The sequence below is a fragment of the Centroberyx gerrardi genome, chromosome 4 (assembly GCF_048128805.1).
Source record: "Centroberyx gerrardi isolate f3 chromosome 4, fCenGer3.hap1.cur.20231027, whole genome shotgun sequence".
Taxonomy (NCBI): Eukaryota; Metazoa; Chordata; class Actinopteri; order Beryciformes; family Berycidae; genus Centroberyx; species Centroberyx gerrardi.
The window spans coordinates 19,526,167-19,595,705 of record NC_136000.1 but is presented as its reverse complement, the minus strand read 5'-3'; the positions used below and the strand labels follow the sequence as shown (position 1 = coordinate 19,595,705).

The window sequence follows — 69,539 nt, the reverse complement described above, 5'->3', positions numbered from 1 at the left end:
CCGGTGGATCTCCTCTCCAGCAGCAGGCGGAAGCGGTTGGCTGTCTTCTTGTTGTCCTTCAGGCCCTGGCCCAGCCCACGATTATCATCCTGCATCAGCCGCCGATCCATAATCACTTCCAACTGACCTGAGGGAGGCGGGAAGACGACCGCAGACAACAACTTCAATACAAAGCCTGCGTACAGAACCTGCAGACATCAGTCGATGAAGACTTCCGAGGCATTCTTCATATACAAATTTCTCTATTTTTCCCATAAAGAGAACCTAGAGATAAAATGGCTTGCTTAATACAAAACATGAAGGTATGAATAGTCCTGTTCTCTGTAAACCTTCTGAGGAAAAAAGACAATAATATCTACTTCCAGCCTATTCCCTACAAGCCTACTTCAGTCCCGGCTGTCAGGATACAAGACAGAGACAGGATACAAAGAAAAAGGCTGTCCATTTTAAGTAGGACAATAAATTGCAAAAAAAGAAGAGAAAAAAACAGAAAAGAAAAGAAAGAGAGAAAATAGCATCCTGACCATTCTCCAGGCTGGTGACCCCCAGCGACTGAGCTGTGTGCAGGGTGAGGCGGTGATGGCTGTCCTGGATGTACGCCTGACTGGGCATGGGGTAGAAGTTGGCCTGCAGGGGAAGCTTCAGGTAGTGGCGGCGGGGCTGCATCTACAGGAGGGAACACACACACATACATACACACACACACACACACACACACACACACACACACACACACACACACACACACACACACACACACACACACACAGGCAGAAAATATGTCAGACACAGCCTGAAGAAAGATGTGAAGCTCCGCAAGAGACGATTATCAGGTCATGCATAGTTAACCTCCTATGTCTGCAGACACAAAAGAATAGATTCAATCCGTGAACGCAATCTCAAAGCGGTTATCAGCTAGTCATCGTTCGCATAATCAGAGATGCATAATGTCATATTCTAAAACCATACGAAGAAAAAAAGAAGTCTGGCAGTGAGCTGACCTGGAAGCCATTGAGGTCTGTGTAGAAGACGTCCCCGCTCTGGATGTCGGTGACCAGTCGCATGGCCAGCTCTTTATTGGTCTGGTCTCTGATGTCCACTGTAGTGGTGATGTCTATAGACAAGCCATCCACTCCTGAGAGGACAAAACCATGAAGAACCAGAGTGAAGGGAGGTGACTGGAAGGGTGTGTGCACTTACTGCCGATCTGGGTCAAACACTATTTGCAAATAGCCCTTAGCATTTTGTGTTTGCCTGCTGGAAGAACAAGATAGGTGGGGTTTACCAGCATCAGGACATCTCAGATTCCGTCAGTTGAGAAAAAAAAAACAGTACTTAACTGAAATGCAAATCATTTCCTGTTATAGTTTAAACATCCCGGCACTCATTGTCCTTGGTGGCAAACCCCACCCATCTGTTGTCTGAATAAGCTAAAACAAACCATAAAAACCATTAGCAAATACTATTTGAACGCAGCCCAATTGTACATTATTGTGCGTGTTTATTACCTGGCACATTGTGTATGCGAATGGCCTGTTGAAAATGCTGGTAGTGTGCCACCACCTCCGAGAAGAGAGGCCCCTCCACGACACGCACCACAGGAGGCTCCTTCTGGTTGTAGGGCTGAGAGCAAGAGGTTGCAGAAACATACAGAAAACAATAGAGTCGGGGAGAGAGATAGCAGGAGAAAGGGGGAAAAAAAAAAGGAGAGGAAAAAGTGAGCAACAGCAGCAGTAGCAAGGTGTAAAATTACAGTACTGCAACTGAGCTCTCCTGTGCATTCTGTTGCTTTTCAGTGAAGGAAAAGATGAAGCAGCATACACCTCTCCCCTAAACCCACCCCCGAGCTCCGCAGCATGATACAATACACAAGGGAGACTCTATCAAAGCCCTGTGAGAGGCGAGCAAACAGCTGAGATAGAGGAACTGAGCGAACCTTTGCTTTTCCATCGGGCAGGAAGAGGTACGCCCCGCTCTTGTCCTTAGAGGGGCGAGTGCCGTACGTCACAAACTGCATCTGAACCTTCACCTCCTGCGGGTCATCCTTGCGCCGGATACTCTGAGGGATGAAACAGCCACGAGGGGAAGGAAAGAGAGCGTGAAAGATCCAGAAACGGAAAGAGTAAACGAGAGAGATGAAAGAGGCTGTTTGAGTGGCAGCAAGGCACGTCATGTTAGCTTTGATCAAAACAGCCGGGGTCTGTCGGGAAATCAAGCTTCTGTTTTTCGCTCTTTCACTCATCAAGATGAAAGCTAAACAGAGGGGCTGATTCCCCGCTTCAGATATTTAGCGGAAAGGAGTCAAATCAGCAGCTCTTGATCTGAGCGGTTGAGCAGATAAAAAAATAAAAATAAAACACTGACCTCCAGCAGGCCGGTGGTTCCAGAGAAGCCCAGTGTGAGAGATTGGCTGGTGATGTAGAAGGCCTGCGGGTCTGCCTGCTGCGAGCGGACAGGCAGGGGGTCCACGGCCCGGGCGCTCACCCCCCGTCCCGCCAGCCTCAGCAGGGTGTCGGAGCGCAGCGTCATGGGCGAGTCGGGAGCGTCGTACAGGTGGAACACAGCCAAGCCCAAGGCAGGCAGACGAACCATGAATGTTGCCTGGACAGAAGAGAGAACAGACGTAGATATGAATAAACAAAACCACGCTCGCATAAATAATTAAACGATGCTTGCATTAATGAACAAATGCAAACATACACACATAAAAATTTCACAGTGCTGGCTTCTTTTTCTGGTTAATCTCAATGGAAAGTGTTGACAACAAGGCATGTTTAGCACTCAGTATTCCAGTCACTGAAAGTTAAAAACATTTACACTTTAGCAAAAGTGTGCTGCAATTAAAAAGGGCTTTCAATGACCCTAGAGATAGGAAAGTATTTAAAGATGCATTAGGCAACTGGCAGCTCTAATTGGCAGTGAGAGGCAACTGAAAAATTTGCACTTCAATACGCAGAAATTATGTAACATTACATCAGTAAACTGCACACAGCACGCTCATGTTTGCCAATCTGGACATCTGTGATCACTTTATACCATAGGATAAAAAATGGACGAAAGAGGCAAAAGATCTAGCCTTGGTGAGTCCAGCTTTTTGTTTATATTTCAGTTCAGTTTATATTTTGCTAAGTTTCGACTTATTACCTCCTGTGTGTGGAATAATGTCCATACCTGACACCAGAATTTCATTTGGGCAAATACAGCGAACCTACAGTGTCTCAGTTAGGGGGATGAGACGCTCTTCTCTATTGCAGCCTCACTTTAAGATTTAGGCTGATGAGATGGGTGTATTTTTGCATAAAAATCTTGCCTAGTGAAGCGAAAGTTTAAGAACAGGGCTTTCAGGTGTCACATAGAGACAGCAAGAGCCACACGTGGCCCTTCCCCTAACATCTCCTGAGCGCTGCCAGCTAAAAACACAGGTGCTTGGTTCACAGAGCCTTAATCTCTTACCTCAAATACCTCTGCGCTCATTTGGCTAGAGGAGCTCCACTGAGCACTCAGCTGCACGGGGAGGGTCTGTCCGTCCTCGGTGAGCACCCGCACCCTGACCGTGTTCACCAGCACAGTCACCACACACAGCCGCTCCTGCTCGACGGGGTTGAACATAACCAGGTACCTGGTAACAGAGGAGAGGAGCGATCAGAATCACAGCATGGCTGAGGAGCAGTTAGAAGTTAGAGGAGCTGAGGGATGGGAAGGGATGCAGGTGATACCTGGGTCCTGCTGGGTCCAGCTCAATGAGAGTGCGCTGGGGCATCGAGTCCTGAGTGGCACGCCTGTCATCCTACAGACACACAAAGTTACAGATCAGGCCGATTACCGACAGAAGACAATAGATATGCGTGTGATTCATCCAATTTATTCACTATCTGCAGGTCCCTCTGTGTTCCCCCTCACCGTCTCCAGGAAAGGCTCTGTCTGGTAGAAGCGATAGAACTCCTTGTTCTTCATCACCAGGAAATGAGCAGCATTGATGATCACTCTCTTCAGACCAATCAGTGAGCGCAGTAACCTAGAGAGGAGTGGGAAGATCAATGACTCACTACAGCAGTCAGTGGACAGCTTGCAATTTTGCTTTAAAATATTGAACAGAGAAGCACAGCTTAAAGGGATTGAAAAAAATCAAACCAGCTAGGCCCGCAGCTCTATAGATTCATTTACGTTTATTAAGTGGCCCTGAAGTGAAGGGATGAAAGAAACAAGACACAGTGCTTTCCATTTAATGAAAATTATAGTCTTATATTGAATTTGTTTCCATCCATATTGTCATTTTCTTACTAAATCTGAACTCCTTACTTGGTGCCGTAGTCGGTGACAACATTCTCCTTTGCGGTGCCAGTGATGCCATCGTGATGCTGGAAGAGGCCGACAGATCGTCTCGCATCAGCTAGTAGTGCATAATCTGAGACTGGGTAGCGCCCTTCCATGCCCGCGTGCCGAGCGTTCGCAACTGCCAGGCTGTAGAGGATCTCTGCGCCCCTGAAGGACATTGACAGGCAGTCATCACTGAGGAGCAGTCTTAAAGTAGTCAGCTAAAGAGGGGAATCTAGATAGAGACTCGAGATGTCTAGACTAGATATCGTCTGGGATTTTGGCTATCATAATAGTGTGAAAAAACTGTTACTTCTTCCTGGTCTTAAAAGCTGCGTTACAGTAAAGTGATACAATTTTCTGAACTTATTAGCCTGTTCTGGTAAAGTAAGAGTAAAATGAACAATGATTGGCTTTACCTGCTCATCATATCCACATTACTTATTACACATTACTGATTACTAATGATCATTACTCATTTTCAAAATTGTAAATATCTTACGAAAGCACAAACAGTCATCCCCAAAACTGCATGCATCTATGGTTTGTTTATGCAACCTACATCTGTTTTAGTTTTTTGTAAGTTTTACTTTATTTTGATTGTTCACATTAGACAGAAACAGGAAAGATGTCTGAGAGAGAGGGGGATGACAAGCAATAAAGGTCCCGGGCCGGATTCAAACACAGGTACACGGTGTACTGCACCTTAACCAAATGAGCCTGCAGGAAACTCGTACATCTAGTTTACAACGCAAACAAAATGCTGCTCATTAGCTGAGTACAGCGTCTGACATTGTTATGGAGACAAAGCTCATGTTGCATGACTCACTTGTTCTACAATAATAAAAAAAATAGAATAGTGTGAACACACCCTAAGTTTTGGCCATTAATGGTGAAGTGTGATTAAATCCGCCCCACCTGAGGTGCGACTCCACCACGCGGTCCAGGCTCTTGTAAAAGGGCCGAGATGTGAAATAGCCGGTCCAGTAGTGGTCTTCGCGGTCTGCATAGGCAAAGAAGTCTCCACTAAGCACTGGGTAGTCTGCAGGCCTGGATCCCTGCGCCACTCCACCGGCTTTGTAAACAGCATTGAAGTAGTCTGTAAGAGTCCCAAACTGGGCCTGGAGACACAGTCAGAAACAGGTGAGATGTGCTGTTCATTCAGATCTTACTCAAACATGCAGCTGAACAACAAGAAAAAAATGTTTTCTTTATTATTTATGTGTGTTTCATCTTAGATGGCAACTTATAAACAAAACATCTTGTCGTGGCAGATACTTCTGTCAAGAAGCTAAAACAAAACCAATACATGATTCATTATCACCAAAAAAAGTTCTATACTGAGCCACTCGGTGCAAGGCGCACTGAGATGCACACAAAGCACAACTGGCATCACACTTTGTGACAGCTGACAAAATGGCTTCTCACCTGTACATGCATCTCAGGGTGAGAATTCATGTAGTCAAAAAGCTTCTGGTAGTTGAGGTACTGCTGATCCCACTCTAGCGCCTTGTCATAGCGGAAGTCGTCCCCTAGAGGGATAAGAACTACCTTACTGCGGAACAGTTTGGACTTTTTACGGTACTGGTCCAGCAGCAGGTTCGCCCTGTGTGAGAAAGAGAAAGAGACAGAGAGAGAAGGAGAGAGAGAAAGGACAAATTGTTTGGCATCCAACTCGTGCTGCTTTGCATGTGCCAGTTTTCCAGGAAATCACAACGACCTTGGAAGAGGCAGATCAAATTAGACCTGGGAAGGGAATGTCAATCAATATAGTTCAATGTACGAGAGGTGTTTTGCATTAGCCATGGGAATGTGTCCTTTGGAAAGTTCTACAGATGACATTTTCCCCTAAAACTTGCAACTGACAACTGAGTCACAGTGGCTGACTACAGAGCTAGCTAGCGTGACTTCAAGACTATCTGCAGTCTATGTCTCTCCCTCCCTCTCTCCTTCCACCCACCCTGTTGTCTTTGGTCTAAGTTTACATAACAAAGATCTAGCAGGCATCCCAAATAGCCTCTTCCACCCTGTAACTGGCCCAGAGGGAAGGCTAACCCCGGCTTGCCTCACCTCTCCGCCACATTGGTCTCCACCACAGCTTTCGGCGGCACCTTCCAGGGACAATTTACCCGACCACCTGGTAACCTCTTGAAGTCAAACTGGCAGCAGATCTTAGGGTCAGGCCCGCAGGTGTGAGGCACATCATAGCTGTAGAATGGCATCATGTGGCAAAAGATGTCTGTGCCCGATGCTGGGTCTGTCAAAGCAGAAAAAAAAAACGAAAAGTACTCACAAAGATGAAGCCAAAAAAACTTTGTTTTGGCTTGGCTAGAGTTGGCTTGAAAGACTTGAAGAACTTAAAAAGGAAACCTCCACCATAAAAAAACCTTAACACCATTAAAAAAAACAGCTATTGGCATTGTACCTTGCATTTCTGAGCCCGTTTTATTGTTTGGTGGTGTATTTTTTTTATTCTCGCATATAACTGGCCAAATATAGATGACGTGATTTCCAGCGGGTACAACAAAAAGACAACACTTGATCACAAAATAACTCCTGGAATGTATTGAACATCATAAATTGATAAGATCTAACTATGGCAGTGTAAGAGTAACTGAGGGTGGATTTTTCCTTTAAGAACAAATAGACAGTCAATCCTCAGCAGACACTTCAGAATTTCAAAAAAAAAATTGAAGGTAGCCCTTCTAAAGCTATTAAAGCACTGGCTGTCCTTCCAAAATGTCCAAACCCTCACTTTTAAAGGCCATAAAAAGTGGGATGACTCATCCAAAATGATCTTGACAAAGACAAGCACATGAATTGGATGACTGTACTGGCTCTGGTCCACTCACCCCAGGCCTGCCTCCACATGAACTCCAGGCTGCGGGTAGAGGCAAAGTGTTTTTTGATGGAGTAGTGGACCCTCTGGATCAGCATGCTGGTCAGGTTGGCCCTCTTCAGCAGGTAGGGCATGGTGGCACTGTGGCCGAAAGGGTCTATCGCCCACCCAGTGCGAGGAGTTATACCTAGGACAGCATGTGGGAAGACACAATTTAAAGTTTACCTTAAAGTAATGCAAGGACTGCATATGTTTTTAAAAATCACGCCCCTCAGCAGGTAGGATATGGGGGCACTGTAGCAAAAAGTGTTTATCGCCCACCGAGTGTGAGGAGCAACACCTAAGACAGCACATGGGACGACAAGTTCAGGTTTTACCATCAGGCACTGAGAGGAATTTTAACTTTATACTCAACTACAGACGTAAATGTAGTGTGCAGAAGGCAAGTTACTAATCGCAAAATTTTAAGCCTTTAGCCTCCAAACCTAAATGAAGAACCCTGAGTGAGGAATCATTTCTAATCCGGCCCATACCTAGGTTTCTCTCCAGCCACTGATGGCCTTCAATGAGCTGGTCTATCATGGCAAAGTAGTGAGCGTTGGCTTCATCCGTCATAACCCAGCCTCCTGTCACAATCTCCACCTGCCCTCCAAGGATCAGTCTGTTGAAGAAAGAGGATTAAGAAAGCACGGTGAGGATAAGTGAGGGGGGGGGGGGGAAATCACATTAACCAGATAACATGCTATTCTGGGAGCATTCACTATCTCTCCATGAATACTTAGCTATTGTGTAAAATACTTAAAGGCAGCAGTGGAACATGTTGACAAGAGAAGCAAGAGAAGGTAAGTTTGCTCTTGTGCATCATAGAAATCTCAGCTAATTCTAAGATGTAGGTGGGGAAATGAGACGGCATTAACTTTACAACAGACTGAAAGGTACAGAGAGGAACAGAGATTCAGGATGGGGGTGTTAAGAGTGAGATGATCTCCAGAAGACATGACTGCTGTTTGTCTGACACTGCCTTTCACACTCCATGTGCTCTGCTAAGCTGTGACTCACTTGCGCATGGCCTCCTGCTTCTGAACGTCCACACTCTCCCACCACTTGGAGAAGAATGAAATCTCAGACCAGATGAACTTCCTGCGTGGGTCCTCAGCCAGCTTCACCACCATGTTGTTTAAGATATGTTGTGTCTGGTCCGTGAAGTACTTGTCAAAGGTCTTGATCCAGCCTGTCAAGATACAAGACAATTTCTGAGCATTTTCTGCAGAATGAGCAGAATGACTGTACACTACAACATGGACTACATCCAAATCAGTTTACTTCTATCCTCTTTATCTGGCAGGCCAATACCAGGGCATGAAGACAGGTCAGGTAAGAGACACGATTCTGTAGAAAAAGTGCTGCATTGGATCCAAAATAAAACTCATGTTTTATTTAACTAGAGCAGTTACCGTCAGAAAGCTACTTAACAGAGAGTGGTATAAAAGAAAGTGACTGAAATGCACTTTCCATGCGCTTTTTAAGTGGACCACATGGTACCGCAGCCTATGAATATCCTGTCAAATACTTATCTCACATACGCTAATATATTTTTACAGAGATGTGTACCGATAAAGCACAAAATCATCAACAATAGGTTATGTAGAAGCATAGTGAAGGCCTTTCAAATGACCATGGTCTAGTGAACTAGTGACAGTGTGGTCAGAGCAGGTCTGCCCAACCAAGCCAGCAGTCAGTTGGGGGGTGGGGGGTGGGGGGGAGCTATTCATTGCGGGTCTTTGTAACAGTGTGCAACTCTCGCTGCTTGACCTACTTAACTCACCTGTAGTCTACTAAAACTCTCAAAGTCTCATCTTTGCTTTGAGAGAGAGGAGCTCATTACCAGTAAAAAGGCTTTCAAATGCCTTCAATGAGAACTGACAATACCATTTCTGGTTGCATCATCTCGCCGCCTTATAGAAACCCTGAACGAGGAATGCTGCAGAGGATGCTACTTGGGACAACCTTGCTGCAGAGTTTAATTGAATGCAGGTCCAAACAACTCCTATTCCTGTTGTTGAGGGACAAAATTTGCAGTTCTCTGCGACCTGACTGTCAACAAATCAATAACTGTCAAGTTAGCAAGCTTGTGGCAGGGGTGGTAAACAAATTTAATGGAAATGTCAGTCTAAAATAAAATCCCAGTCATTCTAATCTAAAAATAGCTAATGCCTCCCAATGCCAATATCTTTCTAATTTCATTGTTTTTGTCCAAGCCGTCAATCATGTCAGCATTATGCTAATAATAATGGCAACGAATGAATCAAATGTTGAATTTTTGCTGCATTCCGATCCCTAGCCTCCCACTCAGATTAGGGCTCCCAGCAGCTGGCTGGTCCCTTTCCATACGGACAAAACTAGTTACCCATTTGTTTTCTCCTGAAAAATCAGTCGGAAGTCCAAAAAAAAAACAGTCAGATCAGACAGGCTTTTAAACTAACTACTAACACATGCTCATCATCAAGCTGTGCCAGCACACTGAATCCGCTGAATGTGCGGAATGCTTATGCAACTCACCTGGATCGTTGTGGGAGTGAGGGACCACGAACACTTGCAACGGTTCATTGTCCCACTCTCCGGGGTCGTAAGTGATTTCAAAGCCCTGTTTCCACACGCCACCATCAGGGTTGTCAAACTTCAGGAGGGAGTACACATCCAACATCTAAAATGAAACACACACTCGTCGTCAACACCAGTCCTGCATTTGTCCTCTAGATGCACTTTGAAAAGTAGCGTATGGCAACATCTGCAGTGTATAGTAGTGTAGCAATCTTACCTGAAGCTCTGTTTGATCACGGTTACCTACAGCAAATTGGCAATCCTGGGGCTTGACGGCAAGGAAGGTGGGGCGGCCATCGAAGGGTAGCACCCAAGAACCATTGGCACTCCTGAAGGGCAGGTGGCCACTGGGAGACACAGCTCCTGTGTCTGTGAGCTCCATCACAGAGTCCTTTATGTGGCTAATGATTTGGTGGTTTTCCTCCAGGAGCTGCTCCAGCTGCTCTATACGGTTCTGCAGGACTGAGATCTGGCTCTAAAACACACACACACACACACACACACACACACACACACACACACACACACACAAAAAAAAGGATTAATTACAGAGCTGTATACCTTCGCAAAAAAATCTGTTGTCCATAACCAACCACAATCTGTTGTCCATAACTTCTGTTACAGTGAACGGACACTTACTTTTAACACTAGAATTCTGACCATCTGTAACCAAAAATCTAGAGATTCAGCCAAAGTAACACATGGCACATTCAAGTTTAAAATATTTCACTAGGCCTTAGTGATACCCACAGCTCATTAAGCATATTTATTGGTGGTAGTCTTATTTAAAAACAAAAACGATACTTCATATTGACAAACCAATGCTGCTACCATAATGATACAGCAGTGGTTGTTTCCGTGTTTACAAAACAATATATAGAATGCCTCTCAGGTTACAGGGTGAACTAAATTATGGATATATTGAGGTATATGAATTATTCAAACTAATGTGAACATTGAAATTGGGCCTTGGAGCATTGTTCATGTTAATTTCTGCTTTGATGCAACTCTTTATCAAAGAAAAAAGTGTTTACAAAAGTCGGTGCCTAAAAAGGTATCGCCTCAGACCTTAAAATAGTATCCCACGAGGTATCACAATACAACATACACAGTGGCGCAAGAATAACTACAGATAAGGGCTTTGGGACAAGATATGTGCACCACTATAGCAATTACTCTTACCCTTGGGAAGTTCCCGCCATTCTGTCGTCTTGCAGGGTCATGTTGGACTCGGTCCAGCATAAGGTAGAGCGAGAACACAGCCACACAGAATATGGCCCCTCCACACACTGTCACCTGTTTCCTCAGCTTCATGTTCTTATGGAGCAGTCTTCTTTTCCAAGATAAAAAAATACGACCTTGAATGTGGCCTCTCTTCCAAAGTCAATAGAAAAAAAGTCCTTGAAAAGGACACAGCAGAATGCAATCCTTCACAGCGCAAAAAATGACAGAAGGTAACCAGTTAAACCAGTATTACAAATGACTTAATTCCACGTCTGCACCGCCTCAAGCCTCTACTCACCATATTAGAGACCACAGTGAAGGCGGCTATAGGAGTGGCGGCAATGGGCAGAGGGTACTAAATCAGCAGTAGCTGGCAAGCAGTCTGTCAGCTTTGGCCAAACCACAGCCACCGGTGGGCTCCTTCAAAGTAGCCCTTGTGCTCAACCATCCAAACCTTTGAGATTGCAGGATAGAAAAAAAACAAGCGCCACACAGCAGGGGCTCAAACAGGGAGCCTACTGTCCCCGCAGCATGATGTGAGTCTGTGTGAGCCTGTCTGTTCTCTCTTGGTCCAGTCCAACTCGCACAGCAGCGTCTAATCCTCCAGTACGGCCAGAGTCCCCTTTCGCTCAGTTGGCCTCCAGGGCCACAAGAGTTAGCACACTAGGCTGCAGCAGAGCACAGAAAGGGGCTGAGTGAGACCAACTTGGCTTAGAGCAGCAGCTTTTTAATCAGGCCTCAACTCTGCTCAAGGGGCTCCAGGAATTAGAATGAGACAAATGTCACTCTTCTCTCCGTAGCATAGTGAAATCATATCAGCAGTAGCAGCATGGGCGATGGGCTCGTCCTTGATTACAACTTGAAGTTGAAATCACATCAGAGGATCTTCTTCAGCTGTTAGGAAAATGTTAATTAATGAATGATGAACCATGCAAAAAGACTTATTCCGCCTGCCATTTCATGAGAGGAAGCACAAGTGAAAGGGAGTGTGTGGGAGAGTGAGAGAGACTTGGTTTGAGTTGATAAGTAGAGGCAAGAGGAAAAACAATCAAGCTGAGCCTAGTGGCCTGGATTTCTTCTCAGCGCTAAGACAGGTGTTCCCGTTCCCCTCTGTGTGCAAATCCAATATGATCTTAATCCGATCACTTCTGAGGGTGTGACTGACTTAGCTTTACCACAGGGATCTGGGATAATAACCTAGCACCTACATTTACACAGGCTGGCTGAAAACAGCATCGGCATCAGGGGGGAAAACATTATAATTTTGTTAGACCATCTTGCGTTAGATGATGATTCAAATTCACCGAACATGAACGGCTTTGTTGAGCTTCCTGATACAGCTAACTGACTACAGCAGATCCCGAGTTGCTCCTGTCATGTGGTGACAGTCACGCTATTCCTAATTCCTTATGTAAACTTCAGAATTGCACTGAACAATATTGCTCGGGCTATTGACCGGAGCGGTGCCACTATGTTAAGGTTTAACTTGTTTGACTTGTTTCCAGTCGGCTGTCGTTAGGCAGCTAGCCAGGTAACACTGGGTAGCTTGAAACTTAAGAGCACAACTCAATGAATATTGGGATATTTCTCAATCTTATACAAGTTGATATTAACGTTAACGTTACACTGCTATAGTTAACCCGTCAGTCACATTACTCTGTATATCTAAGTTTGATCATCGCGGTTACTTTAGATATCGGACGGATTTAAAGAAAGCTTAACAAGCTAGCGCTAGCTAACATACCACGGGGGACATTACCACAACAACTTGACTGGTTTGCTAGTTAGGTTAACACGTCAGCCTTCGCTGATGTATGGATTGTCATTTTAACCACTTGGCCGAGACAGCTAGGTTAACAGCAGTTACCTTTCGTTTTCTGCAACATTAACTACCCATCAAAGCCTGTCCAGCGCGACAGAGTCATACCTACACACGGTAGCAAGCCAAGTGTTGGCTAGACAACATTAGGTTATACGTGGCTGATATTTCCTAGCTTACCATTTGCTTTCCATCTAACGCTTGCTAACATTTATTTACAACTCGGGAGCTCTTCGAGTAAATTAATAATCTGACGTTACCCGTCAAAGGAGAGTGATCCGGAAGACTGTCCATCCCAGGATTGTGAGGATAAGACTGTATGCTTTTGGCTGCAGACTGACAGATTACCAACTGAACTAGCTAGCTAACACGACTGAGCTGCAAAGCCTTATGGGAACAGTGGAGCTGCGCACACGTCGATGATTGGTCAACAGGCTCAGCAGGTTTTATTTGCTTAGAAAAACAACCAAGAACAACTTGAACGTCAGTGTAGGACTAAAGTTTAATTATTACCAGAACGCTGGCGTTTTATGAGGTAAATGTGAGTGTGCTATCTGAATTCACACAGTGTTTAATGATTGAACTATCATAGTCACTTTGTAAAACATTAGGGCTTTGTGTTGTTTGTCTTATTTGTATTTATCATTTTAATAATAATGTATTTCACAGTCATTATTAGGAAATTAGTTAAAAATCAACATAATTCAACATAGAGATGGAGGCCATCAGGACAATATAGTCAACCATAAATCATAATAAACAAGGTAAATCTCACAAAGAAGTTATCTTTTTCTGGATTTTAAATATCAACACTTTTCCAACAGCTCTAGTAGCCTATACTTGTACTTATTACTGGGCTAAAGCTATGAAAGCAAAATGGAATGACTTGAAAGTAAGTGAGTGAGTATCTACCCTATGATAATTGATTTGTACAAGCACTGCTAACAAATATTAACAGCTTTCTCAGAAAAAAACATTGGCAGGAAAATGTTTCAAATGTGGGGCATTTGAGTAGTGACTAATTGTATATAGGCCTCTAATAATGTTGAACATTCCCTTTAATGTTTTCATGTTTGGAGCATGGAAACCTAAACATTCAGAAAATAATATAGACCTAAAAAAAAAGTGTGCATGAGACGTATAAGCAGTAACTTCCACTTTAATGCAAGCACACACATTGTTCCAATACTCACCTCTTGTGCAATCAATAGTCTACCAGTGGGTTACCAGTGGCAGCTTTTGAGTCAAAGTCTGTGCTCTTTATCTAAATATAATAGGCTCCACCTACATTGCTCATAGCCTATCAGGAAGAAAAAGATCTAGTGTTTGTTTAAAATCAAACAGCATTTTAAGATAGATGCTCCTCCTATATTCAGAATAATAAGAATGTTGGTTTTATGGGGAAAATATTGATAAACGTGGCTGCCTACAGGGGAATATACTGAAGATGCCCATTAGACAAATCACAACAAAAGGATATCAACCTAATTAAACCATGATGGAGACTAGTATGCCCATCACAGTTACCACTCCCTCTGGCTTACCCTTCCTTTCTGTGGTGGTTTCATATCGGACGCAGGGCTATGCAAAATGGAACGCTAACTCCTGGGAGGATTCTCTGTGGGTGGCTACAAGGATTTCTCACATCGCAACAGTGTCAAATGAACCAGAGCGCAGATCAATAGGGCTCCAAAGTGGGTCTTGTAGTTGATGATTTTATGGTGTCATTAGTGGGTAAGCCAGTCCTGTCTTGATGTTAATTATGTCACCCTGCTACCGCCCAGCATTGTAGCTACTGTCCCTGCTTCTCTGACCTGTTGACCTGTCCTATAGCTGCTGGCTATGAGGGCTCAAAGAGTGCTGCCTGCAGGCACTATACCAGCAAAGCACGAACACCAGCCTGACTGCAGTGAGCCCCAAACAACCAACCTACAGGCAAACGACAACCTGAGAAGCCTAGTGTTGTGTTGCAAGATGCATTGTTTCTTTGAAGGTGAGTCTTAGGGTGAGGTGCTTTAAATGGACCATTCATGAACTACTTCTGTTTTGGTGGGAAAGGGAGCTTAGCTGAGACCTCAATAATTTATTAACAGGCTGTGTGACAGAAACAGATGGTATTGTTTTGGTTCTGCTCCGATCATGAGAGATTGTTGACTTTGTTTTGGCTCTATGAAATCATTCCAAACACAGTGCAGGATTGGGGTGTATGGGCTATTATTTACTCATGAAAAGTGGGATTTGGCTCCAGAAAGTATACTGGTGAATGAGGGAATCTTGTTTTGGAAACATAATCTCTTGCATAACAATGTTGTGAAGAGGAGGAAATGTTTACACAGCTTTTGATTTTGACTCTCCCGCCACATGACGCTGATGCCTGTGGATTCTCTTGTGGTTCTGCCATGTAAAATATCTCACAGCAGGATTAGCACATAGGAAATATACCAACTGTCCACAATGGATATCTGGTCTTCGCTTCCACCACAAGTCACAGAGCTGCCATGGTAATGAGAGCAACTCTGCGGGTCTACGTGAGCACAAGGTCCCATGGGAGCCACCTGGTCTCTAAGGCAAGGCAACAAGAGAGGACACGTAACAATAGGGGAGCTTGGCTGTCCCATTAAAAGAGATTCCCTTTGGGGCTGATACTGGAAATTCCATGCCAAGCAACTTCATTATGTTGACTTGACTCAAAAGGAGATAAAACACTCATTCAAGGTGGTAGAGAAGGCTGTTTCTGTATAATTTCCATCCATTATCTAATAGATTTTGAACTTGTAGGCATATTATCTCCATCCATAGCTTATTTTCATTATATATAGTAGAACATTCTGGAGACATACACTTTTTCACTTTAACAATGATATACTAAAAAATACCCTGATAGACTTGAAGTAGGGCAATGACCTAATTGTCAGCTTAGCAAACTGTTAAAAATAATTCACATCATACTCTCTGCGTGCACTGAAGAATGTCACTGAATGGAAATGTAACCAAATAAAGTACTAGACAGATGGGTGAGAGATACTGTAGCTCTGTGCACGGGAGCCTCTATGCCTTTTATGGTAATGTATCGTAGGGGAAGGGGCGGGGCTGGCGCTGACACGTCATCAGCGTGCTCCCAACACCCGGAAGCGCAGCGAAATGTAACATGTTTGTATCAGGCAGTAGTTAGCATAATACTTCCATGGTAGTTAGTAATTTAGTGAACTAGAAGAATAAAAAACAACGTACTGACCACCCTACGTAACGTCGTATTTTATTAGTCAGCTTGAAGATGAGTGTCAGTGAAAAAGAAAAGGTAAGTGTAAGAGCATACTGCTATAAAGTAGCGCAGTTTTGCATTGATAGCTAGTTAAACAGCATTATCCTAGCGATCAGATACATCCACAGTCATTTAGGTTGTGGTAACGCTATATAGCAGCGGATATACTCGTGCATTTCTATAATCCTAGGCCCTCTGTACCCTCTTCTTGCTCTCTCCTCTCTAACCCAGCAGGACCCTGCCACCCTGAAGGAGGAGGGGAACAGCCTCTTCAAGGCAGGAGACATGCAGGGCGCTGCCTGCTGCTACACCCAGGCTCTGAAGCTGAGTGACAGCCAGGCAGACAGCGCTGTTCTCTACCGCAACCGCTCTGCCTGCTTCCTCAAACTGGAGGATTACACCAAGGCAGAGGAGGATGCCTCCAAAGGTGGGAGAGGGCACAGTCAAGCCACTGGACATTCATAGAGTGCACACATAAACACACACGTACTTTCCATAAATGTCAAAACCTATCTAATCTTAGTTTGATTTAATTGGATTTCAGAGGTGTGACCAAGTCATCTTTGCTCGAGTCCCATGTCAGTCTCAAGTCTTGAGGCACAAGTCTCAAGTCAAGTCTAAATGTAGATTATTAAGTCAAGTCTCAAGTCTAAATGTAAAACGTCAAGTCAGAACAACTCAGTTGTCCAGTATCAATTTAAGGAAACATAATATCTAGGACTTTTCAATGCAGTATCATTTTAATAGTTTAAAAACTTGGTACATACATCATGGGAGTTTGATTTCTATAATCAGTTTCAACTTCAATAAATTCAGTCATTCCATACCAATTCTAAAAATAGAATTTCAATTCAGTCGTCTGGTGGAACAAATCTCATCACTTTCAATCTAAGTCATTTACCCAAATACAAGATCTTTTGTCAAGACTTTAGAAACCTTTTCAAGTAATCAAAGTACAAGTCAGCAGAACCCAAGCCAAGTCAAGTCTCAAGTCTTCTCTTCATGCATCAAGTCAAGTCTCAAGCAATTAAAATTGTCATGTGACTCGAGTCCCCACCTCTGTTGGATAAAGCTTATGGATGTACATACTGTAGTCATATTGAATGCCGTTGCTTTCTCTCTCCTCAGCTCTTGATACCGACCCAGGTGATGTGAAAGCTCGGTTCCGCAGAGCTCAGGCTTTTCAGAAACTAGGTCGGCTAGACCAGGCGTTTGTGGATGCACAGAGATGCGCCCAGCTGGAGCCCAAAAACAAAGCTTTCCAGGATCTGCTGAGACAGCTGGGAGCGCAGATCCAGCAGAAGGTGATGTGTCTTTGATGGTTATAGTGGTGAATAGAAATGGAGGCTTGTCTTATCTTTGAGACTATATTTTGAAGAAGCTATTGCTGATGAGAGTCTTTTCTCTTATCTCTGTAGTCGGTGCAGCTGAACTCCACAGACGCTCGTGTGCAGCAAATGTTCTCCCTCCTCTTGGATACATCTGCAAAAGAATCAGATCGACAAAAAGTAAGAATGGTTCATATGGCAACTAAGGCTGATCGTGCTACTGCATGACCAAAATGTTATTGTAATTGACTTTTTAGCATTATTTTGTTTCATTTATTTAATGTGTCTGCAAAGTTCCATGTCAACTTTCAGAGAAAATCATGTGATTCATTCATCAATTTCAGGCTGCTCAGAATCTAGTGGTGTTATCTCGAGAAGATGCAGGAGCTGAGCAGATCTTCCGAAACGATGGAGTGAAACTAATTCAGAGGCTGCTGGCGTCAAAGCAGGAGGATTTGGTCCTCTCTGCTCTGAGGACCCTGGTCGGTCTGTGTACAGGGCATCAGTCCAGAGTAAGTGTAACATTGCCCTCTAAATTTAACCATCACGTAATCTCAAAAAACTTTTTTCATGGGGATGTGAACTTGTGATGTTTTCATTCAGGTAGATAAAATGTACAGGAAGCTTTTCCATAGAGAAAGCTACATTTCTTCACTTTTATTTTTGTGCCTTACAGTTCTTATTCCCTGTGAAGTCAGTTTGAGTGTAGTTTATTGACAGATGTTGATCCATGTTGATGTCTGTCAGGAGAGATTTTACAGACAAAAAGAGAATGCTCAGTCCTTTGTGTAGATGAACCTAATCATCATTTGGCTGTCAGACTGCTGATGTCTTATGTCCATTGTCTTATTCCCAGACTATGGCCATAGTGAATGAGTTGGGGATGGAGCAGCTGTGTGCGGTCATGGGATCAGGAGCCTCCACAGTGTCCCTGGCTGCCTGCCACCTGTTGCAGGTGATGTTTGAGGCTCTGACAGAAGGCATGAAAAGAGAGATCCGAGGGAAAGATGAGGCCATACTTCCTGGTGAGATTGGAATCCAATCATGTTTATATTTGTGAGCTGGCTAAACATGAAAGTACACCTATAACAGATGCTTTCTCTGTATATCATCTCTATGTTCTGTTCTTGAAAATCTTTCCACATTTTCTGGTAATTTATTGTTAAATGACTGTATGAATTTGACACAGAACCATCCAGGGAGCTGCGCTCTATGCTGCGCCACCTGCTGGAAATGATGCCAGCGTCTAATGTGTCGGGTCCTGGCAGAGACAGCGCCATCAACCTGCTGGTCAAACAAGTCCCCCGCAAGTCCATGAAGAACCCGGACAACTCCCTCACATTATGGGTGATAGATCAGGGTACGAGACGCACCTGCACATATCCTGGAAAAAAATCCTTATGCTTGACGGATACAAGAAAGACTTATTGATATTCAGAAATTGATTTTAAGGTGCCATTGGCATGTTTAGTTTAGAATTTAATTCATTAGATGTTATAAGAGCATTTCAGTAACAGGGTGAAGCCAACCACTCGACAATTACCTTACCAAAACCAGTCAGGAGCCTCAGGTGCTTCAGTCCTTCCAGTTTTCAAATGTTGACTGAATTCCAACGTTTTTCAAATTTGCATATGGCTTAAGCCTTTCCAAGTCTGTTGTTGACATTTAGTCAACAGATTTTACTGGCACAGCTGTGTCCCGGATGTATGAGCTCCGTTTCTCCTCCCGCAGGACTGAAGAAGATCCTGGAGGTGGCAGGCAGTGTCCCAGAGCTCTCAGACGGCCCGCCTCTCACAGACAACTCCCACATGAGCTGCTCCGTGCTGCTCAGCAAACTCTATGATGACCTAAACAGTGACAACGAGAGGGAGAACTTCAACAAACTGTGTGAAGAATACGTCCAGTAAGTTCATTGCCCAGAATTCCCTTTTACTAATTACTAGTTTCGCTGATTCAAGCTGATCAATACCCCAACATCTTGCGAACAGGAAAAATGTGTCATTGGCAGTAAACATGAAAAACATTTTCTTACGTATTTGGCAACTAACTTCTAACCTGATGGAAAATATTGTTGTTTTTTCTGAGCAGGCAACACTTCAGCCGGTCTGGTCTGGACAGCAAGCTCCGGGCCATCCAGACGGTTTCGGTGCTCCTCCAAGGGCCAAGCGACGTGGGGAACAGAACTCTGGAGATGTCGGGCATGATGGATGCAGTCATCTCTCTCTGCGCCTCCAAAGACGTGACTCACCAACAGGTGGCAGTGGAGGCTCTCATTCACGCCGCAGGCAAGGCCAAGAGAGCCTCCTTCATCACCGCCAACGGTGTGGCACTTCTGAAGGACCTCTACAAGAAGAGCGAGAACGACAGGATACGTGTCAGAGCACTAGTGGTACGTGCTGCAACAAAGCATCTATTTAATAAGACTTTTTAGTGAAAGTTTGAGAAAGAACATAGCCAAAATGTAGTTAAAGTAACTGTGGGTTCTGTTCTGTTATACAGGGTTTGTGTAAACTCGGATCGGCAGGAGGGACAGATTTCAGCATGAAGCAGTTTGCAGAGGGATCCACGCTGAAACTTGCCAAGCAATGCAGGAAGTATGTTCCGCCTGTGTTTATTCTGAGGCTCAGGTATATTAAGACCAATGTGTGATGGTCGATCCCACGCGGATGCACAACTTGATTTAAAAACGACAGATAAGGAGTTGTTTCCTGGATTTAAAATAAGAGCCGATGTGTATCTCCTTCTCCATCAGGTGGCTGTGTAACGAGTCTCTTCCCCCAACCTCTCGCCGGTGGTCTGTGGAAGGCCTTGCCTACCTCACCTTTGATGCTGATGTGAAGGAGGATTTAGTGGAAGACAAGAACGCTCTTCAGGCCATGTTTGAACTAGCAAAGGTTGAGCACAACCGTCTTTTTTTTTTTACCTGACTGTTGTATTTTATCTAAAGCTTCTCGTCATTATTTCAAAACGATATTGATATCATTATGTATACAATATAGAGCTGCAACTAATGAATATTTTCATTATCGATTCGATTCATTATCGCTTATTTAGTCTGACCAGCAGCCAAAAAAAAACCCAATTATTCATTTTATAATAATATGAAACAGAGAAATGCAAGCAGATCTTAGCATTTTTTAAGATGTAACAAGCAAATGTTTGGTATTTTTACTTGATAAATGACTAAAAGATTAATCAATTATCAAAATTATAATCGACTAATTTTCTGTCAATCGACTAATCGTTTTAGCACTAACACAATGTCACATTTAGTATGCCGCACCACCATGAGCATTCACACACAGAAATGTTCCATATTGGTCTTGAGAGAGATATAAAATGAATAAATAAAATACATTTTATTGAGCTACAGGAAATGTTTTCTGTGTGTTCCTGCAGTCTGAAGATAAGACGGTGCTATTTGCAGTGGGCTCCACTCTAGTGAATTGCACCAACAGCTATGATGTGGAGAAGCCAGACCCTCAGATGGTGGAGCTGGCCAAGTATGCAAAGCAGCATGTGCCAGAAGAGCACCCCAAGGTGCAGTCCAGTGTTCTTTTTCCCTTTTTTTTGTACATAACTAACCTTGCACAATATTGCCTTTAATATCTCAGAATAGCTCCAAACTAGGTGTTCTGAAATCCATATTAAAGTGTATTTTTCTGTTTAGATTAGCTGTTTCACATCAGATTGTTGTCTTTAATGTGTCAGGACTCACCTTCCTTTGTGGAGAAGAGGCTGGTGAAGCTGCTGGAGGCTGGTGTGGTGTCTGCGTTGGTGTGTATGGTCAAACAGGAGAGTCCTGCCCTCACTGAGTCCTGTAGGGAGTGTATCGCCAGGTAGGAAATCCATAGCCGTCTGTCACTGTTCTCTCTGCACTGTTTCTCAGAGTATCTGCTGACTTCACTTCTCACTGCAGGGTTTTCTTGGCTTTGGTGGAACGACAGGAGGACAGAGGCACAGTGGTGGCACAGGGTGCAGGAAAGGTAGAGCACCCCGATATATATGCTTCATGGACCTGCACACTGATTCATACAACTGTGCAGGAATTTTACCTTATTGTTTTCCTCCACAGGCTCTGATCCCACTGGCATCTGACAACACAGATTTAGGAAAAATCAAAGCAGCGCAAGCCTTGGCCAAAATAACCATCACTTCCAACCCGGAGATTGCCTTCCCAGGGGAAAGGGTGAGAAGGCATACAGTAATAAGTCTCTTCAGTTAAATATATACATCTGTGTAAAGACCTTTTTATTTTACCTTGTCTCACTCTTCTGTCATCAGATCTATGAGGTGGTGCGGCCCCTCATCAGTCTCCTCAGACTGGAGTGCACCCTGCTGCAGAACTTCGAGGCTCTCATGGCCATCACCAACCTGGCTGGCATCAGCGAGAGACTCAGGTCGGCCACTAGGGGGAAGTCTCTCCTAAGAATAGATGTACAATTCACATAGTCAAGTGTGATAGGAACATGATACAGAAATACATACTTGATTATAGTGTATACATGTATAGAATTAACTGCATAAACTAGAACCTCATTTTAATTCTTTGGTTATACTCTTCTTGCAACATTACTGCCCTAAAAGGAAGGTGCAGCTGTCTTATGAATGTATTTTGAGAGGCGAGAGAAGTTTCATTCCCCATTGATTTGCATAAAAAAATACTAACAGGATCCTGGTTTGGTTTCTCAAAAGCCAAAATGCTGTGAAAACATTTTTACTGTCCTGAAAATTTGAAAATTTGTGATCAGTATAATGGGCTTCTAAAAATCCTGAGGTCTTATTTATTTATTTGTTTTTAAGTATTTGTAAGTCATTGATTCCTCATGGATTCTGTTCCCCAACAACACAATTTTGATATAAATGTTTAGAGTACCTGCTTTTTAATTGATGGAGTAAATTGTTTCACAGACAAAAGATCATAAAGGAGAAGGCCGTAGCAAAAATCGAAGGCTACATGTTTGAGGAGCACGACTTGGTCCGAGCGGCTGCCACAGAGTGCATGTGCAACATGGTTCTGAGCACAGAGGTAAGTAAAGTAAATTCTGTGACACAAAGCTATAGCAAAGTTAACATTTTATTTATTTATTTATTTATTTACTATTGTTTTATTACCACTGTTTTCTTCTTTTACTTGTTTCTTCTTTTACTGTTCTTACAGTTGTCATTGCTTCTATTTACTGTTGTTTTATTGCCACTGCATCTTGTTTGATTTTGATTTCTGGTCTGTAAAGCACTTTGTAAACCATTTTTAGAAAGTGCTATATAAATTCACGTTATTAAAAGTTATTAATTAATATAAACAAACTAACGTCAGTGGGCCTTTGCTTGGTGTTCAGGTGCAGGAGCTGTATCTGGCCACAGGGAGTGATCGTCTGAAGCTGCTGGTGCTCTACAGCGGAGAGGAGGATGAGCGGCTGCGGAAAGCTGCTGCAGGGACTCTGGCCATGCTGACCGCCGAGCAGCCGGAGCTGTGCGCCCGCGTCCCTGGGACAGTAAGCACACTCTCCCTACACCTCCATCATCCCACACTCACATGTTTGCAGCGCTCTCACAGATACAACAGCGATTCTTGATTCCATTTAGGCCCGCATGATTCCCTTTTTTAAGTTTGTTTGCATTCTCTTTTCAGACGAGCCACTGGCTGGAGATCCTGCAGGCCCTTCTGCTTAGTGAAATAGTGGACTTAAGGCATCGCGGGGTGGTCATCGTTCAGAACTTGATGCAGGCAGAGAAGAGTCTGGCTGAGACGCTCATGGAGAGTGAGGCTCTGGAGATTCTCTCTGTCCTGGCGAAGGGAGGAGAGGCAGCGTCGGGCCCGGTCTCCAAGGTAGCCCAGCACTGTCTGGACCAGGCCATGGAGTATGGCATCATCAAGAGCAGGGAGGGAAAGGACATGGGAAAAGGAACCGAGCCCTGAGTGAGGACCGTGTAGCAGTGTGTGGATACGCCTGATTGGAGTGTAGAAGTACTTCTAGAAACTTGGGACCAGTGAAATCATTTCCCCTTTACCAGAAATCAGTTTTGGTTTGGATGTGTACAAGCTGTTTATTCTGAAATGTTTGTGTTTTACATCATTATACCAAAAACCCTGAAAAGCAGAGGAGCTGAATTTTCATGAGGAATTTATTGAAAAGTGGTTATGGAAAACCAGCATATTCTGACAGAACAGTTATGTAATCAATGTGCTTTGACTTGCTGTCATTGACTGTACTTATCTATATTAGAGGCACGTTAATCCACATCAAGCAAGAGTGTATCACTCAACTTGGAGACCAAGTACTTTATACATTCTTTACTGAAGATGGTTATTCCTTGAACTTTGCAAGCATTCTGTTTATTTGTATCCTTCTTTCCCTAAAAATACCATTCCTTTGCACGCCCTACTTTTTTATTTACCTTCTTGTATTATGATTTTTGCTCTATCACAAAACCATTTCATTCACATAACTTGGACTATTTATGTTGTGTGTCCTTTTATTCTTTTATTTTTTTTAATTATTACATCACTACATTTCAAGTCTTTTATTGTTTGTAAATTAGACTTCAAACATCAGCATAAGAATAAAACCACTGTGGCTGCTGAATATTGTCCTTACTGAGCACACCCATCTTTACGGAGCTGTCATTTGCAGCAACGCAGTGGCGCATGCGCAATCCTTTCCGCTGTGTTCACGAGTGTTTAAACTTTACGGACAACTGCGTTGCACGCGCTGAAAACAACTGCTTGAAAACAGCCTCAGAATCTCCATGAGAAACCAGCTGGTAGGTCGTTCCGATGAACTGGTTTGGATTTGGCTTCAACGCCTTCGGACAAATACGTGATAAATTAATAAGACGAGAGAGTGGTAGCACCGTTGAAGACGTCAAAGTGATTATTCCAACAGATATTAATAGTCATGTGGATGAATCTGAGGAGGGAACTGGCTGTAAACAAAGTATCTGCAGGAAGAGAAGCCGAATCGCAGCAAGCTGGAGTCGAAGAGCATCTTTACATTTAGAAGGTGAGTCTACCAGAGAGAACACAACTTTACTACTATATAAACAAATAAGTCCTGACTGCATTGAGTTTACACAGGGTGTCAGAGCTTGTAACAGACATGCAAACTATTATTGAAAGCATATCTAAAAGTGAATATAATTATTTGTTTTTTGTTTCAGGTGATGGCTGTGTATGCTTAGCAGGTTTTGGCGCAGGAGTCCCCAGTGAGTGCTGTGGCATCTCTGTGTCAGAGAGCCGTGGGTGCAGAGATGCTCAGATCAGTGAAGGACACCTGACCCTTGCTTTCCCAGACAGAGTTGAGACCTGGAGCCAGGGGCAGAATGAGAAGACACGGATATGGAGCATGGAAATAAAAACACAGTCAGAGAATGGTATGTATTAATCTCCTTTGACAACTATCAGGATTATGTGTTGATAAATGTCAGTGTTTCAACACTATACTCCCTTGTTGCTTTCCTACTCTAGGGCCCACTCTTAATCTCCCATTAGTCCCTGGGGGGTACATAGACACAAAACCTCCCTTCTACCACTCCCTGTCACCACAGCTGAGAGCTGTGAGTCTAGCACTGGGAGCAGAGCATGCCATCCTTCTCAGTGCTGCTGGAGCTGTGTACACCTGGGGACTGGGCAGGTAAAGTTAATACTCAGACATCTGTGTTTTGGTTTGATTTGACTACCACCTATAATGTGTATTTTTAACAGGCCATGTGTTTATTTTACAGCCATGGTCAGTTGGGGCACGGAGGCCTCACTTCTGAGGATGAACCCCGGGCGGTGGAGGCTCTGTTGGGGATGCCTATGAGCTCTGTAGCTACTGGGGGCTGGCACTCCGCCTCCATCAGTGGTAAGCATCTTATAGAGACGTGAGGGCAACACAGCGGGTTATACCCTCAAATGATGCTAAGAATGACCTCAAAAACACTTTTGTCCACAGCTGGGGGGGATCTGTACATGTGGGGCTGGAATGAGAGTGGCCAGCTTGGACTTCCATCACAGGCTCTGAGAAAAGAGCAGCAAAGGAGCCAACAGCCAGGTTAGTCTATTCCATACCAAATATGCACAATTTAAGAAATAAATTGAACAAGAATAGGATTTCATACAGATGACCAGTAATGCTGCTGGCAGATGTGTCAGTTTAAAGCGGTGATTAAGGTAACTGATAGTTCAACAACCACGTGAAACATTAACTGTGCTCGACAGTAGCGTTGTGCCAAGATGCCAGCAAATCTACATCCGAAGAGCCGCAGGAGGAAGAGGAACATGAAGACGTGTTCATATCCATCCAGGCATTCCCAGCCCTACTGGACATCACTCAGTCATGTGAGATCCGTGCAGTCAGCTGTGGCTCCCGACATACTGCTGCAGTAACAAGTAAGAAATCTCCCCTTACAATGTGTGTACATTGATGTACATTCCTGGCAAGTCAACGTCATTGTGATCTTTATTTTGTATTTCCTTTTATATTTCAGCCACAGGTGACCTCTACACTTGGGGCTGGGGTAAGAGTTTGTATTTGAAAGTCACCTTATTTTTTTTTTTCTGTCTTGCAAATGTATTTTAACTTTGTAAATAGAACTTGTAAATATTCCAAACACCAGCACCAATCACATGAATCAGTAATGAAAAGATATACTTCAGTCTATGGTTGGACTTATCTTTCCTTGCATTATTGTTCCAGGTGAATACGGCCAGCTCGGACACAAGACTTTAATGAGCTCCGATGAGCCGCAGCATGTGGAGTTCTTCAAGGAGAACAACATGTGTGTGGTGGATGTAGTTTGTGGGGCATGGAACACTTTTGCTGCTGTGGTCAAGGAGGAAGTAGCTCCGTCTTAAAATATTGCTGACTCTCCTTGGTATTTATGAACAATGGACTTTGGAGCACATATCATGAGCTGTAAATACCTTTGGATTAAATATATTTTAGATATGTATATGAATTCTGCCTACCCCATTTGTGTGTCTTCTTAGATCAATAATAGAAAAAAGCATGGTAAGAGAGTAGTTTAAGTCAACATTTTTTTTAATTTTTCCTCTGTATAGAAATCTTTAAAAAGTAGGAAAGCTCTTATATTTCACAAATATTACATAAAACAGTTCAGACAGTAAAATCCACAGGTAAATATAAATTAAGGCAAATATCTAAAATTGTTCTAATTTAGTTGAAAAATAGCAACCACAATGTGAGAATCAAAGGGAGGAGATCCATTTCCACAGCCTGCTATAGGTCTTCACAGCACAATCTTGAAAGAACTGCGGAGAAATGTTATTGTTATAGCAATCATAATGAACTAAATTGTGTGTATTAGGTATAATACAAATATTCAATGATAACAGTAATCAGAATACTATTCACCTGACAAAATCCGGTGATCTTGAAATGACGTGCTGAAACTCTGAGAGGTTCACTGTCCCATCCTTGTCGATGTCAGACTCTTCAAGAATCTAAATTATGGGCAGAAAAAAAAACAACTGTTAAACCAACAGACACGTCACTATGCGCTGCAGATCGAGCTGCAACCATAGAGGATTGCTTCAATCAGCCAGTGTGTCTCCACCTTGTTTAATTGTTAGAGATGGGACGCCTCACTGAACTCACATTGTTAATGAGCTGTCTCATTTCCTCAGAGGTTAGTCTGGTGTCATCTGTCTCACCGGTCAGGCAGTTCACCAGCTTCTCCAGGTCCCCGCCATCCAGGGTGCCATCATCATCAAAGTCTGAATAAATCAAAATAAAACGATGCCTATTACACAAATCAATTAGCATCAAAATGTTAACAAACCAACATTAACATTTTATCAAGTTAATTACCAAAAATGCGGAACGCATAGTGGGATTTGATTTCCAGAGTAGCAGAGTCGCTGAAGGCACTTAGAAGGTCCAGGAAGTCCTCAAAGGTCAGACTTCCATCCTTCATGTCAGATGTTGAGAATACATGACAGATCCTTTTTCTGAAAGGGTTGGACTGCGAGAGTAGGTGAGAACAAGGACAAGGGTCAGTAACACCTTATCAGTCTGATAGTCCTTACAGCACTTCCTCCAAGTACATCACCAGAACACACCAAGCACAGGACAAGTACAGAGTCTGAAGGAAATCCTACTCCAGCAATGAAAACATAATGTTCCCTCTGTTTCACATGGTTAAGTCTCTTATCACCTTGAGTTCTGGCAGAGTAAGAATACTCTCCAATGGCACTCTGGGGTTTGGAAGGGCTTTATCCTCTTTGGAGAGCAGTTCAGTGAATCTCTTGTGAGCACTAAACAGAAAACAAAAATTTCTCATTTATCACAATACGCAATGCCAGATTATTTCAATTGCTTAATTATATTTAGGAACTTACGGTACTATTATTATTATACTATAAATTAATTGTAACGTTATGGCATGTAGTCGGTCACTTACAGAAGAATTTCTTGCTTTGTTAGGAATGTTAACTCCTGAAAGTACAAATAAGCATCATTAGAATAATCATCACAGATGAGCCCAAGTTGGTGCCTCGTTATTTTTTATTCTGTCCATATTGGTACATCTGTACAACTCTGGCTATGTGAGGAAGCCAGTAAGAAAGGTTTGGTAATATTATCATATTAACATATCAGCGATCGGCATGATGACAACGTTATAGCTCCACAAAGCTGTTGTTATACTTATATTCGGTTTTCTAGCAAAGACTATGCCTACAGGTAGTTTAAGCTAAATTGGCTAACTTACTGTAGCTATACAGTGAGCGTAAACAGAGCTACTCCCAACAGTAGACCGTAGTTAGTTCCCAATTAAGTCCACTAGGCTAACGACGTCAACAGAGTTTTCAATGTTACGTTACAAACTTACTTGGTATTCTGAGAGCAAATCCTTTCCAAGTTGACTTGCTGTTGTTCCCATGTTGTAATTTTCAGCTCGAAAAGTTATTTGTGTTTAAGTTACTCCCAGTTCAGTTGACAGAAAAGTTTTTGCGTTGGGTAGTTCCGGTTACTTGCTAGCTACTTCCTTTTCCTGTATTTACGCACCGGTTCCCATAGTGACATATTTGCATATAAAGCGCAACAGATGGCAAAAATATCTTGTGACGTCTATTTTTAGGCACAACTCAACAGGTTTGGACCTTGGACCCACAACTTGGCTGCAGCCTGGGTGTTAGCTTGAGTTACTGTGGCCAGTTTGGTCAACAGAGTGAGATACTCTGCCATCCTCTTCTGTTGTTCATGATGACTAGGCTGATGATAGGCTGTCTTTTCGTTGGTTTTAATTTGGAGTTAGAGGCTACCCTTTCTTTACATAACACACCCAGCAACAGCAATTTTTTTTTTTTTATCAGTTTCACTTTATTGTAGATTATTTGTTTACAAATAGAATGAAAAATCAGAAAAAACTCAGAATAATGCAAATTTCTTCTCAAATCAAAAATTATAATATGTTACTAGTATACAAACATTAAAAAGGCAACATTATAACATAATTGCCTTTATCTGGCAATGTATCCAAAGATTATAATCAAAGTGCATTCACTTAAATTGATAGAGTCATCTTGTAATTGATCTCAAGAATTGAACACTATTCACAAATACTTATAATGCATCTAACAGAAGAAAACTGGATGAAGATGAGAAATAGATGAGGATCCAAGTCTTGACAGGAAGAGATGGTGATAAACAGGGCGTTGGGAAGGAGACAAGGGACCTTAGCTTTGTGACTTTGCTAAGCCGACAGTTCTAACTCCCAATTTGTTTGATCTGAAATGAAAAACAAAACTTTGTTACTCAGGAAATAGCATAATGTGCATTGAAGCAATTCTAGTGCTTTACATCTAACTATTCCCTCCAGCTATTCACATTACCTAGACACTAATCCCATAACACCCATTAGGTTATTTATTACTACTTGACACAGTAACCCTTTTCATAAAGTACTTATGATGTATTCTTTCAGATTAATGTACCTGTCATCTTTGTTCCCTCCTTGGTCTCAGCTGGAACACCAATGCCGTACTCATTTTCACCGGTGACTCTGAAGAAGTAGACTCCTCCCTCCTCCAGGTCAGACACCTTATAGGACAGTCGGTGGCAGGTGTCAGTGAGCCTGCTCCATCCTTTCTTGCTGATCTCCCGCATGTCCACAAGGTAGTTCTTAACAGGAGCTCCTCCCTCGTTCTCTGGGGTGTCCCAGGTAATGGTGGCAGAGGTCGTGGTCACATCTTTAACTGCAACACGAGTTGGAGGACCAGGGGAATCCAAAACCCTCACGTTCAGGGTCAAACTGGCTTTCCCAGCGGTATTCTGCAGTTTGACCGTGTATTTACCAGAGTCATCACGCGTTGCCCGTTCAACTGTGATAGAGGTGACGCTGCTGGTGGTATTGATCATTCCTCTGACTCTCAGATCTACATCAGCTTTGTCCCACATCACACTGGGAACAGGTTTGCCACTGTAGGGCACAGTCAAAGTGAAGGAGCTGCCATCTTTAACAAGGAGCGTCTTCCTCATCTCATTGCTAATGTCAAACATGGGCTCCTCCTCTCGTTCCATGGCCACTTCAGGATCCGTCTCAGGGCTGGGCTCGCTGACACCAATCTTGTTTATGGATCTGACAACAAACACATACTCCACCCCTGATGTGAGTCCAAACACTGCAAACTCTGTTTTATCTGTGTTCATAACGCCGACAGTCCAATCTTCCTCTGCTGTTTTTCTGTATTCGACTCTGTACCCAGTTACAGCCGCTCCACCGTCAAACAGTGGCTTGTTCCATGTCAGAGTGATGGAGGACCTGGTGGAGTCAATCACAGCGGGCTTTGCTGGAGGGGAAGGTAGAAACTTGGGATCCTCTGCCAGGGTGAGCGGGCATGGGACACTGGGATCACTTAGTCCAGCAGCGTTCTCAGCGAAGACTCTGAATTCATACTCGCATCCCTCGCGCAGGCTGGAGGCTTTGACTCGCAGGTCATAGACGGGTTTCTTATTGACGCGGACCCAGCGCAGGCCCTGCTTCTCCCTCTTTTCGATGATGTAACCACTGATGCTGCTGCCACCATCAGATTCGGGTCTCTTCCAGCAGATGGTCATAGCCTCGCCGGTTGCACTTGTGACCTCAACATCAGTAGGAGCAGATGGGACAGTAAAGGGATCCATGGCCTTGGTGGGCTCACTTTCCAGGGCCTCCCCATCGCCATATTTGTTCACCGCCCTCACCCTAAATAGGTATTCATTTCCTTTGAGCAGCTTGGTGATTTTGCATGTTGTTGCCATCATGTCTCCGTACACCAGGGTCCAGGCTACACGGCTGGTTTCACACTTCTCAACAATGTAGTGCATGATCTCAGCACCACCAGTCTCCTGAGGGGGCCCCCATTTCAGGGTGCATTTCTCTGCTGAGAGTCCAGACACTTCCAGAGGTCCAGCAGGTGGGCCAGGCCTGTCCAGCACCTTGCAGGTGATAGCCTGACATCTGGTACCACCTGTGTTCTGTAGGGTCAGAATGTACTGTCCCGAGTCTTTCCTGATGCTTTCTTTGATAAGTAGAGAGGTGTGCGTCTTTGTTGATGTTACCTCCACCCTTCCCTTGGTGTCAATCTTTCTACCATTCTTAGACCAGGACACCGTAGGGTGGGGACGGCCAGTTACATCAGCATCTATTCTCAGGAGGTCTCCTGCTTTGACAACCACTGCCTGTCTAAATCTGTCCTCCAAGCTAATGGTGGGTGAATCCACATCATGCTTTACTGTGACAGCTCCGGTGTCCTCAGAGGGTGCACTGAAGAGTTCAGCTGCATTCTTCGCAATAACCCGGAAATCATATTGAGCATCCTCTGTGAGGCCTGTCACATCCAAGTAGGTGTCCAGTAAATTGGTGAAGTTGCACTTAAGCCAGCAGCCATCCGGGAGCTCTTTACACTCAACAATGTAACCCGTTATTTTGGCACCGCCATCATATTCTGGTTTGTCCCAGGAGAGAGAAACTGAGCTATTAGTTATATTGGTGACCGTGAGGTTGCGTGGAGGATCACACTGGTCTCTGGCTGCTACAGGCTCAGATGCTTTGCTGCAGGATCCAACACCAGCAATGTTCTCAGCACTGACACGGAACTCGTATATCAGGCCCTCCTCAACGCTTGTTACCTTGAACTGGTTCTCGGTCACTGGGCTCCTATTTAACTTTGTCCACAGAATACTGCTTTGATCTTTGCATTCAATGTGATAACCAATGATAGGGCTGCCACCATCATTGTGTGGCTTGCTCCAAGCAGCCACCATGACAGACTTTGAGGCATGGGCAACATGGAGGTTGGTTGGTGGACCAGGGGGCTTGAAGGGATACTGGGCAACTACAGGTTCAGAGTCAACAAAGTGGCTCTTGCCATAGCGATTCTCTGCAGCAATGCGGAACTGATATTCAGTGCCTTGTGTAAGACGAGAAATTTTGATTGATGTTCTGGCAACTGTAGCTGACACAGTCTGCCATATTGTGCTGGTTGTGTCTCTCTTCTCAACCACATAATTGTTGATTTGACATCCACCATTATAATTTGGGGGCTGCCATGACAGAGACACAAAGTCAGAACTCACTTCATCCACAGTGATGTCACTTGGTGGTCCGGGTCTGTCAAAAACATTAACAAAGATCTCAGCAGATTTGGTTCCAACTGAGTTGGTCAAAGTCACCTCATATTCTCCAACATCCACCCTGGTGGCATCTTTGATAATGATCTGAGATGATGTGTCAGATGTCTGCACATTTACCCTACTCGTCTCCTTCAGTAGGTTGCCATCTTTTTTCCAGGCTACCTCAGGCTGTGGTATAGCCTTGAATGGAACATCAATCTTTAAATCATTTCCTGCCTTCACACTGAATGTGTTGCACAGCAAATTAATGATGGGTTCAGCAGTAATGTCCTTTACAGTAACAGGTGCCAATAGGGACTTTGGTTCACTCTTTCCCTTGTCATTCACGGCTGTCACTCTAAAGAAATACTCCTTTCCTTTTGTCAGCCCATTAATAGTTGCTTCCAGTGCTTTAATGTCTGAACATATTGTCCATTTGTCATCTTCCTTAGCCTGCATTTCTACAACATAGCATGTGATTTTGCTTCCTCCGTCATGATCAGGCTTCTCCCATGAGAGTGTCGCACTGTTGCAAGTAACGTCACTGAGAGTGATTTTACCAGGAGGCAGAGGAGCCTCAGAAACCTTGACACCCTCAGTTGTCTCCACTGGCTGTCCAGTGCCAAACTCGTTCACAGCCAGGACACGGAAATAATAGAAGCATCCTTCCTGGAGATTGTCAATCTTGTATGAGTTTCTCACACAGTTGCTACAGACACTTGCGAATGCCATTCTAGCCTCCTCTCTCTTCTCCACTATGTAGTGTGAAATCTTTGCACCGCCATCAATGAGAGGTGCCTCCCATGAGATCAATACAGAGTCTCTCTTTACATCCTTCACTTCAAAGTTGGTTGGTGCACTGGGTGAGTCCAGCACTCGAACACTGATGAATGCTGATTTGGAGCCATTGCAGTTCTCAACAGTCAACTCATACTTTCCTGTGTCAAGTCTATTGACATTTTCAATCAATAACACTGTGTAGGAGCTTGTAACCTCAATCTGAGCACGTCCACTGAGAGCACCACCTGCCTTTGTCCATTTGACCTCAGGCTCTGGCCTCCCTCTGATGGTGACAAGCAGACGCAGTGTGGAACAGGCCCGAACATTCACAATCTTCCTCAAGGCAGCATCCAACTCAATCTCAGGTGCCTCCAGTTTCTCAGCTGCAGTCACAGACCTGGGTAAATCCACATGCTCTCCAAGTCCAGCAATGTTCATCGCACGTATACGGAAGTTGTACTCAGCATTCTCTCTCAGTCTCCTCACAGTGTAGTTTGTGTCCTCTACACCTGTGATTGGTGTACATGTGGTCCACTCATCCTCTGCTGCTTCTTTCATCTCAACTACAAATCCACTGATGTTTGCTCCGCCATCATAGATGGGCTTTGACCAAGCCAGAGACACAGTAGTGCTGGAATGGTCAGTTACTTTGGGGTTGGTAGGAGGGCCAGGTGGGTAAGTAGCTTCACAGGCCTTAATATACTCACTTGGCTCACTGGGTGCACCTGCACCTGCAGCATTCTCTGCTGATACTCTAAACTCATAATAATGTCCTTCAGTAAGTCCTGTGCATCGGAAACGCAGGTCGTTTAGTCTTCTCTTGTTGCATTTAGTCCACCTGACGCCATCTTTGTCACGTTTCTCCAAGATGTAGCCATCAATTTCTGAACCACCATCACTCTCAGGCCTTTCCCACGTTAGCACTATAGAGTCTCCAGTCACAGCACTGGCTTGAGGAGTTGAAGGTGCACTAGGAGTTGTAAAAGGGTTTTGTGCAATAAAGGGGTCTGACTCCAGAGGTTCACCGACACCAAATTTATTCACTGCAGCAATTCTGAATATATATTCTTTGCCAGGCACCAGTTTTGTCACTTTGTAACTGACAGCTTGGATTTGAGGCTCAACCACGGTCCACGAGACGCGGCTAGTCTCCCTTTTCTCAATGACGTAGTGGGAAACACTGGCACCTCCATCATTCAAGGGGTGGTTCCAGTGAAGGTGGCACTTCTCTGCACTGACAACTTTCACCTTCAGCAGCCCATCAGGAGGACCAGGTCTATCCAGGACCTTCACATTAACTGGGATAGATGTAGTTCCACCAATGTTACTGAGGCTCAAGACAAAGTGTCCCCCATCCACTCGTGTACAGTCCCTGACAGTCAGAGCAGTATGAGTGAGGGTGGTTTTGACCTCCATTCTGGATGTACCTTTGTCAATTTCCCTTCCATCCTTCAACCACTTGATCTCGGGGAGGGGCTTCCCCAAGTAATCAGCATCAATAGTAAATGTCTCACCAGCCGGAATAACAGTTACACTCTTGAATTTAGGATCCATGGATGCTGTTGGTGCTTCAATAACATCCTGAGCGATGATCGTTGTACTCTCAGAGGGTGTGCTCCAAACACCAGCACCATTCCTGGCAGTTATTCTAAACTCATAATTCTCGCCTCCTGTCAGGCCTGTGACTGTGAACTGAGTTTCAATAACATTGGTGAAGTTCACCTTCATCCACCTGCCATCGGGCAGCTCCTTCTTTTCAACAATGTAACCTGTGATGGTGCTTCCTCCATCATACTGGGGTTTTGCCCACTGGAGGGTGACATTCTCCCTAGTGATGACAATAGCTTCAGGTTTCCCAGGTGGGTCACAGGGGTCTCTTGCCACGTAGCATTCAGATATCTTGCTAAACGGGCTGACTCCAGCAATATTCTCAGCAAACACTCTGAATTCATACTCAATGCCTTCCTCCAGTCCAGATGTTTTGAAGCGAGCGTCAGTTATAACAAGCTTGTTCAGCTTGGTCCATAGAATGCTGTTCTTCTCTTTGCGTTCAAGGTGATAGCCGATGATGGGGCTGCCTCCGTCTTTGGCAGGAGGTTTCCATTCAACCACCATGCTGTACTTTGACACTGTGGACACAAAGGGGGTGCCAGGAGCGGAGGGCTCAGTGAAAGGATACTGTGCAATAACAGTAGGGGAGCTGATTGCAGTGCTCTTTCCATACCTGTTTTCTGCAAAAACCCTGAACTGGTATTCACTACCTGTCTTCAGCTTGGTGACTTTGATTGTGGTTCTTACTGTAGTTGCTGACACAATCTGCCATTCTGTAGTTGCAGTGTCACGTTTCTCCACTATGTAGTTGTCTAGCTGGCAACCTCCTGTGTATTCTGGTGGCTCCCAGGAAATGGTGACAAAGTCAGAACTGACCTCATCGATCCTCACAGGCGCTGTGGGTGGGTCAGGCTTTTCAAGAATAACCACAGTAATTTCTCCCGTAACTGCTCCAGCACTGTTGCTTGCTGTGATAGAGTACTGGCCAGAATTCTCCCTGTTAGCATATCTGATACGAAGAACTGTTGATGATGATGTATTTGAAACTTCCAGCCTTGATGTCTCTTTAATTGTCTGACCATCTTTTTTCCATTCAATCTTCGGTGCTGGGAGCCCGGTCACTGGGATCTCTACTTTCAGATCTTCACCACACTTGACAGTGAATGTGCTCAAACTTATCTGGAGTTTTGGCTTAACAGCATTTTCCTTATCTGTCACAGGGTCAGCTAGGAGCTTAGGTTTGTGCTTGCCCTTCTCAAGAGAACTGGCAAGCTGACCTGGTGTGAAGACACAAAAATATTGAATCAGTGTAACAAAGGATGAGCGCACTGTACAGACTAAATGTATAAGATTTATATGTTTCATGGCAAACCAAAGACATCTATGTGATTTTGTAAATGTCCTTGTCTGGACACATGGATGTTATGAATAGTTTGGCTACACATTAAATTATTTAAAAAAAGTATAGTTTAAATTTGCTCTGCGTGTATTTGAAATATTTTAATTTCTTTTGTGTATTCTGTAGTATGTATTTGGCATCTCAGAGAAAAAATATATCATGTAATTCATAAGAAGATACTTCTGAGGACATTATTTTTGGTTCAAAAATACTATAATGCTTCTGGTAACTATTAAAGTTTTTAAACTGGCATTTCTATTGTATTTTTAATTGTTACAATTTAGAACCTATTTCAAATATTTTTTTATTTTAATTTAAAGCAGAACAATGTCTACAGTCTAGACTAGATGGTGATGAGATGAGTGTATGACATACCATGGACAATGAGTTTAGAGGGTGACTGGGAATCCTTTGGGGTGAGCTCTCGATCTGGTGTCACATTTATATTTGGAGGGTGAGCTTTATCCTCAGCTGTAGTTCCCGTCTAGAAAAATAAGAACAGAAAGAAATTGTCAGAGACTAGAGAATCAAACAGAGTAGCAGACACTTTATTAGGGCAAACAATTTTCTCCCTTATTGTACTGTGACTGATATGACTGTTTTGCTGTTGGGAGGTATATTGATTTTCTTTTATTATGATTGATTTTCTTTTATTTTCGTGTCATGCACACAAAGTGCCCAACCCTCATGGGTTTACAAGACACCAAAGTTACAGTTGCAGTGGTCATACATTTCATTTCATTACAAAATTACAGATTATTATACAGCTCGATCTTAAACAAAATATTCTGCCTTCTCTCCCAAGCTTGGCAAATAAAATCTGCTACAGAAAAGATTCCCTTCTTGAAGCACAACTCAAGTTTTTCATAATCATCCAGCCCAAAGAAATCAACATAAATAGAGGACATTTTACTAAAAAGTACATCCCTTACGTCCTCGTAGACAGGACAGTGACAGTATATGTTTATTACCATAGTAATATTTGCTATAAAAATGTGATCATACATAAAAGATCTTGACAAAAATTTAACTTGAAGACTAACTTTAGTGTTAAAAACAAGCTATCATATATTCTAGTGAGTGTGGTCTATTGGTAGTAACTCTTGATGGTGTTAAAAATAACTTTAGAACGGCATGGCAGACCAGACCACCAACTGTTCTGCCAAACAGATTAAACTCTAATTTTATCTGACTCATGGTGGCTCTTATATCCTGAAACTTTTATGAAACTTTACGAAAAGACCCAAAGAGGAAAAATATAAGAATCAAAAATTGATTGTGAGGAGTCATCAACTATTATTCTTTTCTATAAGTAAACTCTTAAAATATTTTTGGAACTGAGTATTAAATTTGAAACATAGCCTTACTTACTTTATTGTTGCTTGCTTCCATCCTTTGTCTTGCTTGTCCGTGTTTATTAATGTGGATTCAAGATGCAGCTACTGCAGTGAGAAGCAAAGCTCAGTGGCAGACATACACAGCTCTGCCAGTCACTGCCTGTTTTATCTTTAAAGGCATGCAGTGACTAAAATAACCATGATGGCTGATTGGCTAACTGGTCAGTCTTGCAAAGTTGGCTTATAGTATATTAGGTCAGCTTGGAAAAACTGGGAAGTTACTCAGCCTACTGTCACATATTGTACACATAGGCTGTCACTCCATTTACAGGTGACTTACTATGTGGCTTTATAATTTGGGTGTCCAATAACATTTTTTGGTAACGCTTTATTTTACAGCCCGCTAATTACAGTGTAACTAGTTTGTAATTATAGAGTACTAATAAAAGAACAATGCTGTAGTTACAGGGTAACAAAACAAGAAGTCCCGGAATTAATGGGTAACAATTTTGTAATTATGAGAGGTTTATAAGGTAGTTATGGTGTAACTATTTTTTGTAATTACTGCATACTTAAAAAATAATTACAAGGTACAATGTAACGTAATTAGGGGGGACAAAACAAATGTTATGCTTGTTCCCTGTAGTTATGGAGTAAGTATTTAGACCCTAAATTGTTTTATAAAAGGATTATGAAGGTTTTTATTTTACATTTTATATTAAGAGAGGAATAGAATCCTGCACACTGTCTGTACTTGCAAGATAATTTAATAAGATGTTTCGGTCATCAGACCTTCATCAGGCAAACATTTTATATTATAAAATTGACATATTTGATATTTCATCTCAATATACTGTATCTAACATTCAATAAAGCCTGCACACCTTGTACTTACTTATAATATTTTTTTTTATTTTTTTTTGCAGAAAACAAGTGGTATATTAAAAGACTCTCACAGAAAAACAAAACAACCACATTTAGAATAAATATTGATTATATTGTTAGTAATAGAGGTAAAGAAAATGTTAATGGCCAACATATATTTACTAATTCCATTGCACTTTCACTGCTTTAGGCTACAGGTTACCCATAACTGCAGGAATAAAGGTGTGTTTTAAAGAAATGTGCAAAGACACTATAAGAGTACCCACTCATCCAGGCAGCCCAGAGTGGATCCACAGGGTGAGCAGCAGTCAGCCACAAATCCAGATGTGTCACCTGGGGGAGCATAGAGGTATCTCTTCCCAACTGCCTCCAGGTGGTAGTCATCATCAAAACCATTGGGGGAGTGCTGAAGCAGCCTCAATCTCTCAATGATTTTGAAGTCATCAGTCATTGGAGCCTCATGGCATGGAGCCTCAACAAGACGGAGCAGGTTGGACTGAGCTTCAACATACTGAGCTGGGTGGATGGATGTTCCACCATTACCTAACGCTGTGTCCTGGGTCATGAGAGGAGACTCTTTCTCTCTGGCAGGAAGGTCTCCTTTGTCCACATCCAAGAGAAGTTTGCATGCTGATGAAGCTGCACTGGCTATTGGTTCCCATATATTGAGGCTCTCAAAACCACAAGCAGGTTTGGAGCCGAGACCAACAGCAGACTGAGGTGAAAGGTCACAGTCGAGCTCAGCAGTCACTCCAGAGAAACTAGAGGCTTCAGCATAAAGATAATGCTCCTTCTTCAGGACTTTCGCAAACATGCATTTGATGTTTTCATGGCGATCGTCATTAAGGGCATTGAGTCGAGAGACCATTTGCATTGATGCAGAAAAACATGCAATGGCAACATTTTAATAATCAAATAACCATAAGGCCACCTGATGTAGCTTCATTCAAGGTCAACATGCTTCATCATAGTCCATATAAAGGAATTATCCAACCGCACACTGTTAGACTTTGTTGGCAATTTACTCACATCTTTATTTTTCTTATAACATTTGCAAAAATAGGCTTAAAGATTGAACAACGCATTTCGCTTGTTGCTTCATCTTATGCCTTCATCATAGTTTTGTTTCAACAACAAATCTAACTGTGAATTTACAATATAAATCAAACTAAGGAAGAACTGGACACAAATGTAAATCCTTCAACACAAACAACTAGTCTATCCTGACTGTCTGTCTCTTGTTTGTCTGTTCAGCAAAATCCTCTGTACTAATCTTTTCCTGCTCCATAATAAAATTAAAAATACATGTGGCTTACCAAGATGGAAATCACTCTCCATGTTTTCCTTCCTAAAAGGTAGATGTTGTTGATGTTTCTCCAAATGAATGCAACGTGAGTTTTCTTTCTCAATGTGCAGAGATGAAACTGTGAGTCTGAGTCTGTCTTCAGGTCAATCCTTCCTTTATGACACTGACATTCTAAATTCTGTCAACTCTGCTGCATTCTGTCCAGCTGCATTATGATTCATCAGATGAAGCTCAGGCTCCAGTAAACTTTGATGACAGAGATGTCTTGCTTTGTACATGCTTTATAAACTACACATGATTAAAAAACAACTAACTGAGTATTTGGAATTTGAATTAAGATATATATGTGGTAAACATCTATTTAATTGCTAATTACTATTGCACTTTCACTGTTTTAAGCCACAAATTAGCTCATTCTAATCTTACCTACTATCATATCTGAGGGGATACTTTAGGAAAATAAAAATAAAAATAAAAATAGTTAATCTTCAATTCAGCTTTTCAGGTGTAGAATTTATTTTTTCCAGAAAACCTGTGCATCAACCCATGTAGTTAATAGAAACATGGGTAGCACTTTACAATGGCTTTTTCCCAGTGCATGAACCTTTAAGCACCGATAACATTAGTTTAGTCCCCCGTAATTACGTTATTGTACCCTGTAATTATTTTTTAAGTATGCAGTAATTACGAAAATAGTTAACTGTTTTGGTAATTATGCCATAACTACCATATAAATATCTCATAATTACAAAATTGTTACCCCTTAATTTCCGTACTTCTTGTTTTGTTACACTGTAACTACAGCATTGTTATTTTATTAGTACCCCATAACTACAAACTAGTTACACTGTAATTAAAATTAAAATTAAAATTAAAATAAAGGATTACCAATTTTTTTGTGCTCAGCCAGCCTCTCCTGAATAAATGAACAACAATAATAATAACAATATTACTACTACTAATAATAATAATAATAGTTTGCTACTAATAATAATATAGGTGGTTGAGAGGGATTGACAAAATAGGCTACTCTCTCAAAAAAAAAAGACTTTATAAGAAAAGCCTCCTCCAACTTTTATCAAATTCAACATTGACCTAGATGTGTAAAATCTTTGCGGACCACCAGTGACCCACTCACTCTGTAACATAATATAATGAACGGATTTTTTGAGGGGGTGGTTTTCATAAGAATATCGTACTTTTATTCTGGAGAGGAAAAAGAAGTCAACCGGAAGTACTTTAATTTCTGCCGATGAAGAAGAGCACGGAACTAGGGAAGCTGACATGCTTACCGGCCGGTGCTGGATAACGTGCGCGGCTGTGAAGGGGCTTCGGCGTGCCTTTTCTTTGACTTGGGACTTAACCTGATGAGTGTGTTTGGTCCCAGATATCGACTTTCACTCAGTGATGTCGTGGCGAATAAAGAGGTGGGTAAACTGTCACCTCCAGTCGGTGATTATTTGGCAAACGGCCATCAATTAAAGTAAAAGTCAGCTATATTTTAAGGAAAAGTATTCATTTTTGCATTTCCCCACTCTTTATGTAAGTTACATCAGTTTGCTACTGTTTACAGTGATTATGAATTTCTGTCATGAACATTTTTCAGCCTAAAAAAGTTGAATTTAGGTGGGTCTACCCTCCACTACACCCCTGATTTGTCAATTTCTGTCCACTGGCTCTTCAGGTGACCAGGATGGTTTCCAGGTGATTCAGCAGGACGATACCACACTGACCAACCACACTGAGTTGTACTGATGAATCTCCTGCCTCTCTGCTTCAACATCAACAAACCATGGCGCTCCAGTTTACATACAGCAACCAGGACTTTGTCACAGATTTGCGTCGGCCCAGTGGAAGCGGATCCGGGATGGCATCGCCGCCCACAACGTTTGACAAGACTGTAAAAGCCGGCTGGACGGACAGGATGCACAGGGGGATCCTCCGCTATCACCTGGGCGACCTGCAGACGCGTATTCTACCTGGCCGACACGGCTACGTCGCCCAGTTGAATATCCAAAGAGGGATAGAGAGAAGAAAGCCTCAGGAGATACTGAGCATTCAGCAACAGTTCAATGCCAAGCAGTTCAATTTCAACAAAATCAATCCAGAAGAAATCATATTTGAGATGATAAAGCACACTGGAGGAGGCTCAGCTGTACGTGGGAATGAGCCGTTACCTCGACACTGTAGGATGATTGTGTTGGTGAATGTTAGTCCTCTGGAGTTTGGACACTGCCTGTTTGTTCCAGATCCCTCACGCTGTTTTCCGCAGATCCTGACCCAGTTCTCCATCCAGGTTGGAATTGAATCTGTGCTCCTGAGCTCGGACCCCGGCTTTCGCATGGGATTCAACAGTCTGGGAGCGTTTGCATCTGTCAATCATTTACACCTACATGGATATTACCTGGACCATGAGCTAAAGATAGAATCTATGCCAGTTAAACCATTGGTTCCTGAAAAGGGATTTTATCGCTTAATGGGCTTTCCTGCAGGCTTTTTGTTTTACACGGAGTCTGAGGGTCTGGAGGAAGTCTCCAGGGCCGTTTGTCGACTCACAGACTTCCTTGTGGATGGTAATACGGCTCACAACCTGTTCTTGACCAGAGGATGCCCGCCGTCTGATTGCATACAGAATGAAAAGGAGCACAATTCAAGAAAAGGTGTGCGTATCGCTGTATGGCCCAGAGTATCCTGCTTTGGTGCCAAAGAGGAATCTGCTTTCAACGTTGCTCTATGTGAGCTAGCTGGACATTTACCATTCAAGAACAAGCAGGACTATGATCACATAACTGAAAAAGACGTGATGGACATCATTCAGAGGTATCTTCTGCCTGATGAAGAGTTTCTCAGGTTGGAACAGCAGCTCACTGCTCATTTAATGGATTCATAACCTATGACCAAAGCCATCTTGTGTGTGTAACTGCTGTATTGAAGTACGACTTTGTTCCATTTTGTGCTAAAGTTACAAATTGACTCGGTTAGGCTGATCAATTACACCTACACGTCCTTCATCATTTCAATGCTCAAATTCTGAAATGTGTTGTTGATGTTTGATGAAACCTCAATGAAATAAACAAATTGTCAAGTGGTATCATAGTCTCCATTAAAAGATGAAGAGGCACCCAAATAAGTATATTCCTTATCAATGTGACAGTAATAAACAGATACACACACCAGCTCACTGAGAATTAGTGCAGCATTTTCTGTAGCATAATAGTTATGAATTTTAACTAATTTTAGTATGCTGACAAGTCATTATTTTTTGTCCTTTGAGACCTGTAACAGGGTTGGGTAGACAGAGATCACAGCTATAGATTTGATTAGATTAGATAAACTTTATTATCCCACACAGGGAAATTCAATGCAGTGAGACAACAGAGAAACACAAAAGACAGAATGAGAGCTTGCACCCATATGCACGAAAGACAAGCTCCGCCCCTGACTGTTGCTCCTTCAAATATAACACAACTGACAGCTGAGGTGATTAAAATTAAGCAGGTTTTGTAGTCATGTCTCTCACAAAGCTTTAGTCAAGACTAGGTCACCCACCATCATCAGCTGTTTTTACTAATCTCAGCACATGTACACTCAAGCTGCACTGATACGTTGTTCAAACGTTAATGTTCATAGTACTGGCTCGTCACAACATGACTCTACACAACTATCCCGTGGTCTAGAAAACAAACAAAAGGATTTATTAGCCAGGAACCTGAACAGAATACTGAGAGCATTTTTAAAGTGAAGGCCTGCAGCATCTTCCCCAAAACCTGCTGTCTCCCCTGCAGAGTAAGAGCCCACTGAGTGAATTTACCTTCAGTTCAGTTATTTAGTTTCCTATTCACAGAGCGCTTTTGAATCACAGCAGTGTAGTGATACTGCTGAGCAGCATGATGATCAAGATCAAGAAATCACACACAAATCTTTTTCAGCTACACAAAACTGTAGATAAAGATACATAGATTAACATGACAGTGGCTGTCAGGGCAAAGGGGATCAACATCACACATCCTGAGAAATCAACACTGAGGAGGAGCACATCATCTGCCAGAATGACATCACCAAGGTAACAATGCCAAGCCAAGCAATAAGAGCAATGAGCCTGGCTGCCTGCTCACTCACTCTAATGAGGCTCCTTGTGGGTGAGCAGACAGCCAGAGCAGTGATCTTCTGTATGTTCACCCGCTAACATGCTCATTACCTCTTATTGAGATTAAACATTTGATAAAATAAACATATCTTCTATAGTGATTTTAAGTTGCTTTTGGAAGGTTGTCATGACAAACATTTAGCAGAGTTTTATGATTTTGATTTTGTTGTTTCTCACAAACCTTCATCATCGATAGCTTCAGGCTTGACTTCACGCTGTGCCTGCTGAGCACCTAATGTGGCCTGAATATGAAATAATTGATTACATTTACATGGCTCACATTTACTCACACATACACATATGCAATGCTCACATATACATGCATACTACTGTATACTCATGTGTGCAAAATACTGTGTGTGTCAATGGCCATACAGGTTGCCCGCCCAACCTTCTCCCCTTCTTTTTCTGCTTAAGGGATAAACTTGGAAATTGTGTAGCCAATCAGATAAGCTGCTTAAAGCAGTTTTTCCTGTTTTCTCCTAGAGATCAGAAAACACATCATATAAACTTCACAATGTTAGAAATATGCTCATCCTTATGGTTCCTAGTGATGTATGTTTTATCATCTTTCAACATTTATCATAATATATTCATATTTAGTTTGTTTGCTTAGTTAAAATATTGTCTGAATGTAAATTCTATCGTGTGACTTCTTAGATGTTTTGCTATAAAATACCTTCATACTCCACATTGGTTGTGGCCACAAGTTGCCTCCTGCAGCCTTAATGAGTTTAAATGGGGAAAAGCACAGCATGCCCCTCACTACACAACATCCGAGCAATAGGCTAACAGCATGTTTAGAATTAGTCTATATTTTAGTGTATTCTTATATGGCTATCAACATTACAGCTAGTATGAGTGGACTGATGTCTGTTGTAGGTATGACGAAGGCTAAAGTATGTGGATGAAGTCAGACCTTTTAAATTCTCAACATGCTGTTTCCATTAAAGCTGCACTAGGCAAGATTTTTCTGTAAACACACACCTGTTTTATCAGACTAAATCACAAAGTGGGGCTACAACAGAGAAGAGCGTCCCCTCCTGTTGAGACTCCATAGATTCAAATGAAATTCAGGCGTCGGGTATGTACACTTCTCTGCCCAGAGGAAGTGACAAATTGAAACTTAAGAGTGAAATACAAACTAAGCCTGTGCTCCATCCAGAGAAAGCTGGACTCACCAGCATTAGATCTTTTGCCTCTCTCGTTCCTTTGGTCTAGAGCATCACAGACCGGTCGTGTTGGTCAACATGAGCGTGCTGTGTGCAGTTTACATAAATCATGTCGCGTGATTACTGGATGTTGAAGTTCAAACAGTTATCTCTCGCTGCCATTTGGGGCCGCCATCATACAAAGTTTCCTATGGCAGCTGTAAGTTCTGATAAATGTTTTAATGCATCTCTGCAGTGGCTCAGCTGAAGTATTTTGGTGGAGCGGGATGAAAGAGACGAGAGCACAGCATCGACTGTGGACTTGGGTTTTGAAGTATGAACATTTTGAATTAAATTACTAATGTGATATTACTTGACTCATGATGTAGCTTGTACTTTATTTAATGTTTAAATATCATACTGACTATTGCATCTTTGTTGAATTATTTAACAATATCAGAACAGTGCTGGCTGCACAGTAGTTAACACTTTAATTTAGAATGTTTAGGCTACATTTAACATTATTTTACATCTATTTTACATGTAACTCGTTTTTTTTTTCTATTAGTTCCAGACTATATCTAGTCATTGTATCCATTTGTCACCATCATATCATCATAGCAGAGTCACACTAGTGTATCAGAAGGGCAGCGAGCGACTGTTTATGAGCTTCTGTATTTTCTCCAGAGTCCTTTGTACATGACCTCGCCCACATGATACACAGCTACAGGACAGGCAGTTCCAGACTGGCCTCACTGTATACAATAGCCAGTTGGTGTGTATACATTTACCATTTTCCCACACTGACTGTAGTCATATATACCACCAGTCAGATATACTCTGACTGGTGCTTTTTGGCTTACATTGGACACATGTTTACATGGACCCACATGGCCTTCATTCAAAGTTGTTGTCTTTCTCAGGCTTGAGAATCACAAATACAAAACTCTCATATTCTCTCTCATGAAATAGGCCACTATGGAGGTGGGACAATGCTGTGCATGTTTTTTATCAAGTTCAGCTATCTGCACAATGCATCTTGTTCTGCTGAAACAGAGTGTTATATCAAAAACAATGAATCAGTTGTCATAGTGGTAAAATGGTGCAGTAACAGCCTGAATGTATTAATAGAATCACCTTCAATGACCTCCCAAGCATAGTGTACATTTCTATTAGCTACAGGTGTCTGCTACACCTAGACCAGAACAACCCAGCTTTGACAAAAAGCCACAGCTTTTCCAGCAGGATACATTAATTAGAATACAAAATATATTCATGTACACAAATGGGGTGTTTTCTGATTTCTATGAATTTCTATGTACACTTGAATGATTAAATAACTTGAACACATTGTTTTAAAAGGTTGAATGAAACTTTTCTGGCAAAATGAATATGCTAAAAATGGTTACGGACAAAAAAAAAGATAACAAGATAAGATAAGCTTGAGATAACAAGATAGTTTTGGAGCGAATCCATCTTCTACTAGTGCATCTTGTTGGTTTTAAAGCTTAGGCCACCAATTTTATGACCACTTTTTAAGAACTGATCCTATAGATCATTTTATGAATTTGATTATTCAATCACCCCATATTGGTTAGCCACTATTATGAATTTGCTATTAAAATAGGCTGAAGAATAATATACCTTTCTATAAATTGGACCCTTGTTGCCTCCCTGTATGCTGGAGCTGTGATGCTTGACTGAGTAAAACCTGTCGTGCATCTTTCTAATACCTTGGGGGGCCCAGCACAGATGCACATTATTTACACTTGATGCTTGACAGGTTCAACACTATACAGACGAGGAGACAGCATGGCTGTCTCCCCTACTACAAATGAAGGAGTCAGTACTGCAATAACCAGTGCTGTAATAGTCTGCCTGTATGTTTAGCATGTGTGTGTTTAGGCAAGGCAAGGCAAGGCAAGGCAAGGCAAACTTTATTTATATAGCACATTTCATACACAAGGCAAATACAATGTGCTTCACATAAAACAGAAAAAATACATAAAATGGCATTAAAAACGAAAGAAATAAAGATATTGAGCAGTCACTCTTACACTGGTGACGCCTCTGGTCAGCCAGTATAACTTCTCTGAGAGTGACTCCCTCAATTTTTCCTCTCAAAAGGAAATCAATTTAGATGAGATCTTGAAGGATTCTTCGAAGGATTCTTCGAAGGAGCCTAGAGTCTTTCCAGTGGTCTTTCCCCACCCTATAGGCAGGCCCCACAGCCCCTATAGGACTTGTAAATGTTCCTGTAGAACAATACACAGATCATCCAAACAATTACAATTATAAACTTCAAGAAATCCTTCAATTCTCAATACAGGTTTGAGGATCCCGTCAGAGCGGATAAACTACTCACCAGAGTTCCTCTAGACTCCTGTTGGGGTCCTGTTTGTGACGCCAATTGATGAATAATTTTGTATAAAATAGGTAAAACATAAATAAAAGAAATAAAAGAAATAAATAAAGATAACACATGTTACATCTACATACAGATGATTTAGCAGAAGGCCACAGAGAAAAGGAATGTTTCGAGACAACTTTTAAAAGAGCTGACAGTGGGAGCACATCTCAGTGCTTCTGGAAGTTTATTCCAGTAATTGGGAGCATAATTACTAAAAGCAGCTTCACCTGATTTAGTTTTCACCCTGGGAACAACTAACAGACCGGTCCCAGATGACCTCAGAGGTCTGGGTGGCTCATATCCTAAGAGCAGGTCAGAAATGTATATTGGAGCTAAGCCATTTAGCGCTTTATAGACAAGCAGCAGAATTTTAAAATCAATTCTATGGCACACTGGAAGCCAATGCAGTGACCTAAGAACTGGTGTAATGTGTTGTGTTTTCTTAGTCTTAGTCAGATCTCTGGCAGCAGCATTCTGAATGAGCGGTAACCCAGAGTTTTTTTTGGGGAGACCGGAGAGAAGACCATTGCAGTAGTCTAACCTGCTGGTAATGAAAGTGTGTATCAGCTTTTCTAAATCAGGTTTTGACATAAGACCCCATACTTTGGTTATATGTTTAAGATGATAAAAGGCTGATCTTGTAATGGTATTGATATGTTTGTTGAAATTGAGATCAGCATCCATAATAACACCAAGATTCCTAGCTTGGTCTTTACTCTTGAGAGACAGGGAGTCAAGGTGAGCCCTAATTGCCTGCCTCTTTTCCTTAGTACCAAAGATAATTACCTCAATTTTGTCTTTATTTAGCTGAAGAAAGTTTTGGCACATCCAGTCATTAATTTCCTCAATACACTGAATCAGAGAATCTACAGGACCAAAGTCACTTGAAGACAGAGATATATAGAGCTGAGTGTCATCTGCATAATTGTGGTAGTGAATGCTATTTTTCTGTATGATATGTCCTAGTGGAAGCATGTAGAGGTTGAATAAAAGAGGGCCGAGGATTGAGCCCTGTGGAACTCCACATGTCATACTGACCCTTTCAGAGACAAAGTCACCGATAGACACAAAGTAGTTCCTGCCTTGCAGGTAGTGTCTTGAATCAATTTAAGGCTGGGCCAGAGAGTCCAACCCAATTTTCTAGTCTATCTAATAATATTGTGTGATCAACAGTGTCAAATGCAGCACTAAGATCCAGAAGTACAAGGATAGAAAGCTTGCCTGAATCTGTGTTCATACGAAGATCATTCACAACTCTAATAAGGGCCGTCTCAGTACTATGCTGAGGTCTAAATCCTGATTGGAAATGGTCAAAGTGGGCATTTGAAATTAAATAGTTGTTAAGCTGGTTGAAGACAATTTTTTCCAGGATCTTACTAATAAAAGGGAGATTGGAAAAAGGTCTGTAATTACTTATCACAGAGGCATCCAGGCAACTCTTCTTTAACAGAGGCTTAATAACAGCAGTTTTCAAAGCATTTGGGAAAACACCAGACAAAGAGAGCTGTTAACAATTTGCAATAGCTCATTCGCCAAACAGCTAAAAACATTTTTTAAAAAGCTTGTGGGCAGAGGGTCAAGGCAGCAGGCGGACGACTTAAGCTGTTGTATAGTGTCCTCAAGTGTTGTGTAGTCAATAGCAGTAAAATTTGCCATATTACTTACATTATTTATGCGTGAAGGAAATGGAGGCATAACCTTCATGTTAGACATGGAAGCACTGATAGTTTGTCTGATACTCACAATCTTATCACTGAAAAAGGCGGAAAATTCATCACATTTAGCAGTAGAAAGAAGCTCTGGGGCAATTGATGCTGGGGGATTTATCAGTCTAACAACTGCAGTAAAAAGTGTACGTGCATTGTTTGTATTTTCACTAATGATCTTGGCAAAAAAGGATTGTCTGGCATTTCTCAATTCTATGTTGTAGTTTTGAAGCTCCTCTTTGTAGATATCATAGTGAACTTGGAATTTTGTTTTTCGCCATTTACGTTCAGCCTTTCGGCATTCTCTTTTCCGTTGTTTTACAGACATAGCATTTCTCCAGGGTGCTTTTTGCTTACCAGAGATTTTCACCTTAACTGGTGCAATGTCATCAATGGCATTCCTAATTTGACAATTAACATTTTCAACAAGGTCATTAATACAATGCGCGGTGGGCATTTGTGACATAGATATGGCGTTCATAAAAGCTGCAGCAGTATTATCATTGATGTAGCTTTTTTTAACAATTTTTGGCCTAGCTTGTAGTTCCAGATTTATAGACACATCAAAGAAAACACAGAAATGATCAGACATGGACCCGATAGTGGGTGGGCCCCAACACATGCTGAAACAGACCAAAAGCCTCTAGCATTCTAGTCAGCTCTCTAGCATGGTTATCATTTGGATTATCAACATGAATATTGAAGTCACCCGATATAGCCAGACAATCAAAATCTGTGGAGATTTTGGACAGGAGTTCACCAAATTCATCAAAGAAATTGTTGGACTGTTTAGGTGGTCTATATGCAATCAGAAATAAAACTTGAATAGTACATTTCAAAGTAAAAGCAAGGTATTCAAAAGATGTAAAATCCCCCAAAGACACCTGTTTGCACTGAAACACATCAGAGAAAAGAGCTGCAACACCTCCACTCTTGGTGGTGGTTGTGATCCAGCAATACGTGTACTGGGTCCCAGCTTGATATGGGAAATTTCATGAATACCAGCTACATTGCAGCGGGGACCCCAAGGCCATCAGTTGTTTGCTTCTCCGGTGTTGATATCAGCAATGCTAGTGTGACACAGTGCGCTTGGCGCCTCCAGGATGGATGAAGGTTGAGGGAGGACGTCTGGGAGTTGAATAGGGGGGGGCATGGGCGAGGGGGACGAGGGGGAGAATTGAAGAGCGGGGCTTTGGGGGTGGTGGAGCCTGAGGGCTGGCTAGGACGGGGCGGGGAAGGGGTCGGGGGGTGAGTTTAAGTCCTTTGGCATTCACCAGTTCTTCCATCTTATCTGTGAATCCTAACAGAGGGGAGGCGGGGGAGAGGGAGAGGGAGGGGGAGGGGGAGGGTGATCTGGAGGAACAGAGAGCTCCAAGCTGAGGCTAGGACTGGGGCTGCGGTGAGAGTGACTGGTCATCTATGGGTTGCTGTTGAAGTTGGGACTGAAGTGTGTCAGAGTTGAGTGCATCCGGAAGGGGGGCAGATGGGTGATGAAGGGAGTAGAGGAGATTGTCCGTTAGTAGTTTCACTCCGGACCCGTTTAGATGGCGGCCATCTGCTCTGAAAAGGTCTCTACGCCCCCAGAAGAGGTTAAAGTTATCAATGAAGTTCAGTCCTTTTAAATTGCAGGTTTTGGACAGCCATGTATTTAATCCAAGTAGCCTGCTAAACTTATTGATTCCTCTGTCAGCTGTTGGTAATGGCCCACTGATAAAGGATTGAATCTCTAGTTTGCCAAGTCTGTTAAAAAGTTCAATGAAGTCCAGCTTTAGCAGTTCCGACTGCTCTCTGCGAATATCATTTGTCCCCACATGTACAATGATTTGATTCATTTCTGGGTGGTCAGACAGTACTTGGGGGATTTTTTCACTGATGTCACAGACCGTTGCACTTGGAAAACAACATGTTTTGATCATCTTACCGCTTATGTTTCTGATAGCGGCGTCTCCAACAATGAGAATGTCCAGCACAGGTGTCTGCTCCACTGGGGGGCCAGGTTTCTTGTCCGTCCAAGCCTTTGACTTTAACCCTTTATCTGTGCGCACCTTAGTTCGTTGCCGTTCTTCCTTGTGCAAATGATCAATAGTGGTCGCCATTTCTGATTCAATAGTGGTTCAAATCTATTTTCCAGCCGTAATGTCGGGGATGACTGCAGTCTCTTATTTGCATTAGTCTGCTGTCTATTTGTGTGATTATTTTTGGGCTTTGCGCCGAGCGTATACCAGTGGGTAGCAGACTCAGTCTGTTCAGTTAGTTTCTTTGGTACTGGTTCAGGTTTACCAAGTTTTGGGAAGGTTATGGAATCATTCAATGCTGGCACTTCATTAGCACTCTGAGCCTGAGTTCTAGGCTGTTTTAACTCACCGACTGAAGACATTGGAAGTGTGTCATGAAGTTCTCTGTCATTTTCCAATGCAAAAATTCTGGTTTCTAGTAAAGCAATCTTCTGTAGCAGTTTATGGCACTCTGAGCACTTTAGAGATTCTAGAGTGTGAGGAGGCATCGTGTAATCCCGAATGGTGAAAAAGTTTGAAAATAGGTGATCACAACCTCTGATCACTTTAATCCTGTAGAATTAGTAGTCAACAGGAACTCCCACTCATAGTTTTGTGCTTTGCAGCCGGAAAAACAGAAAAATATTGCCGAAAAATAGATAAGCAGGCAGGAGCAAAGCAGAGAGTGTCCGTAGTGTTGGAGAGGCGGAAGCACAAGTCTAGGGATGAGTTTAGGGAGTTTTAGGGAGTTTAGGGATGAGCTTCCAGCTGGCAACTGTTTGTCTTTCTTCTAACATACATGGAAGTGAGGGAGGAGTTTCCAAGACTTTCTTAAGGTCATGTAATTCCTCTATTAGTTGATGTTGTTTTACGACCTTTGTGTAAACTAACTGATGATCATCTTCCTCCGCTTTAATCAGGATGTGAGGCATATTCCCACTGTTCACCTGTTATTGCAAGTTATAGTAATAGTAGTAGAAGAATTTGTAGATGCAATGCCATTTTTCATATTGTCTTCTAGTTTATCTTAGTATCTTATGAGCAACTAATAGAGCAGCTTGTTAACTGAAGATGTATCACCCCCTGAACAGAGTGTGTATCTGTGTGTGTTCTAGTGTATTCCACGTGCCGTAGTGGAGGAGGGAGTGACAGGGGAGTGTCTTCATATTAATGCAAACACACCTCCGCTCAGCTTCACCTGCGGCTGAGATGCTCAGGACCCTTAAAGGTTCTCTGTCACACGTGCAGAAGACAGTTAAATAGTTCAGCTGTCCAACAGCCCTCTTATCCCTCCTTATTTAAAAAAAAAATAAAAAATCCACAATGGGCTGTATTCAAAGCTTCAGGGAATTGTGTGACCGTTCAAAAAACACCAATGTTCGGCTCAGTCTTCCAGCGGTTTGTTTTGTGTGGCAAACTGCCATGATCATCTTGTTTGGCGTTTTTATTCGTTATGATGAGGAATCTGATACACACTGGATAGAACACAGGAAAGCAAACAACATATCAAGCGACATTGAGAACGACTTCTACTTCAGATATCCAAGTAAGTGAACTGGTGTGACTGCCTTTTCTGTTTTACATGTGTTTTTTCTGTTTTTTTCATGGATAGATTCTCTTTTCCAAATGGATAATTAGAAAAACACTAACTCAAAGATCACTTTTATATCACTTGTATCACTTGTATATCTTATGGGCTGGTTGATCAGACATGGATTAAGCCTAGTACTAGACTAAGATTTAATTTTCAATACAAATCTCTATTGGTTTTTAGTCTAGCACTAGGCTTTATCCATGTCCGAGCAACCAGCCCTATATCTTGTATCTTCATATTTTAACCTTAATACCTATATTTTTATACATGCATGTGTATTTGGCTACTTTCTTTGCATTTTATATGATGCTTTATAAACATTTGTCAATAAATCGGCTGTTTTGATTATAGTGAAATACTGTTTCACCTTGAGTTATTATCAGATTATTTCCAGCAGTTATTCCATACTGCTGACAAGGCTCTGACACACAGGTGCACATTTCCCCTGGGTTTTGATTCTCCTCAAGTTTCATATCTTATCTATACAGGCCATACATGTGTACCTCTTTGTTCTGGTGAAAACAGATTTCTTTCATTTTGATAATTTTAAGAATTTGCTTGCTAGTTTTTAATCTAGGGTTGGTTTTAGTTTGTGTGTGTGTGTGTGTGTGTGTGCGTGTGTGTGTGTCTGTGTGCGCGTGTGTGTGTGTGGGCGTGCGTGTCTATGGGTGTGGTTGATTGTATACTCCCCAACAACCCACGGTGTCAATGTCAGACTATCTGGACGCCATCTCTGCTATGGTGTTGGATGTCAGATAATAAATGTATTTCCTGACACAGTTTGTTGTCTGGAGACCAATCAGGCCTCATACAAAGGTCACGGGACCTTATTTCCAACACTTTGACTGTGTCACCTTTCAGAGAGCATCATCTGAGCGCCCTCCATCTGTGTTGATAGGAGGACAGTACAGTCACAACTAAAACCTTTTTGTCTGTGGAGCTATGAAGCATTTGTTCAGTCTGATGTGATATAACATTTAGTACAGGTGGCTGTTGTTGCATATCCTATAAAAACGATAATGTTTCAAAGTGCAATAGGAGCTTATTGTGCCCCGAGCTGTGTCAGACGGTTACAGTAGTGGGACTGCTTATTGTTGTAAATGATACTGGCTGGTTGATGCTGGTATCCACAGAGAGTGTGTGCTGGTTACGACAGAAATTAAACACTATCTCGTACTGAAGAGAGATCTGTCCCAGTGATTGGTGTTTTTGGGTGACTTATTTATACTTTCTACAATAGATCAAGCTCTCTCTTACTGATTTTGGGGCAGATGTTATTCATACTAGAATAGTTGAAGCTTCAGCCACATGATAGCTTTTGTAAATCTTCAGCTTTTTCATGTTGTTTCACGTTGTTTCAGGCATATCTTTAATTCCTATAAGTCTTAGACACTTTGACACTTTGTTGATAGATGTAAGATGTTTTCTGAATGCATGTAGTTTGAAAATAACATATCAACAACTAATCAGCGAGCAACAGTAAATACATTCTGTCCTTGATTCATGTTCACGTGATTTCCCCTTTTTCATCCCACATTCCTGCATGTCACCCTACACTGTGTTGCCATGTTGTGAAACCAAACTTTCGATATCGCTCCACTGGCATTTCCATTCACTGTAAATTATGTACTTTTAATTTAGTACTTATTCATAACTTAATAGGTTTTTGTAAATTGGTTTTTGCACCCTGATTTGTTATCAGAAATAACATCAGCCATAGAGGTTTGGAAAGGACCGGTCTGTTTGATGCAGTAAGCAAACTGGTGTGGCTGAGATTGATATTTTTCACCACACTGATTAACTGCTTTCAAATTGCATCGGCTCTTTTGAGCCATGATGTTGTTATCATGACAAAGACAGCATCTCATCAAATCACATCATCTTAAATAAGAGAGGAAACATCAACATACTTAGATGATAGAAGGAAGGTAGAATGCAGGATAGGGGAACATAGAATGGAAGCCTTCCCTTCATATATCCAGTAAAACTTGGCCCATAAAAATGTATCCCGCTGACAATGGGTAACTGAATGCCTCTCATAATTCCCATGACCTTTAGTCACAATTGTACATTTTATTTCTATATTTAAATTGCCTCTAACGTGATTGGACTTGGACTGACATAAGCCAACTCATTTCAGAAACCTCCTCTCTCACCCTCTCTCTCTCACCTTCCATTGTTCACACTTATTCATTCATTCATTTTGATGGACAGGTTGGGGGCTACCACAGATAGACAGACAATTGCATTCACACTTATGGGCAATTTAGAGTCTCCAGTCCACCTGACTTGTATGTCTTTGGTCCTTCCATCTCACACTTACCTCCCTTCTACTCCTTTCTCTTCCCTTCTTCTACTCTGTGTCCCAACTCCTATCACTCTTCTCCCTCTCTCCCTCCCTCTGTTTTTGCCCTAGGTTTCCAGGATGTCCATGTGATGATTTTTGTGGGATTTGGCTTCCTGATGACTTTCCTTAAGCGTTACAGCTTTGGTGCCGTGGGTTTCAACTTCCTCATCGCAGCCTTCGGCCTCCAATGGGCGCTGCTGATGCAGGGCTGGTTCCACTCGCTGGACTACACCGACGGAAAGATCAAGATTGGAGTTGAAAAGTAAATGTTCAATTTTGTTCTCAGTGTTTTAAAATGATCCCCTCTTCTTTTTCTTCTTCATTTCGTGATGCTTGAGTAAACTTTGTAGTAGTCTGATCAAATAATTTTTTACAACATTACAAATAAGCAATGTGATTGAACAAGAGGCATTTCACCTGTAATGTTACTGAATTGTACTCATCACAAAACTTATATACAACATATATATATACATATATATAACATATTTGCATGCTGTCAAAAGCTTAATTGGTCAAAATTGATAGTTGATATGAATTTTTTTTTTTTTTACTTTGACTTTTTTTCTGAAGGCCAAATAAAAAAAAGACAAGCAAACACATTTTTAAGTACAAGGTAACTTAGTTGTCCACAAGCAATAGAAACTTAAAAAACAGGATTTTGTTTTGCGTAACTATTAAGTAACATGTTTGATGGGAATATGTCTCCACCTGCATGAAAAAAAAAAAAACAGCCTTGGCATAGACAGGAAGTGGAGAAACCAGTCTGACATTATCCTGCATAGATATTTCCTGGCAAAAGAGATTTGCTGTCTGTGGACACAGCGGTAGAATGGTAAACAGAAACTCATATGTGCAAATGAAGCATTATGATACTATTGAAGCGCCGCCACATTGTGTGTCAACAGATATGATAGGTGTGTGTGTGTGCGTGTGTGTGTGTGAGTGTGTGTGTGTGAGAGAGAGAGAGAGAGAGAGAGAGAGAGGGGTACGTTTACCATTGGTTCGGTGCCCATAATGACATATTGAATCAATGTTCTTGAATCAGTGCATCCTCAGACTGATTAGATTTTGCCTCTTATATTTGGGTAATACAGATTAAAACACATTTCTCCTCAGATAGCTTGTTATGTATACTACATTTTGGCTTGTGTTTGTTTTGCTTTTAGCCTGATCAATGCAGACTTCTGTGTGGCGGGCTGTTTAATTGCCTACGGGGCAGTGCTGGGGAAGGTCAGTCCAGTCCAGCTGATGGTTCTTACTCTGTTTGGGGTTACCTTGTTCGCTGTGGAGGAGTACATTATCCTCAATCTCATACATGTAAGTTTGACTCTACTTCTTCATACTTTCAGCTATCACTCTGCTCAAACTTTAAAATGTTCAGGTACTTTGTATGACCCTGAACCTGAACCAACTTTTTGATTCTCTTTATAGTTTTTAAAAAATGTAACTTTACTAGCTACTTAGCAACCAGCTATTAACACACCAGTAATCACCTAGCAACCACCCAGTAACCCCTTAGCAACTAGCTAGTAACATCCTAGCAACCATTAATACTAACACTACACTATTACAACTGGTACTACTTCTGCTGCTGCTACTACAACTCCTACTGCTACTGCTTATCTCCAGTAGCTTACAGCTAGCCCACACATTTTCTCCAGGAAATATAGCTTTCTAGTTTATATTTTCCTTTTTAAAGGCCAGAGATGCTGGAGGCTCCATGGTGATCCACACGTTTGGTGGTTATTATGGTCTTGCCATCTCGTGGATGCTTTATCGGCCTAACCTGGACCAGAGCAGTCGCCTGCAGGGCTCGGTCTACCACTCGGACGTCTTTGCTATGATCGGTGGGCCTGATTTACAGTAAAGAATACAGTAAAGAATTGCACATTGGTTATTTATAGTACATAGAATCGCTTTTGATTGTTTTCTGCTCTTGGCAAAAATCCAGTGCTTCCCGTTATTCCAGTGGTATTCTGCTTTTATAGTAGTAATTCAAATTGTGTAATTATGAAATAATGTTTATGAAGCCCTTTTACCACTACCTCCACCGCCTGTCTGTGTAGGAACCCTCTTCCTGTGGATGTTCTGGCCGAGCTTCAACTCAGCCATCACAGACCATGGGGACGGGCAGCACAGAGCGGCCATCAACACCTACCTGGCTTTGGCCTCCACTGTGCTCACCACTGTGGCCATCTCCAGCCTCTTCCAGAAGCATGGAAAACTAGACATGGTACTGGACAGTAGTGTTGTTATTTATTTTGCCTTGATATGAAGCTGTACTTTTTCTATTTCACCTGATATACACATCCTTCACCAAATAAATGCTTCAGAAATATCAAACTGATACACTGGATTTCTTCTCTTATTAACAAACATTTTGTGCCACAGGTTCACATCCAGAATTCGACGCTGGCTGGTGGTGTTGCAGTGGGAACTGCAGCAGAGTTCATGCTGATGCCTTACGGGTCTCTGATAGTCGGATTCTGCTGTGGCATCGTTTCCACGTTGGGATATATCTACCTCACGGTATGGTAGTGTTCCCCTTTTTCCATTCCACTATTAAAGGCTAAACTTTTTTTTGTTTTGAATTTTTACATTCAGCTATCAACCTTACTGTCTCCTGCTCTATAATTGTCTATCAATCAAGTCATCCAGCTACAAAACTTTAAATTAAATTACAACCCACTTTGACACTTCACTGTCATATAAAAACTTAACCAAATGTTTTTCCCCTATTATCATTATTATTATTCATATTCTTTTTTTGTTATATCTTATATGTGAAACAAAGAAAGTATAATGTTTACAACCGTAGTAATCACTTGATTCAAACTTTTTGTCTCTCTTTCTCTGTTGTTCCTGTTCTGTCTATTAATTGTCTGAGTATTAAAAACTAAACAAAACTAAACCAAACTAAGCTAATTTAAAATGTTAGGGTTGTATAGTAAGCTCGTTCATGTGTCTCTCTTCTCTTAGCCATTCATGGAGAAGTATCTGAAGATCCAGGACACATGTGGAATCCATAACCTCCATGCAATGCCAGGAGTCATAGGTGGCATCGTGGGTGCCATCACTGCCGCAGCTGCCACTGAATCAGTTTACGGCCGTGAGGGGTGAGTTCTCCTCGCTTGCAAAAGTGACACCTGTTACAGAGGTCAGAGGTCATGACCTGGCCACCAGTAAATGGTCTGTAAGCTTAAATAGAGCTTAAATAGAGCTTAATTAAATGAAAATGAATGATAGCTTTTAAGTTCTAAACGTGGTGGATAGAAGATTGTCAACCAACATTTAAGGAAAAGAAAATTAAATGAGTGATATTTGTATTCTTGTGGCCAAATGTGAACTTTTGTCCTACTGTGTACTTTCCATTTTTTTTAAACAAGACCCAAATCTTTGTTTTGAAGGCTGATCAACACCTTTGACTTTGAGGGTGATTTCAAAAACATGGTGCCCACGCGGCAGGGCGGTCACCAGGCCGCTGGGATGTGTGTGGCGATCTGCTTTGGTGTAGGAGGAGGCATCTTGGTCGGTGAGAAACACATTTTTAAAAACCGGTTTGATGAAGCACTCTTCAGTTTGCTCATGTAAATTGTCAGAATGTATATATGTGGGGCGTCCTATGAATGTGACGCCCTGGGGTCGAATCCGGCCCAGGACCTTTGTTGCATGTCATCTCTCTCTACTTTGAACTATCTAATAAAGGCGGTAATGCTAAAAAAATTATGTATGAGGATGTAGGAGGAGTGTGTTTTAGTAAGACGGATGTACAGGATACATATAAATACAGTGTGTGTGTCTATAGGGCTGACAGCTTTATGATTTGTTTGTATTCTTCTCAGGTTGTATCCTAAGATTACCTATCTGGGGAGATGCTGCTGATGACAATTGCTTTGATGATGAGCCCTACTGGGAGGTGAGACACTAATCTTTAAAGCCAGTTTGAAAAAGGAATATCGATATTAATTCACCCTTCTTTCAGTATTTCATCCCACAAACATTGCAAAATTATATTAATACCAGATTGCTTAAAGGTCCCATATTATTCTGTTTTCATAATTTTGTTTTCAAATTTACAATGGCTCAAGATAGAATAATGTTCTTCATGATGTTTTGCAAATTAGTTTAGTTCATGTAAAGGGTATTTATGGAATGAATTTGAAGACTAAGTCCTCACAGGCAGAACAATCACAATATTTCAATATTTCAATTCAAATGAGGTAAACCTGCAGAGTGGAGGATTTCCACTTCATCTGAAATGCCCTGTAAAAAAAGGATGACATTTTGAAAATACAATAACTTTAAATTTAACCACTCAAACAAAATCAGACTTTAGCAATGTCTACATGAAACATCTTTGATCATATGTGTGTATAAATATAAGAAAAATTGAATTCCTATAATAGGGCCCCTTTAAGTTTTTTGAATCAAATTTTGATTCATAATGTAGACATATTTTTAGTTTTGTTTTTATAAAGCCGTTGGCCTGTGGCTGTTTCTCACCCATACTTCACTGAATGACATACAGTCACACGTCAGCCAACCACTATTTACAAAGAAACAGTTCATCATTTTCCTGTCTTGGATGGTGGTATGGCTTTCTGGATCAGATGTTATATGTACCACAAATTATAATACGTTTTAACACAGTGCTTTCATTTTGTTGTTGGTTCTGTGTTTTTTCCTGAATGAAGATGATTGAATTTTAATTGTTCACAGCTACCTGAGGATGAAGAGAGCATTCCTCCCATCCTGGAATACAATAACCACATGCGGAACAAAGAGGTGTAAGTGTCCCTTTTGCTTATCTGACCTACTGACAACAGGACTCCTGGTCATGGTGATATCATATTCTCACACCACGCGACTGATGCATGTGCCTTTTGTTGTTATGAAATGAAATGTATTGCGATAAATGTCCTCAAGGTGGCAGCAGATCCCAATTTGCGGTGGCGACATGTGACTCATTGTAATTCTTGTCCCTGGTTGGGAATATGCATTCCTAGTGTTGAATTCAGTGTGAACAGACTGTGAAGAAGAGGTTGGGGTCAGCATGGCAGAAATGTCACGTACGCCTGTGAGCGTCGAGGGTGAAACGCTCTGTGTTTCCACGTGATGCTCACCTGTGCTGTTTGTTGATAGGGGTTTTCACAGATCTGCATGTTCTATTCAAAGTGACCTTGGACTTCAGCAACACAAGTCATGCTTGGTCTGGAAATGGAAATGATACTATTAGAAAAAGGGAATTTCATGCATTTATTGAGGGATTCCACAATACTTTATTGTATAATGAATGGGAGAATGTGTTCAGTGCCATCTACCTAGTCACACACAGAGATATCCAGCCCAAAATTTTAAGAAGGAAGAAGGAAGAAGGAAGAAGGAAGTTAATTTAGTTATACCTTGGCATCACACTCTGTTTATTGAGATATGTTTAATGTATAAATATTGGAATATTTATTATTTACTCTAGTCTGTCTATTTAATGGTTGTGTCAGTTTCATTGTTTGTAATAACAGTTTTGTTTTTTTTTGCAGAGCGGAATCAAATTTCACTGTGGAGCAGAATTGATGCTAGGTCTTGATCCTGACGGATCTCCCTCTGTAATCCCATGGCCCACCTGTTCTGTATATTCTCCTGCTGGACACAAATATTCATTCAATACAATTATTCTACACCCATCAAAAATAGCTATTATCCATACACTGAAAAAAAGTCACTGTTAACAAGTTGTTTGTCTAGTACTGAGTCTTAAAATCTTCTTTTTCTTAACTCAAGTGAAATAATCTGCCAATGGAATTAGATAATCTCCATGTTACCAGAGAATTTCTTAAAATCAAGTGACATTATCTTAATACTAGTGAAGTAATCTGCTTTATTTTAACATACTGTCCTTTGTGAAACAGGTGAAACTGCATAGGAAATTATTTCACCCCATTTGAAGAATTTTTCACTTGTTGGAATGGGAAACAAGATTTTAAGGCTCAATATTAGACTAAATGACGTGTTAAAATGGATATTTTGCAGTGTAGACTCACAGCTATTTTGTACTCCTCAGTAACATAGGCCTATATCAAAAGGTTTGGCAGGACAATAACCATGACTTTAACTCGTCAGACAAAATCATAATAAATGCACCATAACAAAACAAATGACTGTGACACTGTTAGAAAAGAGAAAGTCAATCTCATTGTAATTGTCAGAACAAGAACAGCGTTCTTTTTACTTCTACTATTTAGATCCCTGGTTGTGTTTTACTGTGTTTTAGACTCACTTGTGTTCATTTGATCTGAATTGCACTTTAAGGATGTTCAGATGGAGCTTTCATATCGTACTTTTTTCACCTCTTTTGATTTGTGTCTGTCAAAACGTCTGTGTGGAGTAATAATGCAGGTGAAGTTAAAAGTGAATGCACAGAATTCTACCATTATGAACTATTATGATAAGATGTTGACTTCCTTTGTTATCTGTATATTTGCATACTTTTGTTTGATTTATCTTTTCCTCATATTGTGAAACATTGAGAAAAACAACTCCAGTGATTTAATTTTGTGTGTCTTCATGGAGAAACAAAGATAACCTTTACATTAAGATGTAATGACAGTCAAGTAGCATGTTACTGAATATGAATGAAAAAAAAATGAAGAACTGTGATGTTTGAAACTAAGTTATGCTATGCCATAAAATATATTTTTATCCAGATATGACATATCAATCTGAAAATTAATAATTTGGTCAATAGTAGATCTGTACATTTACAGAATGTTTTTATCATCTTCTTTTGAAAATTGATCTTGATCAGTTAATTAATGATAAGGTAATTGTGAAAATTAATAAATTGTAATTATTGCAGAAGTTATGTTATGTTTATTTTCTTTGGATTTGGATTCAACAAGTCAATTTGGTAAATTCTTAATATTTACAAGTCTATTTTGTGAATTCTTAATATTTACCATTTTGTAAAAAAAAAAAAAAAAAAAAAGGAGGAAAATGGACTACAAATGCAAGATTTACTAAAATCAAAATAAGAAGCAGTATAAAGGGCTTCATATTTCGTTCAGCTGAGAATCCTCCGCAGTCCGCTCTCCAGAGGGGTCAGACCAAGGGGAAGGGTCACACCCTCATCGCTCTCTCGGGACACTAGTGTGGCCAAAAACAAACTAGACCCCAGCCTCATCATCGTGACCTCGGGTCAAAGGGGAGGAAGAGAGCAAGGTCACTGTCAGGGCTGCACACGTACGCTGCAGTCCGTCATTTTAAAAATGACAGAGAGAGAGAGAGAGAGGACTGTATGATAAATTCCTGTGCATTCACATATACTGAGGTACTATACTCCTTGATTTTTTAAAGGGATTGGTAGAAACATGGAGGAGTAGATTTATTTTAAGTGAAACAACCCTCCAACAGATAGGATGAATTAACGTGGCGCCTAGTTTGTCCATAAATATGCCATTTCATTATGCGGTTTATTTCTGTATATCATAAGTATCCAGTCTATCCATCATTTTCTGATGATGGCTGCGCCACCGGGAATTTACATGTACTCTGTATTCAGTTCACCTGGTTGTGGCATTTCATTGGTTTAAGAGAGCAGCTCATGGTGGGAGTGTGGATGATTCCCACACATGAGTAGCAGCGAGGAATCCATCTCCTCATCTAGTCTTCTGTCTAACAAAGGCAGGCTTAGTGCTGTTTTCTTTTGTCATCAGTAACGTGTTTGAGTAAAGGAGGTAATGGTGCCACAAGTGCTCCAATTAAACGAGATGCAGCCCTGCTGGGAAGAAAGGGTCCCCCTCCCTGCCCCCGACACCCCCCCCTACACACACACACACACACACACACACACACACACACCGGGCCCCTTCTCAACCCAACCCCCCAGTTCCCGCCCCAACTCTACTCATGTTTATTCATCAGCCACTTAAAGGGCATATGCAGAGGCCTGTTAAAACTAAATCAGACTTTTTTTTTTTATGATACCAGGCCTTCCCCTTGGAGGTCAAGGGAGCCAGGCCTTATGGGCTCATGACACCTTGGGTTCAGGAGCAAGTGTTTGAACGCCCGGCTTTACCCTCCATACTGACCACAGCTATGGCTTCCACTGAAAAAACACAAACTGGCGGTCAGGATTTAGAGGAAGAGAGTGAGACTGAAAGACTGAAAGAGCAGAGTGGGGTACACAGAGTCCGCAGCGAAGAAGAGAAGGTGAGACGGAGAACTTGAGGAGGCAAGGGGGCATGAAAGAGGGAGGGCCGGACACAGAATGAGGCCTCACTTCCATTGCTGATGACTGACTGCCTGCCATCCAGGCTCAATCAAGATCTTTGATTGACAGCTTCGGGGAAGGAGAGGGTGGGAAAGAGGGTTCAGGATGAGAGCTTAGAATGGAAGCTATACAAAACATACTCCCATACAGGGGGCCAGAGAGACGCTCATTAATGATAAAGAACATACCAGGCACTGTATGTTTTCTCTGCATGCCAGTGATGCTGGTTGTGAGTTGAGATTAGTTTGTAATCTGCTATACATCGTGAGGTAGCATATACAGAACACTACAAGACCAAAGGCTACGTGGGAGGTCGTGTTATGGCACCTCTTGGTTGATTATATTGCGGGTATCTGGATTTTTGTTACTAATATTTTTACGGAACTCAATTTAAGATGAAACCATTGTTCAGAAGAAACAAAATAATATTTCTGACAGTAATTATGCTGTAGGACTTCCCTATTCATAAGACCTTTCTAAACTCACAGATATTTGTCAATCACTCTGTGTTACGACCCCTAAATCATGCCTAGGGTACCAAGGGGAGTAACATAAACTGCATAAAACTCCACTGAGTTCACTTTACAATTATCCGAGAATGCTTGAGGATCCACAGGGGTTAAAGAAGTATTCAGGGACGTATGTTCGCTCCCTTATAAAGAGACTTGTAAAAGCCGCTATTGAAAGCATCCACAAGTCCATAAAACTGTTCATAAACTATTCAAGCACCATACTCTTCTCCCTCTGTATTTAGTCTGCACATGTTTTATGCAGCTTCAGTGTCCCCTAAAGGTTATTTCTTATAGCAGGTGCGTCTGACTTCCGAAACATTTCACATAGTTCAGATCTGGACTATAATTTGGGGTAATTTTGGTCCAATCCTTGCCCTCTGAGTACCATAAAGTGCGTGCATTTCCCACCGTCCGTCCCGTCCCGTCCCTTCCCGTCCCTTTTCTGCTCTGTTTGCAACCCACTGATGAACCTCACTGCTCTGCCCGCCCCAGGTATCCGCGGGCCTCCCCACGCCACTAACTGTCCACAGAGGCTGCTTAAGTGTCCCTATCGGACCACAGTGGAGAGGAACAGCAGATTAGCCATGATCCTATCCGCTCGCCGCTAGCCCCTTCATACGCTCCGTTACACCAGCATTTAAAAGGAGGAGGGAACGCCATTCAGGCCCATGATATGAATCCCAGACGTAGGGACAAGAACAGGGCTTTCACCCGGTTCACAGAAAAGACCCTTTCTGGCACCCTCTAATTCTGGTTGCTACGGGCTCCCGGGTTCAATGGTGGACTCCTGTTGTGAGGGGACAAAGCCTCTCAGTCATCCAGCCATGGTTGCTAGGGGAGGCAGAATGTATGGGGAGGGACGGGCTGCCGTTGTCCCAGACGAAATGTCTCTCTTAAGGCGGGCGGGATCTGGTGATTGACAGGTGGCTACACGCTCCAGTGCGGATCACCCGGGAGGTCTGGGGGGCCTTATATCTGTGACCGTGTGTGTGTGTGTGTGTGTGCATAAGTGTGTGTATGTGTCTGGAGGAGAACGGCAAGAGTACGGCAGGTTATGTCGGTTGGCAGGATGAATGGAGGGGTTGGGGACATACAGTAGGTTGGAGAGTATCTGCTGGCGCCGTTTATTACCTGCAGGGGGAGCTCCTTCTGCTTCATATTTGCAGATAGACTTTGAATCGGCCTGTAATAGTCTCCTGTGTTGATGTGTCTGCCTGCATGCCTGGGCCCCACCAGGACATCCATCACTGCTCTGTGCCCCCCGTAACCCGGTGCCCTCACAGAGCTGTGTGCAAAGCTCCCTCTGTGTCTCTCTCTGTGCCTAAACTCAGAATGCAGCTTGTTTTTTCCAAATAAACTTTAAAGGAGCAAAGACTGTGTCGTACATTTTGAATTAAATGAATTAAAAAATTGACTGGCACTGCAATTGTGGAACGAGCTCCCCCATTCTGTCAGAACGGCTGAATCGCTACCCATCTTTTACACTCTTTACATCCTACTTGAATTAACCTATCATGTATCTATCTTCTTCCCCTTACTCTTAATGAAAAAAACTACACTTAAAAAAATGCTTATTCCTATTGAAGGCTTAGCTGATGAAGACTGTGATATACGGTCAGACTACTGTTGACAAAATGTACTTATTGTAAGCCGCTTTGGGCACAAGCGTCTGCTACATGACAATATTTTGAAATTTCAAATTACTACTTCAGAGAGTGCATCATAAATTAAACGGGAATTTAAGGCTGTGGTTTAATCTTCAGTAAAACCATTGGGATGGATTTGTGATATTTCTGATTCTTTGTGTCTCTCCCGTCTATCCCTCGTGTCTGGGAACCAGCACCCTGCCAGTCTCTAGACATCAGTGCACCCTGATCCCACCCACCCACCCACCCCAACCCTCCAGGCCATGGAGGTGAGCGGGGACAGACAGGGGACGGGGTGGGGATCTGAGGGGTACAACACCCAGCGCCGTCTCCCCCTCGGTTAGACGTCTGGGACTGTCTGAGTTCTGCTCTCCCAGACAGGAGCCCTTACAGCCCTCAGATGCGGCCCGCGCCCTTCCCCCTTCCCCTTGACCTTGACTCTCTGTCAGCGTGGCCCTCCAGACAGGCTGGGGTCAAAGGCTAACACAGCAGCCACACATCAGACACGGTTCGAGTCCCCTGTGTCTGTGTGAATGCTGAATGGTAAATCACCCTAAAATCAGCCTGTTGGAATGTGGCTTTTTGAATTCCTGTAGAGATGGACCCAAAGACCTCAGGGAGGCGGCTAGCGATCGTTGTTAGTAGCTCTGAAAACTGTAAAATCAACTGTTTAGATTTCGCTGCATTTATCCTCTCTCTGTTTCTTCCTGCCAGAATATGGACATGAAGTAAAATGTAGTAAAATCTAATAAAAAAAAAAACATTTCCCTTTGTCAATGGTTGCCACATGTACTACAGAATGATTTGGTGAATTTTCTTCTATTACGAAGGTTCTAGAATGTAATTATATTGGACAATGATTCTGCACATTTATGTATTTGATTCATTCTATTAATCTTGATTGTATTTATTTGTGCTATATATGTGCTTACCTAAGTGTTTTGTCTTTTTATGTTGTTCTTGTAAGGTACTTTTATGTATATTTTGTCCTCCATGCTGCCCTCTTGGCCAGGTCTCTCTTTCAAAAGAGATTTTTAATCTCAGTGAGACTTACCTGGTTAAATAAATAATAATAAATTTGCAATTTGTACCGTGTGCAATTTGGCAGCAATCATTTTTTTAAATGTTTTTGCACAATGTTGTGTTTAAAGCACAAATGTACAACACCTCTACTTTTACTCTTACAGAGAATCAGCTTCCAGTCACAATGAATACTATTTACAAGCAGCCATGCTAAACATTTCACCTTTTACCTTTGACTGCTGATTCATGCCGTTCAGCCAATCACAGCGGAGCTGCCAGCATGTCGTGACAGATTTGTGAGAGAGGGGACTGGCTTTAGCCTCACATGGGTTTTTGAAAAATGCCAACCCACAGAGTGTGCAGCTCTGATGAGTCGCTCTACGCCTGACTGTGAGCATGCGCATGGATTTGATTGTGTCTCAATATGAGTTCATCTCTCTCTCTCTCTCTCTCTCTCTCTCTCTCTCTCTCTCTCTCTCTCTCTCTCTGTCTTTATTCTGTGTCTTTCCTTCCCTCCTTTCTCTTTACCCCTTTGTCTTTGAATCAATAGACAGACTGGCATCTGTGCATTCTCTATCGATATAAACATGCTAAGGTTCTCTCACTGAAGCCTCCATCATTCTGTCTGCTCATACATGCAGATATGTAAATCAGCCAATGTCTGTGAAAGAGATTTTGCATCATAACAGCCCTGTTCCTTTAGTGTTTGCTATGATATTCTGGACCTCAACCACACCCTGCATGAGGAGAGCAAAGTGCTGCACCACAGGAAGGGTGGCATGGACAAAGCCAGCAGTCGCAGTAGAATTAGAGGATTATTTCGTTGTGCCTTTTGTCCTCAGATAGAGACATGGACAGTGATACACACAGGCAAACATAAGCACACTGGCAAACAGCACATAAACAATCACACACACACAAAGCACCCTCTCTTCTCTCACCTACACACACACACGGACACACGGGCACACACACACACACACACACACACACACACACACAGAGTCAGAAGGAGCATCAGTTTGGCTTTACACTGGCCTCAGACCACACAAGCAGAATAACTGCCTCCACTAGTCCAGATACCAAGGTGCCTTCCTGTGCCAACAGTCCTTAGTGGGTTATATAACCCAAACCTGCAGCTTATCACCTGTTTCCATTGTCTTTTTATTGCTCTTGGCCTTCATACTGATTCTGAACAAAAACTTCCTACTGTGCTAGATTTTGGTGTGGAGAAAATTCTGTTCAGAATTTCTACATTTTCTCCTTGCTCGAAATTGAAACAGCTCTTATTGAAATAGATGTCAAGAGAATAGCACAAAGAGTGTTATTTTATAAGTATATTATATAACTATATTATGTAGGCTAAGCATTATACAATAGTGTATTGATTTATTTTAGTTAGCTGCCTCTCTTGCTCTTTTTGAGAGGCAACCAAGTCAGATAAAAATTATGTCTCCGCTCATTCCGAGGAGATGTTTTAATGGCTCACCGTCATTCTTAATGTCAGGACTGCCAGTAATTTCCAGTGTTTTATAATGGGCACAGCGGGTCGTCTCCAAACTCTCGGAGCGTGCAAGTTTGCACCACAATTTTCGTTTAAACATTTCATGAAAATGAATTCAAACAGATGGCGAATTAATAAACAATTAAGCAATTAATTTTTCTCAAAACAGTTATAACGAAATGCAAAGGGAAGTGGGCTGTCAGCGGCGTCCCGCTGCATGCTTATTGTGAAATAAGCCTCAGTCACACAAATGTAGGCCCGCCTGTCACACACACCACAGTTTCTTCTTTTCCATTTGGCCTGAGTATGCTCGAATATATGTGGCAATTCACTGTGTCATAAGGTACAAATTATCAATTATTTTAAAGTTATTAGAAAGCTTACAAAGACTTTTCTGCAGATGTCAAGGCTGCAAAATGAAATCTAATAGACTCATAACGCTTGTTAGAACATTTAAACATGTCTCTTTATTTTCAATTCAGACTATTGCCTATACCAAACTGACAGTGATTTATTAATGTGCTATGTAGCCTATAATATAGGATTTATAGATGAGAGAAAGCCGGTGACGCGGTCCTGATGCCAGAGGCCTGGCCCTCAGAAGACCTACATTACACCGGCTGTCCATTAACTGTATTACAGCCCAGTTATCATCCCGGGAGCGAGCTCCATACAAGAGGCGGGGCACAGGCGGGATTGGCTACACTGTTGGCATCACCCACCAATCAAGGAGGCTTTTATACCCTTGTTGTAAACAGTGATGTAGTGGTAAATAAAAAGGTGGGTAAACTCTGACCTATGAGCAGCATAAGTTATTCTTTCCAGCGCTCAAACCCCTTGCAGAGAAGAATACAGCAATCCTAAAATAGGCTATATTTTACAACACCATACAAATATCACAGCAAACTAATAAACAATAGGTCAAAAAAAAAAAATGAAAAAATGGCCATTACGTACGATAAAGTCAGTATAAACTCACTATTGAGTACCAGAGACATACTATAAATACCTAAAGGAATATTATAGCGTTTTTTTTTTAGGGAAGACTTGATCTTCATATAACTTACATCAGTTTGATACTACAGGACTTATGTCCTAGAAAGGTGGGTAAATTCTAATTTGGAAAAAACAGAAAAAACAAACCGGTGTGTGAGCTGAGTTTAGGTGTGTTTCCCCTCCACCCCTGGTTGTAAACTACAATGAGTTTGTTCGTCTCTTCCAGGATCAAAGTGTGCACGTGGCGCTGTCCTTTCAGCACTGCTTGCTTTGTCCTGCTGGACTTCATTGTTGGGCCATAACTTTGCTACAGCCAGCTCCATAATGAGTTGTAACAGTGAAACAGCTTTTAAACAATTCACTTAATTGAGAAGCGTATTTCTCTTTATATTTCTTGCATGTCTGGGAGCCAGTTAAATTGATGTCAACATTTAGACTGGATCATTTTTACAGCAGCATTTTCCCTTTTTTTTCTTCAGCCTACATTTAGACTATCTCAGAAATCTTACCAAAATAGTTTGGATTAAGCATCAGCTCCTTAGAGGAGGAACCAATTGATTATAAAGAGACCCAGACTCTTTGGAGAGAGAAAGGGGCCCCTGTTGTTTCAGACCAGCTCCTCTAACTTCCCCGAGTGCAGGGGCCCAGTGGCAGGGGTGTGGAGTGTGTGCCTTCAGTAAATGGCTGAAGGCCGACTCTGAAGCGGCGGGGTGGGTGATGAGGAGGGGCCTGTAGGATACATTAAATCAGCCTGATTAGGAGTTTAGGCAAGGGCAGGGCTCAGGTCTGACTGAAAGGCGGCCGGGCAGCTCTTGAGTGATACTATTCACATCCTGGGAGAAAGGTCAGTGTCAGAGAAGTTCACAGGCCCCATCTCCATTCTTATGCTAAAGGATCATATACACACACTAGTTCACTGGCTGGAAAGGCATAAACAGCTCCTTCTGACTTTCCCTCCAAAACGTTTAGGTTCCACGGCTGAGATGCAGGAGAAA

At 42.1% G+C, this 69,539-nt stretch overlaps 6 protein-coding genes across 9 annotated transcripts in view; 4 read left to right on the top strand and 2 right to left on the bottom strand.

Moving 5' to 3' along the window:
- Window positions 1–11,144, bottom strand: part of man2a2 (mannosidase, alpha, class 2A, member 2) — a 15,243-nt gene extending 4,099 nt beyond the window's left edge. The window contains exons 1-19 of the mRNA XM_078283148.1: window positions 10,937–11,144; window positions 9,972–10,229; window positions 9,713–9,857; window positions 8,213–8,384; window positions 7,687–7,814; window positions 7,167–7,340; window positions 6,385–6,571; window positions 5,743–5,920; window positions 5,233–5,435; window positions 4,300–4,482; window positions 3,901–4,015; window positions 3,717–3,787; window positions 3,454–3,619; window positions 2,365–2,601; window positions 1,937–2,059; window positions 1,509–1,623; window positions 1,002–1,135; window positions 525–666; window positions 1–127 (exon numbers count right to left, since the gene is read on the bottom strand). The exon at window positions 1–127 is cut by the window's left edge and continues 7 nt beyond it. Of these exons, the coding sequence (XP_078139274.1) occupies window positions 1–127; window positions 525–666; window positions 1,002–1,135; window positions 1,509–1,623; window positions 1,937–2,059; window positions 2,365–2,601; window positions 3,454–3,619; window positions 3,717–3,787; window positions 3,901–4,015; window positions 4,300–4,482; window positions 5,233–5,435; window positions 5,743–5,920; window positions 6,385–6,571; window positions 7,167–7,340; window positions 7,687–7,814; window positions 8,213–8,384; window positions 9,713–9,857; window positions 9,972–10,229; window positions 10,937–11,068 (2,990 nt within the window). The 5' untranslated portion in view covers window positions 11,069–11,144. The remainder of the gene's footprint in view (window positions 128–524; window positions 667–1,001; window positions 1,136–1,508; window positions 1,624–1,936; window positions 2,060–2,364; window positions 2,602–3,453; window positions 3,620–3,716; window positions 3,788–3,900; window positions 4,016–4,299; window positions 4,483–5,232; window positions 5,436–5,742; window positions 5,921–6,384; window positions 6,572–7,166; window positions 7,341–7,686; window positions 7,815–8,212; window positions 8,385–9,712; window positions 9,858–9,971; window positions 10,230–10,936) is intronic.
- A 4,820-nt stretch (window positions 11,145–15,964) lies between these two features.
- Window positions 15,965–23,947, top strand: unc45a (unc-45 myosin chaperone A). Of its 2 annotated transcripts, none has more exons than XM_071914439.2 (19): window positions 15,965–16,095; window positions 16,294–16,486; window positions 17,188–17,363; window positions 17,478–17,567; window positions 17,732–17,899; window positions 18,244–18,412; window positions 18,577–18,747; window positions 19,119–19,290; window positions 19,476–19,776; window positions 19,887–19,981; window positions 20,140–20,281; window positions 20,787–20,927; window positions 21,099–21,226; window positions 21,307–21,373; window positions 21,463–21,576; window positions 21,672–21,787; window positions 22,299–22,416; window positions 22,727–22,882; window positions 23,020–23,947. In XM_071914439.2, the coding sequence occupies exons 1-19, from the start codon at window positions 16,072–16,074 to the stop codon at window positions 23,305–23,307; spliced, it is 2,829 nt and encodes a 942-aa protein (XP_071770540.1). In that variant the 5' UTR covers window positions 15,965–16,071; the 3' UTR covers window positions 23,308–23,947. The 2 variants fall into 2 exon arrangements, with proteins under 2 accessions (XP_071770540.1, XP_071770473.1); XM_071914372.2 differs by having other exon boundaries at window positions 16,291–16,486.
- A 177-nt stretch (window positions 23,948–24,124) lies between these two features.
- Window positions 24,125–26,341, top strand: rccd1 (RCC1 domain containing 1). Of its 3 annotated transcripts, none has more exons than XM_071921094.2 (8): window positions 24,125–24,391; window positions 24,573–24,761; window positions 24,856–25,021; window positions 25,113–25,234; window positions 25,325–25,423; window positions 25,591–25,761; window positions 25,860–25,889; window positions 26,069–26,341. In XM_071921094.2, the coding sequence occupies exons 1-8, from the start codon at window positions 24,166–24,168 to the stop codon at window positions 26,224–26,226; spliced, it is 1,161 nt and encodes a 386-aa protein (XP_071777195.1). In that variant the 5' UTR covers window positions 24,125–24,165; the 3' UTR covers window positions 26,227–26,341. The 3 variants fall into 3 exon arrangements, with proteins under 3 accessions (XP_071777195.1, XP_071777121.1, XP_071777047.1); XM_071921020.2 differs by having other exon boundaries at window positions 24,549–24,761; window positions 25,594–25,761; XM_071920946.2 differs by having other exon boundaries at window positions 24,549–24,761.
- Window positions 26,342–26,438: 97 nt separating this feature from the next.
- On the bottom strand, window positions 26,439–28,356 carry cib1 (calcium and integrin binding 1 (calmyrin)). The gene is made up of 7 exons (XM_071918580.2): window positions 28,224–28,356; window positions 27,795–27,829; window positions 27,549–27,648; window positions 27,203–27,356; window positions 26,990–27,108; window positions 26,747–26,835; window positions 26,439–26,643 (listed from the first exon to the last, which is right to left on the bottom strand). The coding sequence occupies exons 1-7, from the start codon at window positions 28,272–28,274 to the stop codon at window positions 26,622–26,624; spliced, it is 570 nt and encodes a 189-aa protein (XP_071774681.2). The 5' UTR covers window positions 28,275–28,356; the 3' UTR covers window positions 26,439–26,621.
- Window positions 28,357–40,547: 12,191 nt separating this feature from the next.
- Window positions 40,548–42,300, top strand: gdpgp1 (GDP-D-glucose phosphorylase 1). The gene is made up of 2 exons (XM_071921212.2): window positions 40,548–40,672; window positions 40,930–42,300. The coding sequence occupies exon 2, from the start codon at window positions 41,038–41,040 to the stop codon at window positions 42,133–42,135; it is 1,098 nt and encodes a 365-aa protein (XP_071777313.1). The 5' UTR covers window positions 40,548–40,672; window positions 40,930–41,037; the 3' UTR covers window positions 42,136–42,300.
- Window positions 42,301–51,870: 9,570 nt separating this feature from the next.
- rhcgb (Rh family, C glycoprotein b) lies at window positions 51,871–60,312 on the top strand. Its single transcript, XM_071920616.1, has 11 exons — window positions 51,871–52,199; window positions 54,664–54,856; window positions 55,764–55,914; window positions 56,297–56,444; window positions 56,664–56,830; window positions 56,989–57,126; window positions 57,577–57,713; window positions 58,005–58,129; window positions 58,440–58,513; window positions 59,317–59,384; window positions 60,135–60,312. The coding sequence occupies exons 1-11, from the start codon at window positions 51,977–51,979 to the stop codon at window positions 60,166–60,168; spliced, it is 1,458 nt and encodes a 485-aa protein (XP_071776717.1). The 5' UTR covers window positions 51,871–51,976; the 3' UTR covers window positions 60,169–60,312.
- Window positions 60,313–69,539: the final 9,227 nt, after the last annotated feature.

Excerpts from the sequence above, each read along its gene's own strand:
- unc45a (XM_071914372.2), top strand. The coding sequence starts at position 16,072 with ATGAGTGTCAGTGAAAAAGAAAAG. Across the intron at positions 21,227-21,306 it reads TGTAGGGAGTGTATCGCCAG|GGTTTTCTTGGCTTTGGTGG; the intron begins GTAGGAAATCCA and ends TTCTCACTGCAG. Across the intron at positions 21,788-22,298 it reads GGCATCAGCGAGAGACTCAG|ACAAAAGATCATAAAGGAGA; the intron begins GTCGGCCACTAG and ends ATTGTTTCACAG.
- rccd1 (XM_071920946.2), top strand. The coding sequence starts at position 24,166 with ATGAACTGGTTTGGATTTGGCTTCAACGCCTTCGGACAAATACGTGAT. Across the intron at positions 24,762-24,855 it reads AAAAACACAGTCAGAGAATG|GGCCCACTCTTAATCTCCCA; the intron begins GTATGTATTAAT and ends TTCCTACTCTAG. Across the intron at positions 25,424-25,590 it reads GCAAAGGAGCCAACAGCCAG|TAGCGTTGTGCCAAGATGCC; the intron begins GTTAGTCTATTC and ends TGTGCTCGACAG.
- cib1 (XM_071918580.2), bottom strand. The coding sequence starts at position 28,274 with ATGGGAACAACAGCAAGTCAACTTGGAAAGGATTTGCTCTCAGAATAC. Across the intron at positions 27,649-27,794 it reads ACAAAGCAAGAAATTCTTCT|TGCTCACAAGAGATTCACTG; the intron begins GTAAGTGACCGA and ends TTTTCTGTTTAG. Across the intron at positions 26,836-26,989 it reads TGAGACAGCTCATTAACAAT|ATTCTTGAAGAGTCTGACAT; the intron begins GTGAGTTCAGTG and ends CCCATAATTTAG.
- gdpgp1 (XM_071921212.2), top strand. The coding sequence starts at position 41,038 with ATGGCGCTCCAGTTTACATACAGCAACCAGGACTTTGTCACAGATTTG.
- rhcgb (XM_071920616.1), top strand. The coding sequence starts at position 51,977 with ATGGGCTGTATTCAAAGCTTCAGGGAATTGTGTGACCGTTCAAAAAAC. Across the intron at positions 56,831-56,988 it reads AGCATGGAAAACTAGACATG|GTTCACATCCAGAATTCGAC; the intron begins GTACTGGACAGT and ends TTTGTGCCACAG. Across the intron at positions 58,130-58,439 it reads AGGAGGAGGCATCTTGGTCG|GTTGTATCCTAAGATTACCT; the intron begins GTGAGAAACACA and ends TATTCTTCTCAG.